At 38.8% G+C, this 72,089-nt stretch overlaps 3 protein-coding genes and 1 pseudogene across 3 annotated transcripts; all 4 read left to right on the forward strand.

The window, feature by feature from the left end:
* Positions 1–7,190: 7,190 nt before the first annotated feature.
* Positions 7,191–7,996, forward strand: LOC134388044 (putative olfactory receptor 8G3; annotated as a pseudogene).
* Positions 7,997–17,226: 9,230 nt separating this feature from the next.
* LOC134387230 (putative olfactory receptor 8G3) lies at positions 17,227–18,162 on the forward strand. The gene has a single exon (XM_063109645.1). It carries the CDS (start codon positions 17,227–17,229, stop codon positions 18,160–18,162), a length of 936 nt encoding a protein of 311 aa, XP_062965715.1.
* Positions 18,163–27,384: 9,222 nt separating this feature from the next.
* On the forward strand, positions 27,385–28,320 carry LOC134387237 (putative olfactory receptor 8G3). Its single transcript, XM_063109659.1, has one exon. The coding sequence runs from the start codon at positions 27,385–27,387 to the stop codon at positions 28,318–28,320; it is 936 nt and encodes a 311-aa protein (XP_062965729.1).
* A 13,055-nt stretch (positions 28,321–41,375) lies between these two features.
* LOC134387790 (putative olfactory receptor 8G3) lies at positions 41,376–42,311 on the forward strand. Its single transcript, XM_063110238.1, has one exon. It carries the CDS (start codon positions 41,376–41,378, stop codon positions 42,309–42,311), a length of 936 nt encoding a protein of 311 aa, XP_062966308.1.
* The last annotated feature ends 29,778 nt before the right edge of the window (positions 42,312–72,089 follow it).

The raw sequence follows: 72,089 nt of genomic DNA on the forward strand, positions 1-72,089 counted from the left end.
TCTCTCCCCATACCCCACCCCTCCCCCTCCCCCCTAATTACCCTAGATTTCTTCTCTCCTTCTGAAACAATAATGGTTACTCTGTTGATTTGTTGTCTAGATGATCTGTCCAATGCTGAGACGTGTGATCAGGTCCCCAATATTATCGTAGAGCAGATGCTTCTTCTGTCACTCTGAAATGGCCTTTGGGGAGAGAGACGTCCTCTTCCTTCTTTATCTCTGCTGGTGACTGTCCTTGTGTCAATGCAATCCAGGGGTTGGTGGACCATCTGCGTGGTGGTTGTGGTGTCCAGCTGCTTTCATGGCAGCCATGATTATTGTGGTGGCTGTGGTGGGTCACCCACATGGAGGTGATGTTTTTGGCATGCTCCTTGGCACTGGCAGTGTGCTGGTTGTGAGGCATGTCTGGTCCCCTTCTCCATGCCAGATGGGCTCCAAGGTGCTGGTGCGGTATGCCTGGTAGTGGGAGGGTGGTCCGGTCCCCTTCTCATACCCCAGTTACCGGGCAGATCCTGAGGCACTGGCACAGTGTGCCCAGTTGTAGAAGGGGGCTCTGGTCACCTTCTGCATGCCTTGGGTCCCCAGGTGGGCCCTGAGGTTCTGGCAGTATATCTGGTTGTGGGAAGGGGATCTGGTCCCCTTCTCCATGCCACAGGTCCTCAGGTGGGCCCTAAGGCACTGACGTAGTGTGCCTGGATGTGGGAGTGGGATCCGGTCCCTTCTCCTTACCCAGGTCCCTGGGCAGGCCCCAAGGTGCTGGTGCAGTGTACTTGGTTGTGGAAGGGGCTCGGGTCCCCTTTTCTATGGCTCGGGTCCTCAGGTGGGCCCTGAGGTGCTGGCGCTGTGCTTGGGCCAGAACTTATTTTTTGTCCTTTGCTTACTTCTAAAATGGGGGAACTTCCTGTGGGAACCAGTACTTGAGCTGTGTGGTTGAGTTAAATTGCTGCTTTGCTGCTGGTTCCCTTGGGAAGACTTTTTGGGCAGCTTAGGGTTTAACAGCTGACCATATAGATACTGCTGGCTCTTCAGAGACCCAGTGGATCTGTATTGTGTAGAATCTCTGATCTAGGCCTGAGTGTTTTCACCAAACTGCACCCCATGCAATTCTGCATTCCCGACCAGTCTCCTCTGCATGGTCCTGCACTGATTGGGAGGTACATCGGCTCTCCTTGCTGTGTTCTACCGGTGGGGCCATCTCCCCAACTGCCCATGCTCCAAACACTTCCCATGGGACAGGCCCTGCACTGGTCCCTTGCAATGACTCACCGGCCTCTGAATGGCTCCCTTTTTTCAGTTCTTCTGGCTCCTCGCTCCTGCCTGGGTCCACGGGAATGCTATTAGTGGACTTGCTGTGCTGGGGGGCACCAAGGCCCTCTTCTCCACTGCTGCCCCCAAGCAACTCCATGTGAAGGGCACAGCTGTGGCTTCTGCCAGCTCCTGCTGCATGTGCTCAGCAGCTCCAGCCTTAAGGCATCTGCGGTCCCAAATGCTCAGAGCAGTTTTTTTTTCTCTCATCGTGGCTTCTCCTGCTATCATGAACTCCGTAGGTCTCTCCTCCTCTTGCCCTGTGCTCCAGCGGCCCCAGCTTGGCTGATGTTGCATTTCTATAGTTGAAAGTTCGTTGCTTTTTGGAACAAAGTGACACTGGGGTCCATCAATTCTGCCATCTCGACCAGAACTCCCCTCAAAGTAAATTTAACTTTAAAAATTGCAATCGTCACAAACATAGTACAACGTTTAGTAAATATTAAAGAAAACATTAAATAAATTTTACCAGCAAACAGTTTAGTCTTTATATAGTATAACATAATTTCTCTAATACATGTTTTTTGTTTGTTTGTTTGTTTTTTTAAATTTTATTTTGTCGATATACATTGTGGTTGATTATTGTTGCCCCTTACCAAAACCTCCCTCCCTCCTCTCTCTCCTCCCTCACCCACAACAATGACCTTTCTGTTTGCTTGTCGTATCAACTTCAAGTAATTGTGGTTGTTATATCTTCTTCCCCCCCACCACGGCTTTGTGTGTGTGTGTGTGTGTGTGTGTGTGAATTTATATATTAATTTTTAGCTCCCACCAATAAGTGAGAACATGTGGCATTTCTCTTTCTGTGCCTGACTCATTTCACTTAATATAATTCTCTCAAGGTCCATCCATGTTGTTGCAAATGGCAGTATTTCATTTGTTTTTATAGCTGAGTAATATTCCATTGTGTACATGTACCATATTTTCCGTATCCACTCATCCAATGATGGACATTTGGGTTGGTTCCAACTCTTGGCTATTGTAAAGAATGCTGCAATGAACATTGGGGAACAGGTATACCTTAGACTTGATGATTTCCATTCCTCTGGGTATATTCCCAGCAGTGGGATAGCTGGGTCATATGGTAGATCTATCTGCAATTGTTTGAGGAACCTCCATACCATTTTCCATAGAGGCTGAACAATTTTGCAGTCCCACCAACAATGTATGAGAGTTCCTTTTTCTCTGCAACCTCGCCAGCATTTATTGTTCAGGGTCTTTTGGATTTTAGCCATTCTAACTGGAGTTAGATGGTATCTCAGTGTGGTTTTAATTTGCATTTCCCAGATGCTGAGTGATGTTGAGCATTTTTTCATGTCTGTTGGCCATTTGTATATCTTCCTTAGAGAAATGCCTACTTAGCTCTTCTGCCCATTTTTTAATTGGGTTGCTTGTTTTTTTCTTGTAAAGTTGTTTGAGTTCCTTATATATTCTGGATATTAATCCTTTGTCAGATGTATATTTGGCAAATATTTTCTCCCACTCTGTTGGTTGTCTTTTAACTCTGTTAATTGTTTGTTTTGCTGCGCAGAGGCTTTTTAGTTTGATATACTCCCATTTGTTTATTTTTCGTTGGTTGCCCAAGCTTTTGGGGTCATATTCATGAAGTCTGTATCCAGTCCTATTTCCTGAAGTGTTTCTCCTATGTTTTCTTTAAGAAGTTTTATTGTTTCAGGGTGTATATTTAAATCCTTAATCCATTTTGAGTTGATTTTAGTATATGGTGAGTTGTATGGGTCTAGTTTCATTCTCCTGCATATGGATATCCAGTTATCCCAGCACCATTTGCTGAAGAGGCAGTCCCTTCCCCAGTGAATAGGCTTGGTGCCTTTGTCAAAGATCAGATGGCAGTAAGTGTGTGGGTTGATTTCTGGATTCTCTATTTTATTCCATTGATCAGTGTGTCTGTTTTTATGCCAGTACCATACTGTTTTGGTTATTATAGCTTTGTAGTATAGCTTAAAGTCGGGTAGTGTTATGCCTCCAGCTTTATTTTTTTGCTCAGCATTCCTTTGGCTATGCGTGGTCTTTTATTATTCCATATAAATGTCTGGATAGTTCTTTCCATTTCTGAGAAAAATGTCTTTGGAATTTTGATGGGGATTGCATTGAATTTGTATATCACTTTGGGTAGTATGGACATTTTCACTATGTTGATTCTTCCAATCCAAGAGCATGGGATATCTTTCCATCTTTTTGTATCCTCTCTAATTTCTCTCAGCAGTGGTTTGTAGTTCTCATTATAGAGATTTTTCACCTCCTTGGTTAACTCAATTCCTAAGTATTTTATTTTTTTGGTGGCTATTGTAAATGGGCCAGCTTTCTTGATTTCTCGTTCTGCATGTTCACTATTGGAGAAAAGAAATGCTACTGATCTAATACATGTTTTTATTGTTTCTCATTTCTCTTTTATTTTTAAAAGAAAAATATCATCTCCCTTCATTAGGCTTGTTAGGAACTCCTCCTGGGTCTCTGGCAATATCTACCACATTTTAACTTGGGGGCTGCTTTCATTCAATAAATCAAACCTTTGTGACAATATTAAACACTCAAGAACCAACAGGGGAAAAGGAAAACTCTAATTGTTTTTTCCCTAAGAGCTGATACTTGTGGGATTAGACTCTAGTGGGAGGTCATTATCCTTGTTTGTTCCTAACCATACTCTTCTTTTCTATAACCAGCATATAAAATGATCACATCAACCGACTTTAGCAGAAGGCCAGATGTCCTTGGGCATCAGCTTTATCAGAGATCAGCGTGAGTGACACAAAATAATTGCCAAGGAAACTTTTGGGCTATTAACTCCTCAAATCATCAGAATCATTTTTTTCCTCTAGAGAAATGAAGAAAACCGTGCAACGTGGACCTCTCTGGGATGGAGAAGGGGTATGTCTGAATCCCACCCCTTCACTCGCAAAATCCTAGCATCTTCTTCTCCAGCTTCTCTCCCTGTGCAAACAGAGATGCACATGGCTATTTATTTATCTCTACCCATGCCGTTCTAAGAGTCACACTCCCTGATGAGCACAGGTCCCATATCATCTCCCTGTCCCCTGCAGTATAAAATTCTAGCACTTTTTGTTCACTCATTTTAAGTGAGGCAGTATGAGGGCTTTCTCTAGTTATTTTGAATCTGTATTAACTTATCTCTAAGATTCTTTTAATAGTTATGTTGACCACATATTTATTGAGACTTGGACACTGTGCCAAGCCCTCTATTGAATTTACAGCTAGGACAAAAAAAAAAAAAAAAAGCCAGTAAATATGCATAATACTTGATGCAGAAATCAGTTCGTGGCACATGTAAACAGAAGAAACATATCCATGGGCATGTAGAAAATGGTCATTTTAACTGGGGTTTTCACGATTATACTTATTAACTTAAAGGCCTTAACTATTACATAGGATTTTATAGGATCGAGGTGATGGAAGAAGAGAAAAACTAAAGGAACATTATGAATTAAAATGGAGAGTCCACTAAATGTCCTTTTGTAGAATAGAAAAATCATATGAAAATTGTTGGGACATAAAAGAAAAAAACTTTTTTTTTTTTTTGCCTTATGGTACCAATGTTTGAATGGTATAGATATTGGTTGGATCTTTATTTGAGATGGCAAATATTGATACTTTACAAGGAAGGAAAGAAAGACCACAGTGGTGTGCTAGACTTGCAGAGGAGAGAACATGACTTTGGATACAAAGCAGAGTGGGAGGGAAAGGGGGAGGGGCAGGGAGGTTGGGGATATGTGGGTGGGGAACATGGGGTACAAGAGCAATTTGTGCTAATGGACATGCTGCCAGCATGGATCTGGCCTTCACATCTTGAGCACGAGGGGTGACAATCAGCTTTGTTTCTCATTAATATTCATAATCAATTTCAAAAAAGAGGTTATGATTCAGTGAAAAAAATAGTTCTGAATATCTGTATTATTATATGTAATAATATAGGAGGGAGTGAAAAACAAGATATACAAAGAAAAACAAACAAAACTCCAACAATCATTATGAGAACAAAAATCTTGTGCAAATTAAAAATATTTCAGGGACAATTTCAATGTATTACAAAGGAAACAACAATAAAATCAATTAGGTTTTAACCAAGGTCATCATTTAATTTTCATGTGAGACAGATGTTAACATATCTGTTTTTCAGAAGCATTGAGAGTGGAAGCAATTTTCCAAAGATCACACAGAAAGTATGGACTTGAAATGATATTTGAACTCTGAGTGTCTAATTTAGTATCAACACCCATTAGAATTATAAAATCATAAGTTATTGGAATTCAAAGAGATATTCAAGTTGATGGAATCTAACTACCTATCCAATGCTGTGTCGTTGAGCAGTATCTGTGAAATGGTTATACAGGCTGTGCTCTAACATCTCCAGCTGTAAGTAAATCAAGGTACATCTGACTGTTGGGTATTCTTTTTTGTTGGATAACCAAACATTTCTCTCGATAATTTCAAACAGTTAGAAAAACATTGCTCTCATGGAGACATACACAATGATCCTAACTCCTCTAAAGTATAGCAAGAGGTTGACCATTTGGACACAAATGCCATGTGCCAAATATACTTTTGCTGTGCTAGCTACATGTCCCCAGTCATTTTAGCCACTCTTCAAGTGACAAGATTTCTAGATCCCTTTTCTGAAGTTGACTTGCTTTTCTTATGTTGCATGTAAAACACCATACCCCAAACTGAAAATCCAACTGTTAAGTAAGATTAACCCAACTGTTGCTTAAAAGGTAAGAGTATGAATTTCCATTTTCTAGAATCTACTGATTGTCTTTGCAAGTGTAAACTAAAGACATATTAGCCTTTTTGAAAACCCACTTCACAATGTTGACTAGTACTGAATTTAGACTAAGCTTTCTAATTATGTATTGCATGTGCTCTACTGATCCATATATCCAACACCTTTAAATTCTATAAAGAGCACATGAAAAATACATCACGATGAAAAGTGACAAGTGCACAAGACATCTACTGTTTCTTTTACAAACTCCATCTCATATTTTGGAAATATGGGTTGTTTTCTGACCTCCATCGATGTAATCACGAAGTCCACTTAACATGTACCAATCATAGCCCACTGTTCACCTGGCCACAGGTGTGAAACACATGACCTAATTCTAGGTCCTTACATTACTCTCCTGGGGTTGTACAAATTAGAACAAGAGCGTAAAGTCCCTCATGCTAACAAAAGCTGCTGAGGTCTAAGAATGCTGTCTGCCGGGCACGTATGTCCCCACCCTGTGATGCAGCAGGCCCGGGTGGAGAAAGTGGAAACACACAGAGTTGCCGTTCCAGGGAATACTGGTAATTGCCCTGTTCTCCGGCTATTTTGAATTGGAATTCTACTAAGAAAAGTAGACAAACACAACTACTTTTGTAGACTTATAAATCCTATGTTAATAAATCAGAGAAAGCAGTTGTTATTCTTCCTTATTCTGAGTCACATGAAATTTTTTATCATTCTGCCATTTAACATTATTGTATGCTACAGAATATGGAAGGGAAAGAAAAGTGTTCTTGGAAATAACAGAAGTGGCCTTTCTTCTACTGGGGGTAAAAAATTCCAAATTTGGTGTTTCCTTTTCAAAGGTTATGAAATATCTTAATTTTAAGTTCTTGATGTTTATAATTAATCCTCTGGTCAACCAGAAACATTGGTTGTCCCAGAGTATCTGGAGAGGCTCAAAAGGTGCCTGCATCATCTGCCTCATCTGGTGACGGATAAAATAATGATCCCCACAGAGCTTCTCTCTCTCTCTCTCTGAGTCTCTCTCCCTCTGAGTGTATGTGGCACACACACAAATACACACGTACACTCATTTTCTCCTTTTCTCTTTTTCTCTAACTTAGGATATGCTGACAGCATAATGGACCCTGGAAATCATTCCTCAGTGACTGAGTTCATCCTGGCTGGGCTCTCAGAACAGCCAGAGCTCCAGCTGCCCCTCTTCCTCCTCTTCCTAGGAATCTATGTGCTCACGGTGCTGGGGAACGTGGGCATGATCGCCCTGATTAGGTTCAGTGCTCCCCTGCACACCCCCATGTACTGTTTCCTCAGCAGTCTCTCCCTCATTGATCTCTGCCATTCCACTGTCATTACCCCCAAAATGCTATCTATAACCCCTTGCTTTATGATGTCACCATGTCTTATCATCTCTGCTTCTGGCTCACAGTGGGGGCTTATGTTCTGGGTATCATTGGATCTACAATTCATACAGGCTTGACTTTGAGGCTACTTTTTTGCAAGACTGATATGATTAACCATTATTTTTGTGATCTCTTTCCACTCTTGGAGCTATCCTGCTCCAACACCTACATCGATGAATTATTGGCTCTGGTCTTGAGTGCATTTTACATTCTGATTCCTGCACTAACTATCTTTGCCTCCTACATCTTCATTATTGCCACCGTCCTCCGCATCCATTCTGTTGAGGGCAGGTCCAAAGCCTTCAGCACTTGCAGCTCCCACATCTCCGCAGTTGCTGTCTTCTTTGGATCTGCGGCATTCATGTACCTGCAGCCATCATCTGTCAGCTCCATGGACCAAGGGAAAGTGTCCTCTGTGTTTTATACTACTCTTGTGCCCATGCTGAACCCACTCATCTACAGCCTGAGGAATAAGGATGTCAAAGTTGCCCTAAAGAAGTTCCTTGAAAAAAGAAGTTTCTTGTGAAAAGGGGTCTTTTCCTTTAGCAAAAGTGTATAGTTTGTAGAGAGGATACAGTGAGATAGCAGTCGAGAGACAGAAATTTATGTCCACAGTAATGAGATCACTGCTAGTGCTTGATTCTTTGGAAGAACGGTGCCAAGTGTAGGACTGGAATCATAGGATCAGTCATATGGAGGCAGCACCACTTCCGAGATGCCCCAGGTCACTCTACACAGAGCCACCATATTGCCTCTAAATCTTTTTTGTTGTTGTTGTTTTAATCTTCAAAGGCCTTCGTGTGGGTGAATATACTTTATATATGTATATATAAGGACACTCTTTAGGCAAGACTTGTTTATCTTAATTCAGTGGATACATAGATCGGCTCACTATCCTTGGATATACTCAATACTTTGTGTACCTAACTTTTTTTACTAAATGTATATGGAAACATTTCTGAAAGTGTAATCTCTAAAATGAATAATTTTAACCATTTGGAATACACAAAATGCAATCCCTACTTCTTACCAAGTGCATAGAACTACATTAGGAAATGTGAAGGCATATGATGGGTGATACGACAGTTTCTACCCACATAGAGATAACAAAATAGTGAAAGAAATTGACAGTAATAAAGGAGTGAATACTTTATGTGTATTTTGACGTGTATCAATGTAACATTTCTCGCTCCACAGTTTTGGGACTGTGCTACCACCTCCATTTTCCTGACAGTCCTACACTCATTTTCTCTTACCCCAAACAGATAATGCTTTTTCTCCATCCACACTACAGAAGCTCAGTATTAGAAGTAACATCTTTTGCTATTGCAATCATGTGAGCTACATATTCACATAGAAAAGTTAAAATTAGAAAATTGTCTCTGACTAATGACAAGTACCCGTCTTACCCCCAATGCACTATCTATTCTGGATAAATAAATTGATTTTATTTTTTGAGGAGGGAATAAGACATCCAACTAATAAATGTCTTCTCCCCCTCACCTGATTAAGCTCCTATGGGTGCTCTTGAGAACAGCAACCAGAAAACTCACGTTGGTCCTCCTGGGAGGTCATTGTTCCCATTAATTAGTAAGTGTCGGTAGCTCTTGTCTTGCTGGTGGCAGCAGCACCCAGATGCGTTTGCTCATTGCTCCCTACGAGAGCTCCTCAGAATGCTGGAGACAAGATATGTGCTTTTATGTTAGATTCAATTCTAGATGATGAGCTGTGGTTATGTTCTTTCCGATGTTTCAGAGCTTAAAAGCCTTCAAAAAAAAAATAAAAACAGTTACACTAAAGTGACAAGCGTGGACATCTTGATATAATATCATGCTCCTCACTGTTCATCTCTATGGCCATGTGCCCAGGGACAGAGCACAGGCCACTTCTTCTTTAACCCAGCATGAGTACTCACACCTGGTTCAATTGCATTTTAAAAATCATTAGTCTCCTCCAAGATACGTAAAACAGCACTGGCTTTGTCATCACTTTATCTTCAAATATGTGACATAAACACCCAGATAACCTTCATCTCACCCCATAAAACCAAAACTTGCAATGAGAGAGAGGACGTTTTTTCCTCTTTGAAAACTAGAGGGAAATTTGTTCTTGACTTTCTATGTGCTAATCAGTCTTTATCTTCTTAAGCCATTTTTATCCTACAAAAATACCCATGTATGTATTTATATATGTATATATTTGTGATACTTATATGTGCATATTCTTAAGTGTAATATATATGTGTAAGTGTGCATTGTACACTAATGTGTATTTGCATTGCTTGAATATGTTTTACAAGATTTATGTGTATGTAATTTTTTATTTCATTACAGTATTTTATTTTATTTTATTAGTTATTAAAGTAACAATATCTAGTCATTTTTATCATGTTGATTGGTGATAAATAAAAGTTATTACTTATGATTTTCTTCTGTTTCCAAGCATTTATTTACATAATAAAACTCTTAAAAAGTGTTCAAAGGATTAAAGGATGAAAATGTCTGAACCATCAATATTGATTCTGAGAACCAGTGAAATATAAACTATTACAATATTAGGATAGACATCAGATAATCTACAAAATGATGATGGAACACTACCACAAAAAGAAGAGATAAGACTTTGGGGGAGACGTTGAGGAAACAAAAAAGGTAGAAATATATAGGACTTACTAAGTACCATTATAGAAGAATACATGTACTCCAACATTTTAATAATTGAAAAGAGCGTGCTAGAGGAGAAGCATTCTAACACTAGCACTATGATAAACTAGAATAATGTTCTCATACAGAGTTTGTCTTTCATTTCTCTGATACAAGCGTATATTAATTTCCAAAAGAAAACAATTGCTCATGTGCAGTTAACATCAGTATGTCACAGGGGTAAGATTTAGACAGAATCATTTTTTACCTTCTGTATTGGTTACGATTAGGCTTGGCTGTGCATCAGACACACACACGCGCGCGCGTACACACATGCACACACACAAGCACACACACGCACACGCACACACGCGCACACACACGCACGCACGCACACGCGCACGCACATGCACACACACACACGCTCATCACGCTGCCTTAGACCAGAGGACGATTCAGGGAGACACTGTGGCTCATCCCAAACGTAAACTCCTTCTAAATTGTTGCTCTATTTTTTTGCTACATTTTGCTGGTTTCCACACGTAGCTTCCGTCTGTGGTCTCACATCATGCCTCAAGGTCCATCCTCACTTCCACCACCCACCATCAGACAGAAACACATGAAAGGAGAAGTGATTGTCCCCTAACTTGAAGAACACCCTAGAAGTGACAGATCTCTCCTCCACATATATCCCCTTGGTGCAGACTTAGTCACATAGACAAACCTAGCTGCAAGAGGGGTTGAGGAATGCCGTGGTTGTCTATATGGCCACGTGTGATACTACGACTTGGGACATTTATTATTGAGGAAGAAAGGGACAATGAATGGTAAGAATGACTAACAGCTTTTTCCACATTTTCTAATATTTGTGTTAAGTCATAGATGACTCTATGTTGTTCCCTCTCAGGTTTACCATTTGGATTTAGTATTGCGTGGAAGAAGAAGGGTGGCATTAAATTTGATTAAAATGAAATGTGCAATGCATAAATAAAATATATTAATGTGTTCATAACTATTAAGATCTGCTGGAAGTATGTGTTCCATGCTCAGTGAAGTAGAACCTGTACTATTTCCACAAAACTGGGTTCACTCAAAACGGAAATGGCTTCTTCACGCCAACCTGCCTTTCCAAATTTTACACCATCCAACAACAAACACAAGTGTGTAATTCCCATGCGTTACTCATCACTCCGGGTTATACTCAGACACACCTGGGGTTCATCACACATACTCTAATCATGCTGTCTTCTCTTATATTGTTTATTGTTCACGAATGCTTGTGAGTTTATGAAAATTGTCAAATTCTTGAGAATGAAACTTGTGTCTTGTGTCATATTATATTTCTTTTTCTAACGTTTGATCATTGCAACACATGATGAGTAACATTTTTAACAGACTTTATGAATTATTTTGTTACTTTTTAAAACTCTTTTCACAGCAATTTGCAAAAATAACTTTAAAAAAACAGATTAAAGCCCAACATCGAACAATAACACACAGCATTTCAAAGTGAATTTAACTTTTTTTTTAGAGGCAATTTATAAAAACATTTATTGGATTACAAAAATATGGAAAATATAGGAAAGTATAAGAAATAAGACAAAAAATTATTTGTACTTCCATCAATTTCAACTGGCCTCTTACTCTTATTTTTAAAATATAATTTATGAATGTATTCAGTTTGGTAGTCTGTCTGTCTTTTTTTAAATTTATTTTATTTATTGAATCAGAATCGATTATACATATTTTGAGGGTTGAACATTGAGATGTGTTGATCAAATCAATATTACTAGCATATATATTGTTACAAATCATACTTATTCTTTATGCCCTTGTCCAATCTCTCCCCATCCCCCTCCCCTCCCCCTCCCCCCTAATTACCCTAGATTTCTTCTCTCCTTCTGAAAGAATAATGGTTACTCTGTTGATTTGTTGTCTAGATGATCTGTCCAATGCTGAGACGTGTGATCGGGTCCCCAATATTATCACAGAGCAGATGCTTCTTCTGTCACTCTGACATGGGCTTTGTGAAGAGAGACGTCCTCTTCTTTTATAACTTTATCTCTGCTGGTGACTGTCCTTGTGTCAATGCAATCCAGGGGTTGGTGGACCATCTGCGTGGTGGTTGTGGTGTCCAGCTGCTTTCGCGGCAGCCATGATTATTGTGGTGGCTGTGGTGGGTCACCCACATGGAGGTGATGTTTTTGGCATGCTCCTTGGCACTGGCAGTGTGCTGGTTGTGAGGCATGTCTGATCCCCTTCTCCATGCCAGATGGGCTCCAAGGTGCTGGTGCAGTGTGCCCAGTTGTGGAAGGGGGCTCTGGCCCCCTTCTCCATGCCTTGGGTCCCCAGGTGGGCCCTGAGGTTCTGGCAGTGTGTCTGGTTGAGGGAAGGGGGTCTGGTCCCCTTCTCTATGCCACAGGTCCTAAGGTGGGCCCTGAGGCACTGACGTGGTGTGCCTGGATGTGGGAGTGGGGTCCGGTCCCTTCTCCATACCCAGGTCCCTGGGCAGGCCCCAAGGTGCTGGTGCAGTGTACTTGGTTGTGGAAGGGGGCTCTGCTCCGCTTTTCTCTGGCTCGGGTCCTCAGGTGGGCCCTGAGGTGCTGGCGCTGTGCTTGGGCCAGAACTAATTTTTTGTCCTTTGTTAACTTCTAAAATGGGGGAACTTCCTGTGGGAACCAGTACTTGAGCTGTGTATTTGAGTTAAATTGCTGCTTTGCTGCTGGTTCCCTTGGGAAGACTTTTTAGGCAGCTTAGGGTTTAACGGCTGACCATATAGATACTTCTGGCTCTTCAGAGACCCAGTGGATCTGGGTTGTGTAGAATCTCTGATCTGGGCCTGAGTGTTTTCACCAAACTGCACCCCATGCAATTCTGCATTCCCGACCAGTCTCCTCTGCATGGTCCTGCACTGATTGGGAAGTAGATCGGCTGTCCTTGCTGTGTTCTACCGGTGGGCCCATCTCCACCACTGCCCATGCTCCAAACACTTCCCATTGGACAGGCCCTGCACTGGTCCCTTGCAATGACTCACCGGCCTCTGAATGGCTCCCTTTTTTCAGTTCTTCTGGCTCCTCGTTCCTGTCTGGGTCCACGGGAACGCTTTTATTGGACTTGCTGTGCTGGGGGGCACCAAGGCCCTCTTCTCCGCTGCTGCCTCCAAGTAACTCCATGTGAAGCGCACAGCTGTGGCTTCTGCCAGCTCCTGCTGCATATGCTCAGCAGCTCCAGCCTTAAGGTATCTGCGGCCCGAAATGCTCAGCGCAGTTTTTTTTCTCTCTCATCGTGGATTCTCCTGCTGTCAAGAACTCCGTAGGTCTCTCCTCCTCTTGCCCTGAGCTCCAGCAGCCCCAGCTTGGCTGATGTTGCATTTTTATAGTTGAAAGTTTGTTGCTTTGTAGAACACAATAATGCTGGGGTCCATCAATTCTGCCATCTTGACCGAAACTCCCTTCAAAGTAAATTTAACTTTAAAAATTGCAATTGTCTCAAACATAGTACAAGATTTAATAAATATTGAAGAAAACATTAAATAAATTTTACCAGGAAACAGTTTAGTCTTTATATAGTATAACATAATTTCTCTAATACATGTTTTAATTGTTTCTCATTTCTCTTTTATTTTTAAAAGAAAAAAATCATCTCCCTTCATTAGGCTTGTTAGGAACTCCTCCTGGGTCTCTGGCAATATCTACCTTATTGTAACTTGGGAGCTGCTTTCATTCAATAAATCAAACATTTGTGACAAAATTAAACACTCGAGAACCAACAGAGGAAAAGGACTATTCTAATTGTTTTTTCCCTAAGACCTGATACTTGTGGGATTACACTCTAGTGGGAGGTCATTATCCTTGTTTGTACCTAAACATACTCTTCTTTTCTATAACCAGCATATAAAATGATCACATCAACCGACTTTAGCAGAAGGCCAGATAGCCTTGGGCATCAGCTTTATCAGAGATCAGCATGAGTGACTCAAAATAATTGCCAAGGAAACTTTTGGGCTATTAACTCCTCAAATCATCAGAATCATTTTTTTCCTCTAGAGAAATGAAGAAAACCGTGCAACGTGGACCTCTCTGGGATGGAGAACGGGTATGTCTGAATCCCAGCCCTTCACTTGCAAAATCCTAGCATCATCTTCTCCAGCTTCTCTCCCTGTGCAAATAGAGATGCACATGGCTATTTATTTATCTCTACCCATGCCGTTCTAAGAGTCACACTCCCTGATGAGCACAGGTTCCATATCATCTCCCTGTCCCCTGCAGTATAAAATTCTAGCAAACACTTTTGTTCACTCATTTTAAGTGAGAGTGTGAGGGCTTTCTCTAGTTATTCTGATTCTGTATTAACTTATCTCTAAGATTCTTTTAATAGTTATGTTGAGCACATATTTATTGAGACTTGGTATAAGCAGGACACTGTGCCAAGCCCTCTATTGAATTTACCGCTAGTACAAAAAAAAAAAAAAAGCCAGTAAATATGCAAATACTTGATGCAGAACTCAGTAAGTGGCACATGTAAACAGAATAAACATATCCATGGGCACGTAGAAAATGGTCATTTTAACTGGGGTTTTCACGATTATATTTCTTAACTTAAAGGCCTTAACTATTACATAGGATTTTATTGGATCGAAGTGATAGAAGAAGAGAAAAACTAAAGGAACGTTATGAATTAAAATGGAGAGTCTAGTAAATGTCCTTTTGTGGAATAGACAAATCATATGAAAATTGTTGGGACATAAAGGAAGAAAACTTTTTTTTTTCCCTTATGATACCGATGTTTGAATGGTAAAGATATTAGTTGGATCTTTATTTGAGATGACAGATTTTTTACTTTAGAAGGAACGAAAGAAAGACCACAGTGGTGGGCTGGACTTGCAGAGGAGAGAACATGACTTTGGATACAAAGCAGAGTGGGAGGGAAAGGGGGAGGGGCAGGGAGGTTGGGGATATGTGGGTGGGGAACATGGGGTACAAGAGCAATTTGTGGTAATGGGCATGCTGCCAGCATGGACCTGGCCTTCACATCTTGGGCATGAGGGGTGACAATCAGCTTTGTTTCTCATTAATATTCATAACCAATTTCAAAAAAGAGGTTATGATTCAGTAAAAAAAAATAGTTCTGAATATCTGTATTATTATGTGTAATAATATAGGAGGGAGTGAAAAACAAGATATACTAAGAAAAACAAACAAAACTCCAACCATCATAATGAGAACAAAAATGTTGGGCAAATTAAAAACATTTCAGAGAGAAATTCAGTGTATTACAAAGGAAACAACAATAAAATCGATTAGGTTTTTACCAAGGGCATCATTTAATTTAATTTTCATGTGAGACAGATGTTAACATGTCTCTTTTTCAGAGGCATGGAGAGTGGAAGCAATTTTCCAAAGATCACACAGAAAGTATGGGCTTGAAATGGTATTTGAACTCCGACTGTCTAATTTAGTATCAGTACCCATTAGAATTATAAAATCATAAGTTATTGGAATTGGAAGAGATATTCAAGTTGATTGAATCAAACTACCCATCCAATGCTGTGTCCTTGAGCAGTATCTGTGAAATGGTTATACAGGCTGTGCTCTAACATCTCCAGCTGTATTAAATCAAGGTACATCTGACTGTTGGAGATTCCTTTTTGTTGGATAACCAAATATTTCTCTCGATAATTTCAAACAGTTAGAGAAACATTGCTCTCATGGAGACATACACAATGATTCTAACTCCTCTAAAATACAGCAATAGGTTGAGCATTTGGACACAAATGCCATGTGCCACATATACTTTTACTGTGCTAGCTACATGTCCCCAGTCATTTTAGCCACTCTTCAAGTCACAAGATTTCTAGATCCCTTTTCTGAAGTTGACTTGCTTTTCTTATGTTGCATGTAAAACACCGTACCCCAAACTGAAAATCCAATTGTTAAGTAAGACTAACCCAAATGTTGCTTAAAAGTTAAGACTATGAATTTCCATTTTCTAGAATCTACTGATTTTCTTGGCCAGTGTAAACTAAAGACGTATTAGCCTTTCTGAAAACCCACTTCACAATGTTGACTAGTACTGAATTTAGACTAAACTTTCTAATTATGTATTGCATGTGCTCTACTGATCCATATATCCAACACCTTTAAATTCTATAAAGAGCACATGAAAAATACATCACGATGAAAAGTGACAAGTGTAGAAGACATCTAGTGTTTCTTTTATGAACTCCTTCTCGTATTTTGGAAATATGGGCTGTTTTCTGACCTCCACCAATTTAACCATGAAGTCCACTTAACATGGCCCAATCATAGCCCACTCTTCACCTGGCCACCCTTGTGAAACACATGACCTAATTCTAGGTCCTTACATTACTCTCCTGGAGTTGTACAAATTAGAACAAGAAAGTAAAGTCCCTCATTCTAAGAAAAGCTGCTGAGGTCTAAGAATGCTGTCCGCCAGCACGTATGTTCCCACCCTGTGACGCAGCAGGTCCGGGTGGAGAAAGTAGAAACACACAGAGTAGCAGTTTCAGAGAATACTGGTAATTGCCCAGTTCTCCAGCTATGTTGAATTGGAATTCTACTAAGAAAAGTAGACAAACAAAACTACTTTTATAGACTTATAGATCCAATGTTAATAAATCAGAGAAAGCAGTTGTTACTCTGCCTTATTCTGAGTCACATGAATTTTTTTAAATTCTGCCATTTGATATGCATGACATTGTATGCTACAGAATATGGGAGGGAAAGCAAAGTGTTCTTGGAAATAACAAATGTAGCCTTTATTCTAATGGGGCTAAAAAAAATCCAAAAATTGGTGTTTTCTTTTCAAAGGTTACAAAATATCTTCATTTTAAGTCCTTGATGCTTATAATTAATCCTCTGGTCAACCAGAAACATTGGTTGTCCCAGAGTATCTGGAGAGGCTCAAAAGGTGCCTGCATCATCTGCCTCCTCTGGTGAGGGATAAAATAATGATCCCCACAGAGCTTCTCTCTCTCTCTCTCTCTCTCTGAATCTCTCTCCCTCTGAGTGTATGTGGCACACACACAAATACACACGTACACTCATTTACTCGTTTTCTCTTTTTTTCTAACTTAGAACATGCTGACAGCATAATGGACCCTGGAAATCATTCCTCAGTGACTGAGTTCATCCTGGCTGGGCTCTCAGAACAGCCAGAGCTCCAGCTGCCCCTCTTCCTCCTCTTCCTAGGAATCTATGTGCTCACGGTGCTGGGGAACGTGGGCATGATCGCCCTGATTAGGTTCAGTGCTCCCCTGCACACCCCCATGTACTGTTTCCTCAGCAGTCTCTCCTTCATTGATCTCTGCCATTCCACTGTCATTACCCCCAAAATGCTGGTGAACTTTGTGACAGAGAAGAACACCATCTCCTATGCTGAGTGCATGACTCAGCTTTATTGCTTCATTGTTTTTGCTATTGCAGAGGGTCACACATTGGCTGCAATGGCATACGACCGCTACGTTGCTATCTGTAAACCCTTGCTTTATAATGTCACCATGTCTTATCATCTCTGTCTCTGGCTCACAGTGGGAGCTTATGTTTTGGGTATCATTGGATCTACAATTCATACAGGCTTGACTTTGAGGCTATTTTTTTGCAAGACCAATATGATTAACCATTATTTTTGTGATCTCTTTCCACTCTTGGAGCTATCCTGCTCCAGCACCTACATCAATGAATTATTGGTTCTGGTCTTGAGTGCATTTAATATTCTGACTCCTGCACTAACAATTTTTGCCTCCTACATCTTCATCATTGCCAGCGTCCTCCGCATCCATTCTGTTGAGGGCAGGTCCAAAGCCTTCAGCACTTGCAGCTCCCACATCTCCGCAGTTGCTGTCTTCTTTGGATCTGCAGCATTTGTGTACCTGCAGCCATCATCTGTCAGCTCCATGGACCAAGGGAAAGTGTCCTCTGTGTTTTATACTACTCTTGTGCCCATGCTGAACCCCCTCATCTACAGCCTGAGGAATAAGGATGTCAAAGTTGCCCTAAAGAAGTTCCTTGAAAAAAGAAGTTTCTTGTGAAAAGGGGTCTTTTACTTTAGCAAAAGTGTATAGTTTGTAGAGAGGATACCGTGAGAAACCAGTCGAAAGACAGAAATGTATGTCCACAGTAATGAGATCACTGCTAATGCTTGATTCTTTGGAAGAACGGTGCCAAGTATAGGACTGGAGTCATAGGATCAGTCACATGGAGGCAGCACCACTTCTCAGATGCCCCAGGTCACTCTACATAGAATAACCATATTGCCTCTAAATCTTTTTTTGTTTGGTTTAATCGTCAAAGGCCTTCGTGTGGGTGAATATCCTTTATCTATCTATATATAAGGACACTCTTTAGGCAAGACTTATCTTAATTCAGTGGATACATAGATCGGCTCACTATCCTTTAATATACTCAATACTTTGTGTACCTAACTTTTTTTACTAAATGTATATGGAAACATTTCTGAAAGTGTAATCTCTAAAATAAATAATTTTAACCATTTGGAATACACAAAATGCAATCCCTACTTCTTACCAAGTGCATAGAACTACATTAGGAAATGTGAAGGCATATGATGGGTGATACGACAGTTTCTACCCACATAGAGATAACAAAATAGTGAAAGAAATTATCAATAATAAAGGAGTGAATACCTTATGTGTATTTGGACGTACATTGATGCAACATTTCTCTGCACAGTTTTGGGACTGTGCTACCACCTCCATTTTCCTGACAGTCCTACACTCATTTTCTCTTACCCCAAACAGATAATGCCTTCATTCCATCCACACTACAGAAGCTCAGTATTAGAAGTAACATCTTTTGCTATTGCAATCATGTGAGTTACATATTCACATAGAAAAGTTAAAATTAGAAAATTGTCTCTAACTAATGACAAGTACACCTCTTACCCCCAAATGCACTATCTGTTCTGGAAAAATGAATTGATTTTATTTTTTGAGGGGGAAAGAAGACATCCAGCTAATAAATGTCTTCTCCCCCTCACCCAGTTAAGCTCCTGTGGGTGCTTTTGAGAACAGCAACCAGAAAACTCACGTTGGTCCTCCTGGGAGGTCATCGTTCCCATTAATTAGTAAGTGTCGGTAGCTCTTGTCTTGCTGGTGGCAGCAGCACCCAGATGCATTTGCTCATTGCTCCCTACGAGAGCTCCTCAGAATGCTGGAGACGAGATATGTGCTTTTATTTTATATTCAATTCTAGATGATGAGCTGTGGTTATTTTCTTACTGATGCCTCAGAGCTTAAAAGCCTTCAAATAAAAAAAACAATTACACTAAAGAGACAAGCGTGGACACCTTGATATAATATCATGCTCCTCACTGTTCATCTCTATGACCATGTGCCCAGGGACAGAGCACAGGGCCACTTCTTCTTTAACCCAGCATGAGTACTTACACCTGGTTCAACAGCAGTTTAAAAATCCTTGGTCTCCTCTAAGATACATAAAAGAGCACTGGCTTTGTCATCAGCTTATCTCCAAATATGTGACGTGAACACCCAGATAACCTTCATCTCACCCCATAAAACCAAAACTTGCAACTAGAGGGAGGACGTTCTTTCCTCTTTGAAAACTAGAGGGAAATTTGTTCTTGACTTTCTATGTACCAATCAGTCTTTATCTTCATATCCCATTTTTTATCCTACAAAAATGTCTGTGTATGTATTTATATACGTATATATTTGTGATACTTACATGTGCATATTCTTATGTGTAACATGCATGTATATGTGCGCCTTGTACACTAATGTGTATTTGCATTGCTTGAATGTTTTACAAGATTTATGTTTATGTAATTTTTATTACACTATTCTATTTTATTTTATTAGTTATTAAGGTAACAATATCTAGTAATTTTTTTCATATTGATTGGTGATAAATAAAAATGATTACTTATGACTTTCTTCTGTTTCCAAGCATTTATTTACATATTGAAACTGTTTAAAAGTGTTCAAGAGATTAAAGGATGAAAATGTCTGAACCATCAATATTGATTCTGAGAACCAGTGCAAGATAAGCTATTACAGTATTAGGATAGACATCAGATAATCTACAAAATGACGATGGAACACTACCACAAAGAGAAGAGAGAAAACTTTGGAGGAGACGTTGAGGGAAAAAAAAAGGTAGAAATATATAGGACTTACTAAGTACCTTTGTAGAAGAATACATGTAATCTAACATTTTAATAATTGAAAAGAGCGTGCTGGAGGAGAAGCATTCTAACACCAAGCACTATCATAAACTAGAGTAATGTTCTCATACAGAGTTTGTCTTTCATTTCTCTGATACAAGCGTATATTAATTTCCAAAAGAAAAGCAATTCCTCATGTGCAGTTAACGTCAGTATGTCACAGGGGTAAGATTTAGTTAGAAGAATCACTTTTTACCTTCTGTATTGGTTACGATTAGGCTTGGCTGTGCATCAGACACATGCATGCACACACACACACGCGCACACACATACACACATGCGCACACACACGCACACATGCACACACACAAGCACACACACAAACACACACGCACACACGCACACGCACACGCGCACACACACACGCTCATCACGCTGCCTTAGAACAGAAGACGATTCAGGGGACACAGTGGCTCATCACAAACGTGAGCTCCTTCTAAATTGTTGCTCTATTTTTTTGCTACATTTTGCTGGTTTCCACACGTAGCTTCCGTCTCTGGTCTCACATCATGGCTCAAGGTCCATCCTTCACTTCCACCACCCACCATCAGACAGAAACACATGAAAGGAGAAGTGATTGTCCCCTAACTTGAAGAACAGCCTAGAAGTGATAGACCTCGCCTCCACATATGTCCTTTGGTGCAGACTTAGTCACATAGACAAACCTAGCTGCAAGAGGGGTTGCGGAATGCCCTGGTTGTCTATATGGCCACGTGTGATACTAAGACTTAGGACATTTATTATTGAGGAAGAAAGGGACAATGAATACTAAGAATAATGAACAGTTTTTTCTGCACTTTCCAATATTTGTGTTAAGTCATAGATGACTCTGTGCTGTTCTCTCTCGAGTTTACCATTTGGATTTAGTATTGCGTGGAAGAAGGGTGGCATTAAATGTGATTACAATAAAATGTGCAATGCATAAATAAAATATATTAATGTGTTCATAACTATAAAGATCTGCTGGAAGTGTGTGTTCCATGCTCAGTGAAGTAGAACCTGTAGTATTTCCACAAAGCTGGGTTCGTTCCAAACAGAAATGGCTTCTTCACTCTAACCTGCCTTTCCAAATTTTACACCATCCAACAACAAACACAAGTGGGTAATTCCCATGCATTACTCATCACTCCGGGTTATACTCAGACACACCTCTGCTTCATCACACATACTCTAATCATGCTGTCTTCTCTTTTATAGTTTATTTTTCACGAATGCTTGTGAGTTTATCTATGAAAATAGTCAAATTCTTGAGAACGAAACTTGTGTCTTGTGTCGTATTATATTTCTTTTTCTAACGTTTGATCATTGCAACACATGATGAGTAACATTTTTCACAGTCTTTATGAATTATTTTGTTACTTTTTAAAACTCTTTTCACAGCAATTTGCAAAAATAACTTTAAAAAAGCAGATTAAAGCCAAACATCGAACAATAATATACAGCATTTCAAAGTGAATTTAACTTTGTTTTTAGAGGCAATTTATAAAAACATTTATTGGATTACAAAAATATGGAAAATATAGGAAAGTATAAGAAATAAAACAAAAAATTATTTGTACTTCCAACAATTTCAACTGGCCTTTTACTCTTATTTTTAAAATATAATTTATGAATGTATTGTTTGGTAGTCTGTCTGTCTTTTTTTAAAATTTATTTTATTTATTGAATCAGAATCGATTATACATATTTTGAGGGTTGAACATTGAGATGTGTTGATCAAATCAATATTACTAGTATTTATATTATTACAAATCATACTTATACTTTATGCCCTTGTCCAGTCTCTCCCCATACCCCACCCCTCCCCCTCCCCCCTAATTACCCTAGATTTCTTCTCTCCTTCTGAAACAATAGTGGTTACTCTGTTGATTTGTTGTCTAGATGATCTGTCCAATGCTGAGACGTGTGATCAGGTCCCCAATATTATCGTAGAGCAGATGCTTCTTCTGTCACTCTGACATGGGCTTTGTGAAGAGAGGCGTCCTCTTCTTTTCTTTATCTCTCCTGGTGACTGTCCTTGTGTCAATGCAATCCAGGGGTTGGTGGACCATCTGCGTGGTGGTTGTGGTGTCCAGCTGCTTTCGCGGCAGCCATGATTATTGTGGTGGCTGTGGTGGGTCACCCACATGGAGGTGATGTTTTTGGCATGCTCCTTGGCACTGGCAGTGTGCTGGTTGTGAGGCATGTCTGATCCCCTTCTCCATGCCAGATGGGCTCCAAGGTGCTGGTGCAGTGTGCCCAGTTGTGAAAGGGGGCTCTGGCCCCCTTCTCCATGCCTTGGGTCCCCAGGTGGGCCCTGAGGTTCTGGCAGTGTGTCTGGTTGAGGGAAGGGGGTCTGGTCCCCTTCTCTATGCCACGGGTCCTAAGGTGGGCCCTGAGGCACTGACGTGGTGTGCCTGGATGTGGGAGTGGGGTCCGGTCCCTTCTCCATACCCAGGTCCCTGGGCAGGCCCCAAGGTGCTGGTGCAGTGTACTTGGTTGTGGAAGGGGGCTCTGCTCCGCTTTTCTCTGGCTCGGGTCCTCAGGTGGGCCCTGAGGTGCTGGCGCTGTGCTTGGGCCAGAACTAATTTTTTGTTTTTTGTTAACTTCTAAATAGGGGAACTTCCTGTGGGAACCAGTACTTGAGCTGTGTATTTGAGTTAAATTGCTGCTTTGCTGCTGGTTCCCTTGGGAAGACTTTTTAGGCAGCTTAGGGTTTAACGGCTGACCATATAGATACTTCTGGCTCTTCAGAGACCCAGTGGATCTGGGTTGTATAGAATCTCTGATCTGGGCCTGAGTGTTTTCACCAAACTGCACCCCATGCAATTCTGCATTCCCGACCAGTCTCCTCTGCATGGTCCTGCACTGATTGGGAAGTAGATCGGCTGTCCTTGCTGTGTTCTACCGGTGGGCCCATCTCCGCCACTGCCCATGCTCCAAACACTTCCCATTGGACAGGCCCTGCACTGGTCCCTTGCAATGACTCACCGGCCTCTGAATGGCTCCCTTTTTTCAGTTCTTCTGGCTCCTCATTCCTGCCTGGGTCCACAGGAATGCTATTAGTGGACTTGCTGTGCTGGGGGGCACCAAGGCCCTCTTCTCCGCTGCTGCCTCCAAGCAACTCCATGTGAAGCGCACAGCTGTGGCTTCTGCCAGCTCCTGCTGCATATGCTCAGCAGCTCCAGCCTTAAGGCATCTGCGGCCCAAAATGCTCAGCGCAGTTTTTTTTTCTCTCTCATCGTGGATTCTCCTGCTGTCATGAACTCCGTAGGTCTCTCCTCCTCTTGCCCTGAGCTCCAGCAGCCCCAGCTTGGCTGATGTTGCATTTTTATAGTTGAAAGTTCATTGCTTTGTGGAACACAGTGATGCTGGGGTCCATCAATTCTGCCATCTTGACCGAAACTCCCCTCAAAGTAAATTTAACTTTAAAAATTGCAATTGTCTCAAACATAGTACAAGATTTAGTAAATATTGAAGAAAACATTAAATAAATTTTACCAGCAAACGGTTTAGTCTTTATATAGTATAACATAATTTCTCTAATACATGTTTTAATTGTTTCTCATTTCTCTTTTATTTTTAAAAGAAAAAAATCATCTCCCTTCATTAGGCTTGTTAGGAACTCCTCCTGGGTCTCTGGCAATATCTACCTTATTGTAACTTGGGAGCTGCTTTCATTCAATAAATCAAACATTTGTGACAAAATTAAACACTCGAGAACCAACAGAGGAAAAGGACTATTCTAATTGTTTTTTCCCCAAGAGCTGATACTTGTGGGATTAGACTCTAGTGGGAGGTCATTATCCTTGTTTGTTCCTAACCATACTCTTCTTCTCTATAACCAGCATATAAAATGATCACATCAACCGACTTTAGCAGAAGGCCAGATAGCCTTGGGCATCAGCTTTATCAGAGATCAGCATGAGTGACTCAAAATAATTGCCAAGGAGACTTTTGGGCTATTAAGTCCTCAAATCATCAGAATCATTTTTTTCCTCTAGAGAAATGAAGAAAACCGTGCAACGTGGACCTCTCTGGGATGGAGAAGGGGTATGTCTGAATCTCAGCCCTTGACGTGCAAAATCCTAGCATTTTCTTCTCCAGCTTCTCTCCCTGTGCAAATAGAGATGCACATGGCTATTTATTTATCTCTACCCATGCCGTTCTAAGAGTCACACTCCCTGATGAGCACAGGTTCCATATCATCTCCCTGTCCCCTGCAGTATAAAATTCTAGCAAACACTTTTGTTCACTCATTTTAAGTGAGAGTGTGAGGGCTTTCTCTAGTTATTCTGATTCTGTATTAACTTATCTCTAAGATTCTTTTAATAGTTATGTTGAGCACATATTTATTGAGACTTGGTATAAGCAGGACACTGTGCCAAGCCCTCTATTGAATTTACCGCTAGTACAAAAAAAAAAAAAAAGCCAGTAAATATGCAAATACTTGATGCAGAACTCAGTAAGTGGCACATGTAAACAGAATAAACATATCCATGGGCACGTAGAAAATGGTCATTTTAACTGGGGTTTTCACGATTATATTTCTTAACTTAAAGGCCTTAACTATTACATAGGATTTTATTGGATCGAAGTGATAGAAGAAGAGAAAAACTAAAGGAACGTTATGAATTAAAATGGAGAGTCTAGTAAATGTCCTTTTGTGGAATAGACAAATCATATGAAAATTGTTGGGACATAAAGGAAGAAAACTTTTTTTTTTCCCTTATGATACCGATGTTTGAATGGTAAAGATATTAGTTGGATCTTTATTTGAGATGACAGATTTTTTTACTTTAGAAGGAACGAAAGAAAGACCACAGTGGTGGGCTGGACTTGCAGAGGAGAGAACATGACTTTGGATACAAAGCAGAGTGGGAGGGAAAGGGGGAGGGGCAGGGAGGTTGGGGATATGTGGGTGGGGAACATGGGGTACAAGAGCAATTTGTGGTAATGGGCATGCTGCCAGCATGGACCTGGCCTTCACATCTTGGGCATGAGGGGTGACAATCAGCTTTGTTTCTCATTAATATTCATAACCAATTTCAAAAAAGAGGTTATGATTCAGTAAAAAAAAATAGTTCTGAATATCTGTATTATTATGTGTAATAATATAGGAGGGAGTGAAAAACAAGATATACTAAGAAAAACAAACAAAACTCCAACCATCATAATGAGAACAAAAATGTTGGGCAAATTAAAAACATTTCAGAGAGAAATTCAGTGTATTACAAAGGAAACAACAATAAAATCGATTAGGTTTTTACCAAGGGCATCATTTAATTTAATTTTCATGTGAGACAGATGTTAACATGTCTCTTTTTCAGAGGCATGGAGAGTGGAAGCAATTTTCCAAAGATCACACAGAAAGTATGGGCTTGAAATGGTATTTGAACTCCGACTGTCTAATTTAGTATCAGTACCCATTAGAATTATAAAATCATAAGTTATTGGAATTGGAAGAGATATTCAAGTTGATTGAATCAAACTACCCATCCAATGCTGTGTCCTTGAGCAGTATCTGTGAAATGGTTATACAGGCTGTGCTCTAACATCTCCAGCTGTATTAAATCAAGGTACATCTGACTGTTGGAGATTCCTTTTTGTTGGATAACCAAATATTTCTCTCGATAATTTCAAACAGTTAGAGAAACATTGCTCTCATGGAGACATACACAATGATTCTAACTCCTCTAAAATACAGCAATAGGTTGAGCATTTGGACACAAATGCCATGTGCCACATATACTTTTACTGTGCTAGCTACATGTCCCCAGTCATTTTAGCCACTCTTCAAGTCACAAGATTTCTAGATCCCTTTTCTGACGTTGACTTGCTTTTCTTATGTTGCATGTAAAACACCGTACCCCAAACTGAAAATCCAACTGTTAAGTAAGACTAACCCAACAGTTGCTTAAAAGGTAAGACTATGAATTTCCATTTTCTAGAATCTACTAATTTTCTTTGCAAGTGTAAACTAAAGACATATTAACCTTTTTGAAAACCCACTTCACAATGTTGACTAGTACTGAATTTAGACTAAACTTTCTAATTATGTATTGCATGTGCTCTACTGATCCATATATCCAACAACTTTAAATTCTATAAAGAACACATGAAAAATACATCACGATGAAAAGTGACAAGTGCACAAGACATCTCGTGTTTCTTTTACAAACTCCGTCTCATATTTTGAAAATATGGGTTGTTTTCTGACCTCCATCGATGTAATCATGAAGTCCACTTAACATGGACCAATCATAGCCCACTGCTCACCTGGCCACAGGTGTGAAACACATGACCTAAGTCTAGGTCCTTACATTACTCTCCTGGGGTTGTACAAATTAGAACAAGAGAGTAAAGTCCCTCGTGCTAACAAAAGCTGCTGAGGTCTAAGAATGCTGTCCGCCAGGCACGTATGTTCCCACCCTGTGACGTAGCCGGCCCGGGTGGAGAAAGTGAAAACACACAGGGTTGCTGTTCCAGGCAATACTGGTAATTGCCCTGTTCTCCGGCTATTTTGAATTGGAATTCTACTAAGAAAAGTAGACAAACACAACTACTTTTGTAGACTTATAAATCCTATGTTAATAAATCAGAGAAAGCAGTTGTTACTCTTCCTTATTCTTAGTCACATGATATTTTTTATCATTCTGCCATTTGACATTATTGTATGCTACCGAATATGGAAGGGAAAGAAAAGTGTTCTTGGAAATAACAGAAGTGGCCTTTCTTCTACTGGGGGTAAAAAAATCCAAATTTGGTGTTTCCTTTTCAAAGGTTATGAAATATCTTAATTTTAAGTCCTTGATGTTTATAATTAATCCTCTGGTCAACCAGAAACATTGGTTGTCCCAGAGTATCTGGGGAGACTCAAAAGGTGCCTGCATCATCTGCCTCCTCTGGTGACGGATAAAATAATGATCCCCACAGAGCTTCTCTCTCTCTCTCTCTCTCTCTGAATCTCTCTCCCTCTGAGTGTATGTGGCACACACACACAAATAAACACGTACACTCATTTACTCGTTTTCTCTTTTTTTCTAACTTAGAACATGCTGACAGCATAATGGACCCTGGAAATCATTCCTCAGTGACTGAGTTCATCCTGGCTGGGCTCTCAGAACAGCCAGAGCTCCAGCTGCCCCTCTTCCTCCTCTTCCTAGGAATCTATGTGCTCACGGTGGTGGGGAACGTGGGCATGATCGCCCTGATTAGGTTCAGTGCTCCCCTGCACACCCCCATGTACTATTTCCTCAGCAGTCTCTCCTTCATTGATCTCTGCCATTCCACTGTCATTACCCCCAAAATGCTGGTGAACTTTGTGACAGAGAAGAACACCATCTCCTATGCTGAGTGCATGACTCAACTTTATTGCTTCCTCGTTTTTGCTATTGCAGAGTGTCACACATTGGCTGCAATGGCATACGACCGCTACGTTGCTCTCTGTAACCCCTTGCTTTATAATGTCACCATGTCTTATCATCTCTGCTTCTGGCTCGCAGTGGGAGCTTATGTTTTGGGTATCATTGGATCTACAATTCACACAGGCTTTATTTTGAGGCTTTCTTTTTGCAAGACCAATATGATTAACCATTATTTCTGTGATCTCTTTCCACTCTTGGAGCTATCCTGCTCCAGCACCTACATCAATGAATTATTGGTTCTGGTCTTGAGTGCATTTAACATTCTGACTCCTGCACTAACAATTTTTGCCTCCTACATCTTCATCATTGCTAGCGTCCTCCACATCCATTCTGTTGAGGGCAGGTCCAAAACCTTCAGCACTTGCAGCTCCCACATCTCCGCAGTTGCTGTCTTCTTTGGATCTGCAGCATTTGTGTACCTACAGCCATCATCTGTCAGCTCCATGGACCAAGGGAAAGTGTCCTCTGTGTTTTATACTACTCTTGTGCCCATGCTGAACCCCCTCATCTACAGCCTGAGGAATAAAGATGTCAAAGTTGCCCTAAAGAAGTTCCTTGAAAAAAGAAGTTTCTTGTGAAAAGGGGTCTTTTCCTTTAGCAAAAGTGTATAGTTTGTAGAGAGGATACAGTGAGAAACCAGTCAAGAGACAGAAATGTATGTCCACAGTAATGAGATCACTGCTATTGCTTCATTATTTGGAAGAACGGTGCCAAATGTAGGACCGGAGTCATAGGATCAGTCACATGGAGGCAGCACCACTTCTGAGATGACCCAGGGTCAGTCTCCACAAAGCACCCATATTGCCTCTAAAGCTTTTTTATTTTAATCTTCAGTGGCCCTCATGTGGGTGATTATATTTTATACGTTTCTATACAGATTATGACACTCTTTAGGCAAGACTCATTTATCTTAATTCATGGGATACATAGTTTGGCTCAGTATCCTTTGATATTCTCAATACTTTGTGTAACTAATTTTTTTTACTAAATGTACAGGGAAACATTTCTGAAAGTGTAATCTCTAAAATAAATAATTTTAACCATTTGGAATATACAAAATGCAATCCCTACTTCTTACCAAGTGCATGGAACTACATTAGGAAATGTGAAGGCATATGATGGGTGATACAACAGTTTCTACCCACATAGAGATAACAAAATAGTGAATGAAATTGACAGTACTTAAGGAGTGAATATGTTATGTGTATTTTGACATATATCGATGCAACATGTCTCGCTCCACAGTTTTCGGACTGTGCTACCACCTCCATTTTCCTGACAGTCCTACACTTATTTTCTCTTACCCCAAACAGATAATGCTTTTTCTCCATCCACACTACAGAAGCTCGGAATTAGAAGTAACATCCTTTTGCTTTTGCAATCATGTGAGTTACATATTCACATAGAAAAGTTAAAATTAGAAAATTGTCTTCTAATGACAAGTACCCCTCTTACCCCCACATGCACTATCTGTTCTGGAAAAATAAATCGATTTTATTTTTTGAGGGGGAAAGATGACATGCAACTAATAAATGTCTTCTCCCCCTCACTCAATTAAGCTCCTATGGGTGCTCTTGAGAACAGCAACCAGAAAACTCACGTTGGTCCTCCTGGGAGGTCATCATTCCCATTAATTAGTAAGTCTTGATAGCTCTTGTCTTGAGCTGCGCCCAGATGCTTTTTCCCATTCCTCCCTATAAGAGCTCCTCAGAATGTTGGAGACGAGATATGTCCTTTTATTTTAGATTCAATTCTAGATGATGAGCTGTGGTCATGTTCTTTCTGATGTTTCAGAGCTTAAAAGCCTTCAAAAAAAAAGAAGCAGTTACACTAAAGTGACAAGCGTGGACATCTTGATATAATATCACGCTCCTCACTGTTCATCTCTGTTCCCATGTGCCCAGGGACAGAGCACAGGGCCACTTCTTCTTTAACCCAGCATGAGGATTTACACCTGGTTCAATAGCATTTTAAAAATCATCGGTCTCCTCTAGGATACATACAACTGTGCTTGCTTTGTCATCCCCTTATCTCCAAATATGTGACATGAACACCCCAGTTGCCTTCATCTCATCCCATTAAACCAGAACTTGCAATGAGAGGGAGGTCATTATTCCCTCTTTGAAAACTAGAGGGAACTTCATTCTTGACTTTCTACGTGCTAAGCAGTCTTTATCTGCACACCCAAATTTTTTCCCACAAAAATACCCGTGTATGTATTTATATACGTGTGTATTTGTCTGTGATACATAGATGTGTCTATACTTATCTGGAATACATATATATGAGTCCTGGCCGAGCCCGTGGCGCACTAGGGAGAGTGCGGCGCTGGGAGCGCGGCGACGCTCCCGCCGCGGGTTCGGATCCCATATATATGAGTCCATTGTATACTAATGTGTATTCGTATTGCTTGAATATGTTTTACAAGGTTTATGTATATGTAATATTTATTTTATTACCATATTTTATTTTATTAGTCACTGAAGTAACAATCTCTAGTAAATTTTTTTTCATGTTGATGGGCGGTAAATAAAAATGATTACTTATGATTTTCTTCTGTTTCCAAGCATTTATTTACGTATTAAAATTGTTTTAAAAGTGTTTAGAAAGTGAAAGGATAAAAATGTCTGAACCATCAATATTGATTCTGAGAACTAGTAGAAGATAAGCTATTACAATATTAAGATAGACATCACATAAACTACAAAATGATGATGGAACACTACCACAAAAAGAAGAGATAAAACTTTGGAGTAGGAGACCTTGAGAAAAAAAAGGTAGAAATATATAGGACTTACTAACTACCTTCATAGAAGAATACATATAATCTAACATTTTAATAATTGAAAAGAGCGTGCTAGAGGAGAAGCATTCTAACACTAGCACTATCACAAACTAGAATAATGTTCTCATACAGCGTTTGTCTTTCACTTGTCTGATACAAGCATATTTAATTTCCAAAAGAAAAGCAATTCCTCATGTGCAGTTAACATCAGTATGTCATAGTAGTAAGATTTAGACAGAAGAATGATTTTTTACCTTCTGTATTGGTTACGATTAGGCTTGGCTGTGCATCAGACACACGCACACACACACACACGTGCGCGCACACACACACACACGCACACACAACACGCACGTGCGCGCGCGCGCGCGCACACACACACACACACACACACACACACACACACACACGCTCATCGCGCTGCCTTAGACCAGAAGACGATTCAGGGGTGCACAGTGGCTCATCACAAACGTAAGCTCCTTCTAAATTGTTGCTCTACTTTTTTGCTACATTTTGCTGGTTACCACACGTAGCTTCCATCTGTGGTCTCACATCATGGCTCAAGGTCCATCCTTCACTTCCACCACCCACCATCAGACAGAAACACATGAAAGGAGAAGTGATTGTCCCCTAACTTGAAGAACAGCCTAGAAGTGATAGACCTCGCCTCCACATATGTCCTTTTGGTGCAGACTTAGTCACATAGACAAACCTAGCTGCGAGAGGGGTTGCGGAATCACATGGTTGTCTATATGGCCACGTGTGATACTAAGACTTAAGACATTTATGATTGAGGAAGAAATGGAGAATGAATAGTAAGAACAACTAACAATTTTTTCCACACTTTCCACACTTTCTTTCTGAATGGCAGAATTTCAATCTTTTTTATGGCAGAGTAGCATTCTGTGGTGTATATATACCTCAGTTTCCTTATCCAATCATCCATCGATGGACATTTAGGTTGGTTATATGTTGGCTATTGTGAACAGAGCTGCAATAAAAACAAGAGTGCAGGTATGCCTTCGACATGATGATTTCCATTCCTTTGGTTATATACCCAGAAGTGGGATTGCTGGATCATATGAAAGATATATCTGTAGTTGTTTGAGAAAATTCCGTACTGTTTTCCATAGTGGTTGTACTAATTTACACTCCGACCAACAGTGTAGGAATTTTCCCTTCTCTCCACAACCTCACCAGCATTTGTTATTCTCTGTCTTTTTGACTATAGCCAGTCTAAGTGGGTTGAGATGATATCTCAATGTGGTTTTAATTTGCATTTCCCTGATGACTAGAGATGTTGAGCATTTTTTCATGTAGCTGTTGGCCATTTGTATGTCTTCCTTTGAAAAATGTCTATTCAGTTCCTTTGCCCATTTTTTAATTGGGTTATTTGGTTTTTTTACTGTGTAATTGCTTGAGTTCCCTGTATATTATGGATATTAATCCCTTGTTGGATGCATAGTTAGCAAAAATTTTCTCCCACTCTGTAGGTTGCCATTTCACTCTGTTGATAGTTTCCTTTGTTGTGCAGAAGCTTTTTAGTTTGATATAGTCCCATTTGTTTATTTTTTTCTTTTGTTGCTTGTGCTTTCAGACTCATGTTCATAAAGTCTGTGCCCAGACCTTGTTCCTGAAGTGTTTCACCTATATTTTCCCTTAGTAATTTTACAATTTCAGGTCTTATACTTAAGTCTTTAAGCCATTTTGAGTTGATTTTAGTGTATGGTTAGAGGTGCATGTCTAGTTTCATCCTTCTGCATATGGATATCCAATTTTCCCAACACCACTTATTGAAGAGGCAGTCTTTTCCTCAATGTATGGTTTTGTTCCCCTTGTCAAATATCAGACACCATAAGCCCGAGGAGTGATTTCTGAATTCTGTATTCTGCTACATTTGTCCCAGTATCTATTTTTATGCCAGTGCCATGCTGTTTGGATTACTATAGCTTTGTAGTATAATTTGAAGTCGGGTTGTGTCATGCCTCTAGCTTTATTTTTTTTGCTCGGGATTGCTTTGGCTATTCAGGGTCTTTTGTTGTTCTGTATGAATGTTGAGATTGTTCTTTCCATTTCTGTGAAGAATGTCATTGGTATTTTGATGGAGATTGCATTGAATCTGTAGATCACTTTGGGTAGTATAGACATTTTCACAATGTTAATTCTTCCAATCCAAGAGCATGGAATGTCTTTCCATCTTTTTGTGTCTTTAATTTCTTTCAGTAGTGTTTTGTAGTTCTCATTGTAGAGACCTTTCACCACCTTGGTTAAATTGATTCCTAGGTATTTTACTGTCTTCATGATTGTTGTCAATGGGCTTACTTTCTTGATTTCCCTTTCTGTTAGCTCATTGTTGGAGAATATAAATACAACTGATTTGGGGTCATTTATTTTGTATTCTGCAATGTTTCTGAAATTATTAACCAGCTCTAGGAGTTTTTTGATCTTTAGGTTTTTCTATATATACTATTGTGTCACCTGCAAATAGGGACAGTTTGACGTCATCTTTTCCAATCTGGATACCCTTTATTTCTTTCTCTTGCCTGATTGCTCTGGCTAGTACGTCCAGTACTGTGTTAAATAGAAGTGGTGAGAGTGGGCATCCTTGTCTTTTTCCTGTTCTTAAGGGAAAGTCTTCAGGTTTTCCTCATTCAGAATGGTACTGGTGGTGGGTTTGTCACAGATGGCTTTTATTGTGTTGAGATACTTTCCTTCTATACCTAATTGTTGAAAGTCTTTATCATGAAGGAATGTTGAATTTTGTCAAATGCTTTTTCAGCATGTATTGAGACAATCATATGGGTTTTGTCCTTGTGTTTATTGATGTGATGTATCATATTTATTGACTTTCATATGTTGAACCATCCCTGCAGTCCTGGAATGAATCCCACTTGATCATGGTGTATAATTTTTTTGATGTGTTGTTGTATTCTGAATACTAATATTTTGTTGAGGATTTTTGCCTCTATGTTCGTCAAGGATATTGGCCTGTAATTTTCTTTTTTTGTTGTGTCTTTATCTGGTTTTGGTATCATGGTTATGTTAGCATCATAGAATGAGTTTGGGAGAATGGCTTCTGTTTAAATTTTTTGGGATAGTTTGAGGAGAATTGGTATTAATACCTCTTTATAGTTTTGGTAGAATTCAGCTATAAAGCCATCTATCCTGGGCTTTTCTTTGTTGGAATATTGCTGATTACCACTTCAATCTCATTGTTTGTTATTGGTCTCTTCAGGTTTTCTATCTCTTCTTGGTTCAGTCTGGGTAATTTGTATGTGTCCAGAAACTTATCCAGATATTCCAGGTTCTCATAATTGTTGTCATACAGTTGTTTATTATAGTCTCCAATGATTTTTCATATTTCTATGGTATTGGTTGTAATGACTCCCTTTTCATTTCTGATTTTTGTTATTTGGGTCTTTTGTTGTTGTGGTGGTGGTTGTTGTTTTTGTTGTTAACCTAGCTAATGGTTTCTGTAGTTTATTTATCTTCTCAAAAAAACAATTTTTTGTTTCATTGATCTTTTCTATTTTGGGGGGTGTCTATTTCATTTAGTTCTGCTCTGATCTTAATTATTTCTTTCTGTCTACTACCTTTAGGATTGTATTGTTGTTGTTTTTCAAGTTCTTTGAGGCATAATGTTAGGCCATTTATTTGGAATCTTTCCATTCTTTTGATGTAAGAGTTTATTGCAATAAATTTGCCTCTTAGTACTGCTTCTGAAGTATCCCACAGGTTTTGGTATGATGTATCTTTATATTCATTAGTTTCAAGAATTTTTTTGATTACCTTTTTAATTTCTTCTTGGACCCATAGGTCATTCAGGAGCCTATTGTTTTCTTTCCATGTATTTGTATAGTTTCCAGGGTTTTGCTTGTAATTGATTTCTAGTTTCAGTCTATTGTGGTCTGAAAAGATACTTGGAGTGCTTTCAACTTTTTAAAATTTGCTAAGACTAGATTTGTGACCTAATATGTGGTCTTTCCTGGAGAATGTTCCATGTGCTGTGAAAAGAAAAAATATTCTTTAGTTGTTGGGTGAAATGTTCTGTATATATCTGCCAGGTCCAGTTGGTGTAAGGTATAGTTTAAATCCTGTGTCTCTTTGTTTATTTGTTGCCTGGAAGATCTTTCCCATACTGAGAGAGGGGTGTTCAAGTCACCCACTAGTAATGGATTAGGGCCTATTTCTTTCTTTATGTTTAAGAGTGTTTGCTTTATATATCTGGGTGCTCCAGTATTGGATGTACACATATTTATGATTGTTATGCCTTCTAGCTGGATAGATCCTTTTATCATTATATAGTGGCCTTCTTTGTCTCTTTTTATGTTTTTGGTTAAAGTCTGTTTTATCTGATGTAACAATAGCTGCTCCTATTCGTTTTGGGTTTCCATTTGCATGATATGTCTTTTTCCATCCTTTCACTTTTAGTCTCTGTACCTCTATAGCTGAGATGGGTCTCCTGAAGAAGCATATACTTGGGTCTAGCTTCTTAATACAATCAGTCAGTCTGTGTCTTTTGTCAGCACCATGCTCAGCCAGTGAGCAAACCAGCCATCCCTATATAGGATCCGAACCCGTGGCCTTGGTGTTATCAGCACTGCACTCTACCGAGTGAGCCACGGGCCGGCCCAGTCTGTGTCTTTTGAATGGGGAGTTTAGTCCGTTCACATTTAGGGTAGTTATTGACAGGTATTGCTAAATTCTTGTCATTTAATTGCTTTTTGTTTAGATGTTTTAATTATCTTTTGATTATTAATTCTCATTTTATTTCTCTTCTTCAATGTTAGTTGGAAATTTGAGGTGGCATGATTTAGCTTCTTACTCTTTCTTGCTGGCAGCTTTGTTTTAATGGCAGGTTTTGCTCTTTCTTGTGTATTCATGACAGTGATCATCATTATTTAGATTCCAGATGCAGGACTTCCTTGAGATTTTTTTGCAGGGCTGGTCATGTAGTGGTGAACTCCCGCAATTTTTGTTTGTCTGGGAAATACACTCTTTCTCCCTCATTTCTGAAGGAGAGCCTTGCTAGGTAAAGAATTCTTGCCTGGCAATTTTTTCTTTTAGTGTTTTGAATATATCATTCCACTTTCTTCTGGCATGCAGGGTTCTAGTTGAGAAGTCTGCTGTTAGTCTGATAGGGATTCTCTTATAGTTGACTTGATGCTTTTCTCTTGCTGCTTTTAGAATACTCTTTGTCTCTCAGCTTTGCAAATTTGACTATAATGTGTCTTGGAGAGTACTTTTTGGACTGAATCTGTTTGGAGACCTTTGAGCTTCCTGGATCTGAAGGCCTGCGTCTCTCCCTATACCTGGGATGTTTCCTGTTATTATTTCCTTGAATAGGGTTTCAATACCTTTTCCTTTCTCCTCCCCTTCTGGAATACCCACAATTCAGATGTTTGATCACTTGAGGTTGTCTGCTGCTATCTCTCTTAAATTGTCTTCATTATTTTTATTTTTATTTTATTTATTTATTTATTTATTTATTTTATTTTTTGGTCTGCCTGGGTTATTTCAAAAAGACCATCTTCAAGATCTAAAAAAAAAAAAAAACAAATATGAAATACTTTCTTCTGCTTGCTCTAGTCTGCTGCTCCAGCTCTCTGTTGTGTTTTTTATTTCACTGAGTGAATCTTTCATTTCTAAGAGTTCTGCTACACTTTTTTAAGGTATTAATCTCTTTGTAAATTTCCTCCATATTCTGGATATTTTTTCTTGTTTCCTTGTGTTCTCTAATTAAGACTTCTTTTATTTCTTTGAGCATTCTTAAGATCATTCCTCAGAATTCCTTTTCAGACATTTCAAGCATTCCCTGTTCTATGGGATCTGGAATTTGAACATTACTGTATTCCTTTGGTGGTGTCATATCTTCTTGTTTGTTTGTAGTTCTAGTATTTTTTCATTGATGTTTGGTCATCTGGTAGAGGACTTGCTTCTTCTGTTACTCTGGGGTTGGCTATAAGGAAAAAGAATTCCTCCTCTATTTGCAGGTTCTACTGGTGACTTTTCTTATACAAATGTAGTCAAGTGAGTAGCAGGTTTCCTGCAGAGTGGCCCTGGCTGCTACTATGGTGGTGATCTGTCCTTGTGGTGACAGAAGTTGGCCAGTGTCTATATTATACCACCTTGCTCCTGTTGCAACTTTCCATAACAACAGACTGAGCCCCTGGTGCTGTGCAGGTCTCTGCTAGCCTTGGGCTCTGTGTGCTTCCTTTCCCCCTGGGGCCTTAGACTGGGCTCCAGTGCCAAAAGCATCTCAGCTCACCTTGGCTGCTGCTGGGCTGTGTGTGCTTCCCTCTCCCCCAGGGCTTTAGACTGAGCCCTGGTGCCATGAGGGTCTTGGCTACCTCAGTGGCTGCTGGGCTGTGGGCACTTCCCTCAGGGCCTTAGACTGAGTCTCAGCGCCACACAGTTCTTGGCTCACCTTGGTGGCTGCTAGGCTCCATGGCAAGGAGAAGGAGTAATTTATGCCTGTTGTGTAGGGAGAAAGCTGATTCCATGTATCTTACAGCTTTATGAGCACTCTGGGTTCCAAAGAGGGGTAGATTTGACAATGTCATCTGGGTAAACTCTCACTTTTACTGGCACAAAAGAATGATTACCTCAAGTTTAACATTTGGATTTATTATTGCATGGAAGAAGAAGGGTGGCATTAAGTGTGATTAAAATAAAATGTGTAATGCATAAATAAAATATATTAATATTTTCATAACTATTAAGATCCGCTGGAAAGCTGTATGCCATGCTCAGCAAAGTAGTTCCTATAATATTTCAACAAAGCTGGGTTCATTCCTGGGTCCTTGTCTTCCTTCACGTGATTTCCCAAATGGAAATGGCTTCCTGACTCCATCCTGCCTTTCCAAATTTTACATACTTTCCAATGACAAGCACGAGAGTTTAATTCCTATGCATTTCTCATCACTCCAGGTTATAATCAGACACACCTCTGGTTCATCACACATACTCTCATAATGATGTCTTCTCTTATATTGTTTACTGTTGATGAATGCTTATGGGTACTATTGAAATTGTCAAATTCTTCAGAATGAAACTTCTGTCTTGCATCGTATTATATTTTTTTCTCTATCATTTGATCATTGCTGATGAGCAACATTTCCCACAGTTTATGAATTATTTGGTTACTTTTTTTTCACTTTTCACAGCAATTTGCAAAAATAACTTTAAAAAAACAGATTAAAGCCCAACATCTAACAAAGACATAGAGCATTTCAAAGTAAATTTAACCTTAAAAATTGCGATTGTCTCAAAAATAATACATTTTAATAATATATTTACACTTATATATAATATTTATATAATTATTTAATTATTATAAATAAACTAAATAAATTTTACAAGCAAACAAATAGTTTAGTCTTTATATAGTATAACATAATTTCTCTAATACATGTGTTTATGGTTTCTCATTTCTCTTTTATTTTTAAAAGAAAAAAGTCATCACCTCCCGTCATTAGGCTTGCTAGGAACTCCTTCTGGGTCTCTGGCAATATCTACCACATTTTAACTTGGGGGCTGCTTTCATTCAATAAATCAAACCTTTGTGACAATATTAAACTCTTGAGAACCAACAGGGAAAAAGGAAAATTCTAATTGTTTTTTCCCCAAGAGCTAATACTTGTGGGATTAGACTCTAGTGGGAGGTCATTATCCTTGTTTGTTCCTAACCATACTCTTCTTTTCTATAACCAGCATATAAAATGATCACATCAACCGACTTTAGTAGAAGGCCAGATGGCCTTGGGCATCAGCTTTATCAGAGATCAGCATGAGTGACTCAAAATAATTGCCAAGGAAACTTTTGGGCTATTAACTCCTCAAATCATCAGAATCATTTTTTTTCCTCCAGAGAAATGAAGAAAACCGTGCAACGTGGACCTCTCTGGGACGGAGAAGGGGTATGTCTGAATCCCAGCCCTCGACTTGCAAAATCTTAGCACCTTCTACTCCAGCTTCTCTCCCTGTGCAAATAGAGATGCACATGGCTATTTATTTATCTCTACCCATCCCATTCTAAGATTCACACTCCCTGATGAGCACAGGTTCCATATCATCTCCCTGTCCCCTGCAGTATAAAATTCTAGCAACCACTTTTTTGTCCACTCATTTTAACTAAGGCAGTGTGAGGGCTTTCTCTAGTTATTCTGATTCTGTATTAACTAATCTATAACATTCTTCCAACAATTTTGTTGAACACATATTTATTGAGACTTGGTATATGCAAGGCACTGTGCCAAGCACTATATTGAATTTACAGTTAGTACAAAAGAAAAAGCTGGTAAGTATGCATAGTACTTGATACAGAAATAAGTAAGTTGCTCATGTAAACAGAAGAAACATATTCATGGACACATAGAAAATGGTCATATTAACTGAGTTTTCACAATTAAAGATCTTAACTTAAAGGCCCTAACTATTACATAGGATTTTATAGGATCGAGGTGAGAGAAGAAGAAAAAAACTAAAGGAATTTTATGAATTAAAATTAAGAATATATTAAATGTCCTTATGAAGAATAGCCAAATCATGTGAAAATTGTTCGGACATAAAAGAAAAAAAACTTTTCTTTTTTTTCACCTGATGATACCATGTTTGAATGACATAGATATTAGTTGGAGCTTTATTTGAGATAATTACAAATATTGATGCATTTAAGAGGTTATTATTCATTAAAAAAATTCTGAATATCTGTATTATTATGTGTAATAATACAGGAGGGAGGGGAAAAGAGCACATACTGAGAAAAACAAAAAATAACTCCAACCATCAATCATGATTATGAGAACAAAATGTTGGGCGAATGAAAAATATTTCAAAGTGAAATTCAATGTGTTACAAAGGAAACAACAATGAAATCGATTAGGTTCTTACCAAGAGCATTATTTAATTTAATTTTCATGTGAGACAGATGTTAACATATCTGTTTCTCAGAGGCATGGAGAGTGGAAGCAATTTTCCAAAGATCACACAGAAAGTACAGGCTTGAAAACAGAAAGGACATTGTTGGGGGGGAAGGGGGGAGGGAGGAGGGAGGGAGGTTTTGGTGATGGGGAGCAATAATCAGCCACAATGTATATCGACAAAATAAAATTTTTAAAAAAAAAGAAAGTACAGGCTTGAAATGATATTTGAACTCTGACTGTCTAATTTAGTATCAGTACCCATTAGAATTATAAAATCATAAGTTATTGGAATTGAGGAGATATTCAAGATGATTTAATCAAACTACCCATCCAATGTTGTGTCCTTAAACAGTATCTGTGAAATGATTACACAGACTGTGCTCTAACATCTCCAGCTGTAAGTAAATCAAGGTACGTCTGACTGTTGGATGTTCTTTTTTGTTCGATAACCAAACATTTCTCTCGATAATTTCAAGTAGTTAGTTAAACTTTGCTCTCTTGGAGACATACACAATGATTCTAACTCCTCTTAAATATAGCAATAGGTTGAGCATTTGGACACAAATGCCATGTGCCACACATACTTTTACTGTGCTAGCTACATATCCCCAGTCATCTTAGCCACTCTACAAGTGACAGGATTTCTAGAATTTGTCGAGTTTTTCTATATCGCACATAAAATATTGTACCCTAAAATGAAAATACTAATCCAACTGTTGCTTAAAAGTTAAAACTATGAATTTCCATTTTCTAGAATCTGCTAATTTTCTTCGCAAATGTAAACTAAAGACATATTAGCCTTTTTGAAAACCCACTTCACAATATTGGCTAGTACTGAATCTAGACTAAACTTTCTAAATATGTATTGCATGTGCTCTACTGATCCATATATCCAACACCTTTAAATTCTATAAAGAGCACATGAAAAATACATCACGATGAAAAGTGACAAGTGTAGAAGACATCTAGTGTTTCTTTTACAAACTCCTTCTCGTATTTTGGAAATATGGGCTGTTTTCTGATGTCCATCAATTTAATCACGAAGTCCACTTAACATGGACCAATCATAGCCCACTGTTCACCTGGCCACCGTTGTGAAACACATGACCTAAGTCTAGGTCCTTACATTACACCCCTGGGGTTGTACAAATTAGAACAAGAGAGTAAAGTCCCTAATTCTAAGAAAAGCTGCTGAGGTCTAAGAATGCTGTCTGCCGGGCACGTATGTCCCCACCCTGTGATGCAGCAGGCCCGGGTGGAGAAAGTGGAAACACACAGAGTAGCAGTTTCAGGCAATACTGGTAATTGCCCAGGTCTCCAGCTATTTTGAATTGGAATTCTACTAAGAAAAGTAGACAAACACAACTACTTTTATAGACTTATAAATCCTATGTTAATACATCAGAGAAAGCAGTTGTTACTCTGCCTTATTCTGAGTCACATGAAATTTTTTATCATTCTGCCATTTGATAAGCATGACATTGTATGCTACAGAATATGGGAGGGAACGAAAAGTGTTCTTAGAAGTAACAAATGTAGCCTTTATTCTAATGGGGGTAAAAAAAATCCAAAAATTGGTGTTTTCCTTTCAAAGGTTACAAAATATCTTAATTTTAAGTCTTTGATGTTTATAATTCCTCTTCTGGTCAGCCAGAAACATTGGTTGTCCCAGAGTATCTGGAGAGGCTCAAAAGGTGCCTGCATCATCTGCCTCCTCTGGTGAGGGATAAAATAATGATCCCCACAGAGCTTCCCTCTCTCTCTCTCTCTCTCTCTCTCTCTCTCTCTCTCTCTCTCTCTCTCTCTCTCTCTCTCTCTCTGAATCTCTCTCCCTCTGAGTGTATGTGGCTCACACACAAATACACATGTACACTCATTTACTCGTTTTCTCTTTTTTTCTAACTTAGAACATGCTGACAGCATAATGGACCCTGGAAACCATTCCTCAGTGACTGAGTTCATCCTGGCTGGGCTCTCAGAACAGCCAGAGCTCCAGCTGCCCCTCTTCCTCCTCTTCCTAGGAATCTATGTGCTCACGGTGGTGGGGAACGTGGGCATGATCGCCCTGATTAGGTTCAGTGCTCCCCTGCACACCCCCATGTACTATTTCCTCCGCAGTCTCTCCCTCATTGATCTCTGCCATTCCACTGTCATTACGCCCAAAATGCTGGTGAACTTTGTGACAGAGGAGAACACCATCTCCTATGCTGAGTGCATGACTCAGCTTTATTGCTTCCTCGTTTTTGCTATTGCAGAGTGTCACACATTGGCTGTAATGGCGTATGACCGCTACGTTGCTATCTGTAACCCCTTGCTTTATAATGTCACCATGTCTTATCATCTCTGCCTCTGGCTCACAGTGGGAGCTTATGTTTTGGGTATCATTGGATCTACAATTCACACAGGCTTTATTTTGAGGCTTTCTTTTTGCAAGACCAATATGATTAACCATTATTTCTGTGATCTCTTTCCACTCTTGGAGCTATCCTGCTCCAGCACCTACATCAATGAATTATTGGTTCTGGTCTTGAGTGCATTTAACATTCTGACTCCTGCACTAACCATTTTTGCCTCCTACATCTTCATCATTGCCAGCATCCTCCACATCCGCTCTATCGAGGGCAGGTCCAAAGCCTTCAGCACTTGCAGCTCCCACATCTCCGCAGTTGCTGTCTTCTTTGGATCTGCGGCATTCATGTACCTGCAGCCATCATCTGTCAGCTCCATGGACCAAGGGAAAGTGTCCTCTGTGTTTTATACTACTCTTGTGCCCATGCTGAACCCCCTCATCTACAGCCTGAGGAATAAAGATGTCAAATGGGCACTGAAGAAAATTCTGGACAGGAGTGCATGTTCATGAACAAAGTTATCATCTCAGTTACAAGTCTTTAGTGTGCCTAGATATGTAAGTTTTAGGGTTTACTCTTCAAATTTTAGAAATTCAGTGCTGCTTTTTTATGTAACATATCTCCAAAATTTTCCCTCCGGTTCCCTCTCTTCAAATCTGTATTTCAGTGACTATCTCTGGAGCAATACTAACACATTACATAGTGTATTCATTTTTTTTGTGGCCCTTTACCAATTTCTAGCTAACCCCTCCTCCCCCTCCCCCTTTCCCTCCTCTGGTGGCCTCAGTTCCATTCTCCTGCTTTGAACGTTCAAGGAGTTGTTGCGATTGTTCTTTCTTTCTTTCTCTTTCCTTTTCTTTCTTTTTCTTTCTCTTTCTCTCTCTCTCCCCCTCCCCCTTCCCTCTGTCTTTCTTTGTTACATTTTTAGCTTCCACTTACCAGTGAGGACATGTGGTGTTTCTCTTTCTGTATGTGGCTTATTCCACGTAACATAATTTTGTCTAATTTCATCCACGTTGCTGAAAATGGCAGAATTTCCTTCTTTTTTATGGCAGAGTAGTATTCCATTGCATACTATGCCACATTTTCCTTAGCCACTCATCCATTGATAGACATTCAGGTTGGTTCCAACTCTTGGCTATTGTAAACAGAGGCTGTGATAAGCATGGGAGTGCAGGTGTCCCTTCAACATGATGATGTCCATTCCTTTGGGTATATACTCAGCAGTAGGATTGGGGGATTGTATGGCAGTTCTGTCTGCAGTTGTTTGAGGAACCTCCATACTGTTTTCCATAATGTCTTCACTACCATACAGTTCCACTAACAGTGTAGGAGGGTTCCCCTTTCTCTGCATCTTCACCACAATGTGTTATTCTCTGTCTTTTTTATTTTGCCAGTCTAACCAGGGTAAGATGATATCTCAATGTGGTTTTGATCTGCATTTCCCTGATGCTTAGTGATATCGTCTGTTAGCAACGGTGTTGGTAATACCAAGATCAATATTTCAGATCCCTGTACCAGTCAGCCACCAAAAACAAACAAACAAAAATTCCCTATAGGAAAAGACTCTTGAGGCTTTAAAAAAACCCAGTTTTTTTAAAAAATAATTATACAAAAAACATGAACTAGAACAATGATGATGATGATGATGGCGATGATGATAGTAAAATATTTTATTGGGATTTTATGGAATATGTGGATTTCTTTATTTAATAATTACAGTATTCTCTCAGAGCAAGCCTGACTATTATTCCCCTTTCAAAGATGAAAAAATTGTCCCTCTACCAGCCAGCCACCAAAAAAATAAAATAAAATAATTTTTAAAAATAAAGATGGAAAAATTAAAGCTATTTAATTTGCATAAATGCTCAGAGTCCCAAATAAAATAAGTGATTGAGCCTAGTAAGTTTGGCTCCAGGACCTGAAGTATTAAAGTGATACATGGTCCAGGTAACTGTGGGTAGGTCTAAGGACTTCTAAAATCCCCTTCTACCCATCAAGAGTCCCCCAGTTCCCTACATGGCTGTTTTGTCATCTTCTAAATAGCTTCCATGCTTTTTTCACTGTTCTTTCATTTGATATAATAAAAATAATCAAAATCTTTCAAGCCATAATAATCAAAGAAAAATAGAGCCAAGGCAGACTTATTCTAGTCTCATTATAGAGACTGATCATAGAGAATCAAATTATTATACTTGATAGTAACTATTTATATAAAACTAGCCCAAACAACATTGTATTATCTTTACACCAATAATGCTGTAGCTGTTTATGAGGCAACTGCTCGTGATAGTCAAAAATCCAGCTAAGTTGTATCACTTTCATGAGGTTCGTGCTCTTTTGCCCCATCATTTACAGTTGCCATTTCATGTCAATTTTCTTTTAAAATTTCTTCCCTCACCTCATGTGATTGCTTTGCTGGTTCTAGACATTTAACATCTTGTCATTGTGAGTTTACATGATCTTCTCAATACTCTTGCCTTCTATCTCTCCCAGTTCAAATCATCCTATCCATTATTGCCAGATCAATACTCTATTGTTTTGTATTATTCAACCTGATATAACAAGTTTTCTGTTTTCACTATGTTTTTCAAATATAGAAAAAAACATTTTTATTGTCTTTTTACACCTCTATATTCCATTATTCTTTTATTCATTGCAGTTAGACATTCATTCTCAAATTCCTTCCATACTGATTATTTGAAGCAGTCTTCATCAGTCTTATAAAAATGGCCATAGCTGCAACTCTTGTCTTAGGCATGATGCTCTGTTCAACATATTGTCATATGCAAATACACTAACATGGGACAAACAAAAGAGCTCTGTTAGGTAGACCCTTGAATCACCAGGGCTTGAGCTCATATAGAAAGTATAGATTAATTGAAAGGCAGTAGGGAGTTTCAGGATGGCGGCGGCTGCGGCGGCTGGCGCGGAGTGGCTGGGGTGGAGAAGGTGGCCACTGGGCCTCAGGCAGCCGGGAAACTTGTGGACCTTCCTCTGGCCATCTCTTGGGGGAGGACTGCTGCTGCTGGCCGGTCGTGGGGGCTCAACGCCACTTTGCCCCCGGCAGGAGAGGCTGCCTCATTTGCAGGCAACAGCTTTGAAGTGTGGAGCAGGAAAAGAACTGATTCTTAGCTGCAAAGGTGAGTCTTGAAGCAGGGAACACGGCGCCAGGGCTGCTGTGGATGCAGCCAGGATCCCGGAGGCTGGGGCCGCGCTGAAGGCGGCCAGCTGCCCTATCCAGGATTCGAGGTTTCAGGCCGGCGTTGGGGAAGACTCCTGGGAGCGCCCGAGCGGCGCCGCGCGACTGGGCAGCCCGAGGCGGCAGCGCCGAGAACACGGAAGGCAACAAACCAGAGACAGAGCGAGCGCCCGACCTGGCACAGCACTGTGAGTGATCCCTGGCACAGCTCTGTTCGGGGGGTGGATGCACACGCGGCTCCCGCCTGCACCACCAGGCCACTCACTACCCCGGTGCTGCCTCCATTTTCCCAGGTGCGGGCAGCTCCGCCCTGCTCGGCCATCACTGAGCCCATTTGCTTGGCCTGGCGCGGGGCTTTCCGGACACTGCGGGCCGACCTCCTCTCCCACTCCCTCCACGGTTCTCTGGCAGGGCTGGGGGTGTGGGGCGTCCCGACCAGTTTTGGGAGGGCTAGGAAGTACGGGCGGGCCGACTGTCACTCCACCACACCCTGGACTCCGGCCCCGGTAAACTTCCTGTTACTGGGAGGCAGATACCATCTCTGCGACCACCAGTTTGGAAAAAAGCCTAACGAATTTCTGGTTGGGAATAGTGTGGTAGGAGAGTTCCCAGGTCCGATTGAACCTGCCGGAGAGCAGGCTGCAGGCGGGCACTAGACTCGGTTTATACGGGGGGATACAAAGGTGAACAAGACCCGAGAAAGATCTACACAGTGCTACAAAGGCACCCAGAGAGACCGGTCGTCTGTGCCTAGCAGAAACCTGGTAGACTTCCTGGGCGAGGCGGTGCTGAGCAGGGTCTTGAAGGCCCAGCTGATAGGCGAGGGGTGCAGAAGACACGCCCCAACCCAGCACAGTGTGCACAGAGGGGGGAGACTTGCGGCCAGGGAGGCGGAGACTCGACAGAAACCACACACCCGGTGGGGTCGCCACTGCACGATCTAACAGCCTGGGCCAGAGCACACGGAACGGGGAGAAGTCCTGTACAGAAAGTGAAAGCTCAACAGAGATCACACACCCTGTGGTACGTGATCCACCAGCCCAGCAAAGTACAAGCTGACCAGAAAGGTGGATCCCCGGAGAAGCCCAAGACCCGAGGCAACCACACACACAAGACACTAGAGGCCAACTGAGCAGTCACGGTGGGAGCCATACCAAATTGGCAACCACAGCAACATCCTAGTTAGTCATTAGTCTTAAACCGGTGGACTGTGAAACCCCCTGCCACAATGAATAAACACCAAAAAAAAGACACCAGAAATACAAAAAATCAAGAAAGTACACCACCAAAAGTTAATAAATCTCATACTCTAGATCCTATAGAACAAGAAGCCCTTGAAATAACTGACAAGGAATTTCGAGTGATAATTCTAAGGAAACTGAATGAGATACAAGAAAACTCAGCTAGACATCATGATGAAATGAGGAAAAGTATACAGGATCTGAAAGAGGAAATATACAAGGAAATCAATGTCCTGAAAAAAAATGTAGCAGAACTTGCTGAACTGAAGAAGTTATTCAGCGAAATAAAAAACACAACGGAGAGTTTAACCAGCAGGCTTGTCGAAGTTGAAGAGAGAACCTCTGAACTTGAAGATGGGCTGTTTGAAATAACACAAGCAGACAAAAAGAAAGAAAAAAGAATCAAGGACATGGAAGAAAATCTGAGAGAGATATCAGACAACCTCAAGCGCTCAAATATCCGAGTCATGGGTATTCCAGAAGGGGAGGAAAATGGAGATTCCATTGAAAACATATTCAACAAAATAGTGGCAGAAAACTTCCCAGGTATAGGAAAAATCACAGATCTTCAGATCCAGGAAGCTCAACGATCTCCAAACGTATTCAACCCAAAAAGGCCTTCTCCAAGACATGTCATAGTCAAATTGGCAAAACTCAGAGACAAAGACAGAATCTTAAAAGCTGCAAGAGAGAAGCGTCAAATCACCTATAAGGGAGCCCCAATCAGGTTAACATCAGACTTTTCATCACAAACCCTAAAAGCTAGAAAGGAATGGGATGATATTTTCAAAATACTAAAAGACAAAGATTGCCAGCCAAGAATACTCTACCCTGCAAGGCTATCCTTCCGAAATGAGGGGCAAATAGTATATTTCTCAGACAAACAAAAACTGCGGGAGTTCACTACCACAAGACCACCCTTACAAGAAATCCTCAAGGGAGTACTGGGTTTGGTTCCTGAAAAATAACTACCACTGCCATAAAAACCTAAGAAAAATCTAAACCCGCTAGTACAATAAAAATGGCATTCATGAAGAGAAAACAAGCTAACAAAAACACTATCTACAACCTAAGGAACCAACAAACAAAGAAACCAAACAGTAAATCAGAAAGCAAGGAACAAAAGACACCTAAGACAACCAAACAACCAATAAAATGCTAGGAATAAATCAACACCTTTCAATAACAACTCTTAATGTTAAAGGCTTAAATTCCCCAATTAAAAGACACAGACTGGCTGACTGGATCAAAAAGCAGGACCCAACTATATGCTGCCTACAAGAGACCCACCTCACCCATAAAGATTCACACAGACTAAGAGTGAAAGGATGGAAAAAGATTTACCATGCAAACAGAAAAGAAAAACGAGCTGGAGTGGCTATTCTTATATCTGACAAAATAGACTTTAAACTAAAAACCATAAAAAGAGACAATGAGGGACACTACTTAATGATAAAAGGACTGATCCATCAAGAAGACATAACAATCATAAATATGTACGCACCCAATGTTGGAGCAGCCAGATTTATAAAACAAACTCTATTAGACCTAAAGAAGGAAATAGACACTAATACCATAATAGCAGGGGACCTGAACACTCCACTGTCAATATTAGACAGATCATCTAGGCAAAGAATCAGTAGAGAAACACAAGATCTAAACAAGACTCTAGACCAATTGGAATTGGCAGATATCTACAGAACATTCCACCCAACAACCTCAGAATATTCATTCTTCTCATCAGCACATGGATCATTCTCCAAGATAGATCACATATTAGGTCACAAATCAAGTCTCAATAAATTCAAAAAAATTGGAATTGTCCCATGTATCTTCTCAGACCACAATGGATTAAAACTAGAAATTAATAACAAACAAAACTCTGGAAACTATACAAACACATGGAAATTAAACAGCATTCTACTTAATGACATATGGGTCCAAGAAGAAATCAAGCAGGAAATCAAAAAGTTTATTGAAACTAATGAAAACAATGATACATCATACCAAAACCTGTGGGATACTGCAAAAGCAGTATTGAGGGGAAAATTTATTGCATTAAATGCTCACTTCAGAAGAATGGAAAGATGGCAAGTGAACAACCTAACACTTCACCTTAAAGAACTAGAAAAACAAGAACAATCCAATCCTAAAGTTAGCAGACAGAAAGAAATCATTAAGATCAGAGCAGAACTGAATGAAATTGAAAACCAAAAAACAATTCAAAAGATCAACGAATCAAAAAGTTGGTTTTTTGAAAAGATAAATAAAATTGACAAACCATTAGCATGGCTAACAAAAAAAAGAAGAGAGAAGACTCAAATAACAAAAATTAGAAATGAAAAGGGCGATATTACAACTGATTCATCTGAAATACAAGGAATCATTCGAGACTACTGTAAACAACTATACGCCAACAAATTTGAAAATCTGGAGGAAATGGATAAATTTCTGGACACACACAAGCTCCCAAAACTGAACCGTGAAGACGTAGAAAATTTGAACAGACCAATAACAATAAAGGAGATTGAAGCTGTTATCAGAAGGCTCCCAACAAAGAAAAGCCCAGGACCAGATGGATTCACAGCAGAATTTTACCAAACATTCAAAGAGGAATTGACACCGATTCTTTACAAACTATTCCAAAAGATTGAAACGGACGCAAATCTCCCAAACTCATTCTATGAAGCAAACATCATCCTGATACCAAAACCAGGTAAAGATATAACCAAAAAAGAAAACTACAGGCCAATATCCTTGATGAATATAGATGCAAAAATCCTCACTAAAATACTAGCAAACAGAATACAGCAACACATACGAAAAATTATTCATCACGATCAAGTGGGATTCATCCCAGGGATGCAAGGTTGGTTCAACATACGCAAATCAATAAATGTGATACACCATATTAATAAAGTCAAACACAAGGACCATATGATCATCTCTATAGATGCTGAAAAAGCATTTGATAAAGTTCAGCACTCATTCATGACAAAGACCCTCTATAAGTTAGGTATAGAGGGAAAGTATGTCAACATAATTAAAGCCATATATGCCAAACCCACTGCCAATATCATCCTGAATGGAGAAAAGCTGAAAGCTTTTCCTTTAAGAACAGGCACTAGACAAGGATGCCCACTCTCACCACTCCTATTCAACATAGTGTTGGAAGTACTAGCCAGAGCAATCAGAGAAGAGAAGGAAATAAAGGGCATCCAGATTGGAAAAGATGAAGTCAAACTGTCCCTGTTTGCAGATGACATGATCCTATATATCGAACAGCCTAAAACCTCTACAAAAAAACTGTTGGAATTGATAAATGATTTCAGCACAGTAGCAGGATACAAAATCAACACACAAAAATCAGTAGCATTTCTTTTCTCCAATAGTGAACATGCAGAAGGAGAAATCAAGAAAGCCTGCCCATTTACAATAGCCACCAAAAAAATAAAATACTTAGGAATTGAGTTAACCAAGGAGGTGAAAAATCTCTATAATGAGAACTACAAACCACTGCTGAGAGAAATTAGAGAGGATACAAGAAGATGGAAAGATATTCCATGCTCTTGGATTGGAAGAATCAACATAGTGAAAATGTCCATACTACCCAAAGTGATATACAAATTCAATGCAATCCCCATCAAAATTCCAAAGACATTTTTCTCAGAAATGGAAAAAACTATTCAGACATTTATATGGAACAATAAAAGACCACGAATAGCCAAAGCAATGCTCAGCAAAAAAAATAAAGCTGGAGGCATAACACTACCTGACTTTAAGCTATACTACAAAGCTATAATAACCAAAACAGTATGGTACTGGCATAAAAACAGACACACTGACCAATGGAATAGAATAGAGAATCCAGAAATCAACCCTCACACTTACTGCCATCTGATCTTTGACAAAGGCACCAAGCCTATTCACTGGGGAAGGGACTGCCTCTTCAGCAAGTGGTGCTGGGATAACTGGATATCGATATGCAGGAGAATGAAACTAGATCCATACCTCTCACCGTATACTAAAATCAACTCTAAATGGATTAAGGATTTAAATATACACCCTGAGACAATAAAACTTCTTAAAGAAAACATAGGGGAAACACTTCAGGAAATAGGACTGGGCACAGACTTCATGAATACGACCCCAAAAGCACGGGCAAGCAAAGGAAAAATAAACAAATGGGATTATATCAAACTAAAAAGCTTCTGCACAGCAAAAGAAACAATTAAAAGAGTTAAAAGACAACCAACAGAGTGGGAGAAAATATTTGCAAAATATACATCTGACAAAGGATTAATATCCAGAATATATAAGGAACTCAAACAACTTTACAAGAAGAAAACAAGCAACCCAATTAAAAAATGGGCAAAAGAGCTAAGTAGGCATTTCTCTAAGGAAGATATCCAAATGGCCAACAGACATATGAAAAAATGCTCAACATCACTCAGCATCCGGGAAGTGCAAATCAAAACCACATTGAGATACCATCTAACCCCAGTTAGGATGGCTAAAATCCAAAAGACTATGAACGATAAATGCTGGCGAGGCTGCGGAGAAAAAGGAACTCTCATACATTGTTGGTGGGACTGCAAAATGGTGCAGCCTCTATGGAAAATGGTATGGAGGTTCCTTAAACAATTGCAAATAGATCTACCATACGACCCAGCCATCCCACTGTTGGGAATATACCCAGAGGAATGGAAATCATCAAGTCGAAGGTATACCTGTTCCCCAATGTTCATCGCAGCACTCTTTACAATAGCCAAGAGTTGGAACCAGCCCAAATGCCCATCATCAGATGAGTGGATACGGAAAATGTGGTACATCTACACAATGGAATACTACTCAGCTATAAAAACGAATGAAATACTGCCATTTGCAACAACATGGATGGACCTTGAGAGAATTATATTAAGTGAAACAAGTCAGGCACAGAAAGAGAAATACCACATGTTCTCACTTATTGGTGGGAGCTAAAAATTAATATATAAATTCACACACACACATACACACATACACACACAAACCGGGGGGGGGGGGGAAGAAGAGATAACAACCACAATTATTTGAAGTTGATACAACAAACAAACAGAAAGGACATGGTTGGGGGGGATGGGGGAGGGAGAAGGGAGGGAGGTTTTGGTGATGGGGAGCATTAATCAGCTACAATGTATATCGACAAAATAAAATTAAAAAAAAAAAAAAAAAAAAGGCAGTAGTATCCTGAAGGAAATAGGTAAAAAAATATTTTTCCTTTTTTTTTTTTTTTTTTTTGTCTCTTTGCAAACCCACAAAGATATGTCATCATATTCAGGGTAATACGATTTAGCTACAAGGATAGAAGAGTATGCAGAAACAGTTCATGAACAATCTCTAGGTCACTATTAGACATTACTTCTTAATTTTAGTGAGAGGATCTGCTAACCGTTTTTTAGGCAAGGAAATGACACAAATAGTTTTGCATGCTAGTAACATCACATGTAAGTTGTTGTGGAGGAAGGAGGGAAAGACAATGTAACTGAATTCAAAGAGAAAAGTGAACAACCATTTTACTGTTCTAAGCAAAATATTGCACGCCACTGAGTGAAACTGGAAAGGAAAGAGATTTCAAGAGAGTCTGAAAAGTTGAATTGTTAAGACACGGCTGATTAGGAGTTTGCTAAAGGTTCAGGACATCATGAAGTTGAATACAAGTTGCTATCTTGGATTATGAAATAAAAGGAACAATGATGGTAGAATTCTGGAAGTTAAAGTTCACTAAATCTAAGTAAAAATTCACAGCAAAGCAAACAGGTCACATAAGTCTTGGTTTAATTCAAACTCTATTTTTGTCTCTATCTAGCATCAGAACACACACCATCACAAAATTGAAGGAATGGCTTCTACGGGTCTCTGAGTAAGTTTTCATTATTGTATAACAATTTACAAAAAGGTCTGTTTATGGCCTTCCTATTTCCGACCTCACCCCAGCTCCAACTATCTTTCTCAGTCATTTTACGTAGCACGCTGAAGGAATAGTCCGTCATCGACTACTCACCTGTGAAGTAGCTTTCCAGATACATAGTGATCTGCTGTAGACATTCCAGAGTTAGGCGGGTGCTACAGATCCAAAGCTCAAAGGCATTTCTCTGATGCATGGGCATGGGGGGACTTGTTTGAATCTGAAAGTATTTTAGTGGAAAGGATTCCGTACAAGAAATCATGTAACACCATGATTCTCAGAGTGGTCAGCATGGGCAAATGTAAGAGTTGGCTCAAAGTACATAATCTCAAGCTGTGTCCCAGACTTACTAAATCAGGATCTGCATTTCAAGAGGAACCCCAGGTTATTCGTGTGTACACTTAAGTTTGATGGGCTTCTAATATTTTAAACCATAAGGTTTTTATTTAATCAATATAGGCATACCACCTGGGTATTGAATTTTAAAAATCCCTTGATTTTCAATGAGCGGTCATAGAAGCACTAATGTAACCCAATACTAATCTCCTTTTAAATAGAATTGAACCTAATATATTTATCCACACTTTGTAAGAGCTACATTGATAGGAGTGTCCAAAGTTAAGCTGTTTTATACTGCTATCTAAGACTGCATCCAATGATTCCTGTTTTGGAAAAAAATAGTATCTAAATATGAAAGAAATTAGAAGAAACATGGAAGATGGGAACCTAAAAATAAAATATTTTCTTTAAATATTCAAATTAGCAAGCATAATTGATATTATTAAGGAACACAAAAAGGCAAATAGTACATCAGTATTCTGAATTCTAACCTCATAATTCCTAAAATTTAATTATGTGCAGATTTTACTTTTGAATCAATAAATATATTATCTATTTATACGTAAAATAAATTAAACATATTTTTGTACAAGGAAATGAGTGCTTTAATTAATTATTTAAATTTTTCTAGCCCTATTAGCAGTAACATAACCTGTCAGGGTGTGCCTGGTGCTTTAAAACCTGCTAGTCACAGTGTGCACTGTGAACCCATAGCATTAGCTGGGAGCTTGTACAAAATACAGAATCTCAAACCTCCCTCAGACCTGATGGATCAGATTCTACATTCTAACAATATCCCCGGGTGATTTCTGTGCACTGATCTTTACCACTAACTGGTAAGTTCAGGATTGGCAGAGAATCTCACTTGAAGAAAAAAGTTAGACCACTAGGGAAATGTCAACTGTAATTGCTTCTTTTGTCAAGACCTTGCATCTCCGAGAAATGGAAATCCTTTCAGAGTGTGTATCTCCATGTTGTTTTGTACCCGGTACGGCCATCAGAACTGCTCAGGGGACTGTGAAAGGTAAAGATGAATGCTACCCTGATGCTAAGAAAACATGAACTGAAAGGTTCCACTTGTGGATGCTGATGTGTTGCAGACCAGCTTCAAAAGTGGTTCTGAGAGCAGACTGAGGGATGTGCCCTGCCCTCTCAGCACTAAAGACAGCAGAATATTGGGTACCTATGATTCCCAATGCCAGCATTAGTGACATTCTCCTCCAAGTCAAAAAGAAAGTTGTACATAAAATTTGGCATTGAGGTTTTCCAACAGAGGAAAGGTGGTGAGTGTGTTCATCTCTCACTTGTGATTTGAAACTATCAGGTCCAGAAGTAATTGCTGCAAGAATTCAAACATTCTACTTAATAAATTCATTCATTCATTTACTCTTAAAATATTTTTAAGTACCTGTGATGTGCCAGACACTGTACTAGTTGCTTGGTATACAGAGAAGAATAAGTTTGAATTCGTCCATCTTCTAGGTTATAGTGCAGCTTACAGTCTAAAATTGTACTGTGTTAGAAATTACAGATAGCTTCTGAGCTTGTATTCAGAAGGTTTAATCTGTTCTAAGGAACTGGGAATGTTTCCCTGATGTTGTGAATTTTATATGAAACTTGGAAGAAATAAAATTTCCTTGAGCTATCAAGAGATGGGGTTAGTAAGAAATTCATGTGAAAGGAAGTGGAAATAAAAAGTTCAGATAGCTAAGGGAATGTGACATATTTCAGAAATGAAAAGGAATCAAATGTGAACTAGGTCTGGAGAGTGGCAAGATATAGTATGGATACTCATACTTTTTATCTCAAAAGCAATGAAGAAAATCCTTTTTCCAGGGGTTCCTGAAATTGGATCATCACCTATTTTGTAACTGAGTGTATTAATGTTTAGGAATAAGTGCCTTATTCTATTTCTAAGAACTCAAATCACTAGAATATTTTCCTTATATGTAGGAATAGATGTATCCTTAAGTATTCCCAACTCCATACAGAAAATAATTGTTTCTTCCCTTTGGATTCCCTTCAGATATATGATGGGCCCTGCCACTAAAAACACTTCTGATGTAATGCAAGTATAATACAGTGCTTTCTAACCTCATGACACAAACAGAAATGGTAAAATTTGCATGGAAAAAGGCCTTAGCATTGTTATGGCCCATTCATGGCATTCCAGTTCTGTGCGACTCAAGCTGGGAAGCTATGTACAGCTCTTATGGGGGTTATTACCCACCAGATTCTAGTCACTACATTTCTCTAATGCAATCTGGAGCAAATTAGTTTATTAACCAGCCATTTACTCTTGGGGCTTAATGAGTTAGAAAAGAACTGAGACCTTATTTGTTTCACATGGATTATACATATATATGCAGTGTACAAACAACTGTATTTTTTTTAAAAAGCTAAATTAAGAACTTAAATCTTTGCACTGCTAAATTTCAACTTATTTGTTTTAACTATTTTCAGGGTCCAGACCTATTTGCCCAGTTATTGTAGTCCCTTCAACCAGAGTTATAATAACATGTAGGATTTTTGTTGACTTCATACCATGGGGAGTGAGCAAAATCCAAGTTCAAGCTTAACTGAGAGAAGGAAAATTTTTTTGTGATAAAGGTAGTTACTCTTCACTAACACTTAGTATTCTTAGTATTGCTGGAGTTGTTTTTTTTAAAAACCCATTTCAATATAGGTATGTAGATGGGTCTCCCTATGGTTTTAATTTTTATTTTCTTGATGACTAATGACATTGATTCGTATGCTCATTAAGTATTTACATATTTTTATAAGGTATACATTCAGATATTTTGCTTATTTTTTTAATTTGGTTGTCTTCAGATTATTAATTATAAATATTGATTACACATTTTGAATAAAGCCCTGTCTCATATATGTATTGCCTTGGGCTTGCCTTTTCATTTTCTTAATGGTGTCTTTTGAAAGACAGTTTTTAATTTTGATGGTGCACAAATTAATTATTTTTGTGGTTGGGTTTATTTTGTTTGTTTGCATTGATTCTGTGTGTGTGTGTGTGTGTGTGTGTGTGTATACATCCTTTCTAAGAAAACTTAAACTACTTCAAGATCTCAAATATTTTCTTCAGTTTGTTCTTCCAGATGTTTTATAGGTTAGCTTTGGTGTTTATGTCAATGATTTATCTCAGATTTATTGAGAAGTAGAAGATATATATTTTCAGATTTTCTATATTTTATATTTTTATTTATAATTCAATTGTAATCCATTTGGGAATTTAGTTTGGTGTATGCAGTGATTAAATTGTCTCTTCACAGTTTAAGATAATAGGGGACAACATTTATAATTCCATATTTCTTAAATGTATGCTTTTTCTTTGCATTCCCTCCTCATTCACAAATGATAAAGGAAAAGGCAAGAAGATTTAGAAATTAAGATATCTGCTTCTGTAATTTGAATGAGTAATTAAGACCTGAACCTATAAAACTACTAAGAGAAAATACACAGGAAACACTTAGGAAAATAGGACTGGGCAAAGACTTATGAATAAGAATCCAAAAGCACAAGCAACAAAAGAAAAAATAAATAAATGTAATTATATCAAACTAAAAAGCTTCTGCACAGCAAAGGAAACTATCAACAGAGTAAAACAATAACCTACAGAATGGGAGAAAATATTTGCAAACCATACATCCAACAAGGGATTAATATCCAGAATATACAAGGAACTCAAGCAACTACACAGTAAAAAACCAAACAATCCAATTTAAAAATGGGCAAAGGAGCTGAATAGACATTTTTCAAACGAAGACATACAAATGGCCAACAGGTACATGAAAAAATGCTCAACATCACTAGTCATGAGGGAAATGCAAATTAAAACCACATGGAGATATCATCTCACCCCACTTAGACTGGCTATAATCAAAAAGACAGAGAATAACAAATGCAGGTGAGGAGGCAGACAGAGGGGAACACTCCTATACTGTTGGTGGGACTTCAAGTTAGTGTGACCATTCTGAAAACAGTATGGAGGTTTCTCAAACAGCTACAGATAGATCTACTATACGATCCAGCAGTCCCACTTCTGGGTATATACCCAAAGGAATGGAAATCATCATGTTGAAGGGATACCTGCACCCCCATTTTATTGTAGCTCTATTTACAATAGCCAAGAGTTGGTACCAACCTTAATGTCCATCAACAGATAACTAGATAAGGAAACTGTGGTGTATATATACACAATGGAATATTACTTGGCCATAAAAAAGAATGAAATCCTGCCATTGGCAGCAACATAAGATGAGCTTGGAGAAAATTATTTTAAGTAAAACAAGCCAGGCACAGAGGGAAAAAATACCGCATGTGCTCACTCATAAGTGGGAGTTAAGAGAGAAAGAAGGAAGGAAAGAAAGACCACAGTGGCACGCTGGACTTGCACAGGGAGAGAGCACACCTAGGACTGGGGGGTGTCGGGGATTAATTGGGTGGGGGACATGGGGAATAATCGCAATTTTTGGTAATGAGCATGCTGCTAGTATTGATCTGATCTTCACATCTTGGGCAAAGGTGGTGAAGGTCAGCTTTGTACCCCGTGAATATGCACAGTCAATAACATCAACCAAAAGAAGGAAAATATCAAAAAATGATCAAGAGATTTAACATAACCCAAATCATAATTCCAGAATATTTGTAGACATTCACAAACTGATTTCAAAATTCATATGGAAATGCAAAGAACCTAAAATAGCCACAAACAAACTTACTTTTTGGAAAAGAAGAAAAATGCTGGAGGGCTAACATAATAGTGTTTTTTACTATATAGATAGAGATCTATACATTAATGGGCACATGTTTTTTGATAAAGGTACAAAGGAATTCAGTGGAAAAAGGGAATCTTTTCAACAAATGGAGCTGGAATAATTGGATATCCAGATTCAAAACCAACAAACAAAAAGACAAAAAACTTAATTTAAAATAAATCATAAACTTAAGTAGAAGACCCAAAACATAAATTTCTGGATGAAAGCCTTTGTTACCTTCAGTTAGGCAAAAAAAAAAAAAAAAAAAAAAAAAAAAAGTTGTATACATGACTTTAAAAGCATGATTCATGAAAAAGCAAATTAATAATGTGCATTTCATCAAAATTAAAAATGTTTGTTCTTTAAAAAACATTGTTAAGAGAATTCAAAGACAAATCACAGAAAATAGTTCCAAGCCATGTATTCAATAAAAATCTTGTACAGAGAATATATAAAAACCCTCAAGTTCAATAGTATTAAAACAAATAACCTATAAAATGGACAAAACACTTGAATTCATGACAGGCATTATATAGATGACAAATAAACACATGAAAAGATATCACACCCAGTTAAAATGGCTAGTATTAAAAACTTGAATTAAGGATGTGGATTGACTGGAAATATCATAATGTGCTGGTGGGAATATAAAATGATACAGCCACCAGAAAAACAATTTTCCAGTTCCTTAAAAAGTTAAACATATATCTGTTATATTATTCAGCTATTCCACACCTAGGTATTTATCCAAGGGAAATGAAGGCATATGTTTATAAGAGACTGTACATAAATAAGTAGATTTATTTATAATAGCCCAATACTGCAAATAACACAAATGTCCATCAATAGAAAACACTTCGTGGTTTATCCATTGGATGGAATGCTACTCAGTAATAAAAGCAATGAACAGTGAACACATGCACAGCAGCATGAATGAATCTCAAAATAATTGAAATAGGCAGAAGAAGCAAGACTCTCCTATCCCCCCAAAAAATACATCATATGATTCCATCTATATAAAATTCTAACTAAAACACAAATTAATATATATTGACATAAAGCAGATCACTGCTTGCCTGGGGAGAGGAGTACAGGATTACAAAGGGGCAGAAAAAAAGGTCGTGGATGATGAATATGTTTGTTAGTTTGATTGTAGTAATGACTTTACATATGTAATATATGTATACATATATACACACATGTAAGTGAGACATGGCGGTACATATATACATACGTGTATTTACATATACAAATTTATATATACATACAGATCGATAAATAGATAGACAACACTTACCAAGCTGTGTATTTTAAATATGGACAGGTAATTGCATGTCAACTATATCTCAATAAAACTCATTAAATCGCAAATAAAAATCTGATATACCTTTTAAAAAATAGATTGAAAGCTATTCATTAGCTACATTTTATCACAACATATGATCTATAATTCAATCACTAATACAATTCACTCAAATCTTTGGGTTTTTTAAATGCACAGTTCTATGTTTTAAAAAAAAGCATAGAACTTGGATTACCAGATGTAGAAGACTTTCCAATTATTAATTATTTCCAATTATTATTATTAAATAATTTCCAAATATTTCCAATTATTTATCTCCTAGTTTCTTCTAATATGCTCTCAATTCATGCTTTCAATTAATATCTGATTATAATCTTTAAAATGTCAAGAAAGAAAAACTCCTTTATGTTTTTGTTGTTCTAGCTATTTCAAAAGAAACAAGCCCGGCTGTGCACAGGACCCCTGCCACACCTTCCTGCAGTGCAGCAGCCATCAGCAGGGGCCATGCATGCTACCTCATCAGCCAGACCAGCCTCACACAGGAACCCTGCCCAGGCTGCCTCACCAGCCGGCCCTGCTACATGCAGCCCCCACCATAGTTGCATGCAGTGTGGCTGCTGCTACCATAGCCATAATACCATCTGGATTGACTGGGCTCAGAACCCTCACCCATGCCACCACATCAGCCAGACTGGCATCAGGCATGACACCCTGCCAATGCCAGCCTAACTGGGTAGGAGCCAGCCTAACTGGGTATGGGACCCAAGCTGCTATCACCTGCACCACTGTTTTCTGCCACTGCCACTGCTGTCAGCCACACACACACTATCACAGCTGCTGTACCAGTCAGACTGTCCAAGGACAGGACCCACCATTGCTACCATGCACTGACACAAGAAGGGTCACAAACAGAGACAACAGAAAGAGGTAAGCCAGTGCAGACCCACACCCCAGTGCCACAATTCACAAGAGGAATTTCACCCCGTGTGCAGTGAGCATGACTGCCTTCACCCAGGGAGAGTAATACATTAAGAACCTGGAGAATACAGAAACCCGGGATAGCCACATAGTGTTCAGAAGAAAATTCCCAGCCACCACCAACCCAGCCAACAACCAAGGGAAGCAAAAACCCAGGAGAAGCCTTGGCCTATAGGAGCAAGGAAAGAGAAACCTTGCCCAGGGTCATTCACTCAAGCTGAGGAAAGCCAGTATACCCCATTGCACCCATCAGGGTCACAGGATGCTAGCTGGGGAGTCCACCTAGAGTCACTTACCCCAGCCAAAGAGGGACAAGGAACCCAGACACTTCACCCAAGATCTCAAGAGCTAACCCACATCCTCAATGTCCCAATTAACCTCAGAAAGAAATCACTAAGCACCTCAGTGACTACACACAGCAGCATTCACACACAACTCTGACACTGAATACGGCAGAAATACCCACACAGAGACTACATTACTGAGTCTACCCAGAACCAATACTAATACACTCTACTCAGCAATCAATATAAAACACATCTACAGGAGGAAATCTCTCTCCTCAAAGCCCACTTTAGAGTAATAGAAAAAGCAACTACTGAACTGGATGATTAGAAATCAACATAGACTAGAAATGTGAAAAAACAAAGAAACATGACACCACCAAAGGAACACAGTAATTCTCATGTATCAGACCACATAGAGCAGGAAACCCTTGAAATGTCTGAAAAGAAATTTTGAGTAGCAATCTTAAACAAACTCAGTGAGATACAGAAAGACTCAGAGGACACAATGAAACAAGAAAAACTATCCAGGATTTCAAGGATGAAATTGATGGGTTCCAGTCAAGATGGTGGAGTAGTCAGTTCCTGGTGTTGCTCTCTCCCACAGAACGACCAACTTGCAGCTTTTGAGGAGCAGCAACAGAGGACCCGAAATCTGTGCTGGAGCGGACAGGAGCTGCCCGCTGTGGGACCCCAGTTCAGGTTGCTCCCCATTCCATAGAGAGACTTTAGAGTTTCTGGGGCCACATGCCCCAAGCCTGCCAGCCAGAGAAAATAAACAGGGCAGGGGCGGGACCTCTGGCCCAGGCCATCCCATCTCCATGAGTGACTTGAGAGGCTCCAGGCTCCCATGCCCCAAGCCAGATGTGCCGGTGAAGGCAGGCTGGGCAGGACTTCTGGTCCAGGCTAGTTTCTGCTGTCCAGAAGCAGCAGTCCCTTCAGGATCCAAGCCAGACATCAGGGTGAAATGAGTGGACTGTGATACCCCTGGCCACAATGACAAAACACCAAAGGAAACAAACCAGAAATGTGAAAAATCAAGAAAGTACATTGTCACCAAAGGAAATTAACAACTTTCAAGTGCTAGGTCCTATAGAACAGGAAGTCTTTGAAATGACAGACAAGGAATTTAGAGTAACTATTCTAAGGAAACTAAATGAGATATGAGAAAACTCAGTGAAACAACACAATGAAATGAGAAAAACTATACAGGATCTGAAAGAAGAAATGTACAGAGAAATCATTGCCTTGAAAAAGAATGCAGCTGAGCTTGTGGAACTGAAAGATTAATTCAATGAAATAAAAAACACAACAGAGAGTTTAACCAGCAGACTTGAAGAAGCAGAAGAGAGAATTTCTGACCCTGAAGACAAACTGTTTGAATTAACACAGGCAGACCAGAAAAAAGAAAAAAGAATCAAAAAAATTGAAGAAAATCTAAGAGCGACAACTGACAACCTTAAGCATTCAAATATCTGAATCATGGGTACTCCAGAAGGGGAGGAAAAAGGAAATGGCATTGAAAACATATTCAATGAGATAGTAGCAGAAAACTTCCCAGGTATAGGGAAAGTCACAGATCCCCAGATTCAAGAAGCCCAAAGATCACTAAACATATTCAACCCAAAAAGGTCCTCTCCAAGACATGTGATAATCAAACTGACGAAATTTAAAGACAAAGAGAGAATCTTAAAAGCTTCAAGAGAGAAGCAGCAAGTCACCTGTAAGGGAGCCCCAATCAGAATAACATCAGATTTTTCATCAGAAACTCTAAAAGCCAGAAAAGAATGAGATGATATATTCAAAACACTAAGGGACAAAAATTGCCAGCAAAGAATACTTTACCCAGCAACGCTATCCTTTTGAAATGAAGGACAAATAGTATATTTCTCAGACAAACAAAAACTGTGGGAGTTCACTACCACATGACCAGTCCTACAAGAAATTCTCAAGGAAGTACTGGGTTCGATACAACAAAAACAACCATCAGTGCCATGAATACACAAGAAAGAACGATACCTACCATCAAAACAAAAATTCTAACAAAAAAGAAAAAAAATAGTTTATCTATCACCCCAAGAAACCAACAAATACATAAGACAAACAGAAAATTTGAAAGAAAGAAACAAAAGATACTTAAGACATCTAAACAAAAATCAGTATAAAGCTAGGAGTAAATCAACACCTTTCAATAATAACTCTGAATGTAAAGGGACTAAATTCCCCATTCAAAAGACACAGACTGACTGACTGGATTAAAAAGATGGACCCAACAATATGCTGTCTCCAAGACACTCACTTGACCTCTAAATACAAACATAGACTGAGAGTGAAAGGATGGTAAAGGTATATCATGCAAGTAGAAATGAAAAACGAGCTGGAGTAGCTATTCTTATATCAGAAAAAAATAGACTTTAAAGCAAAAACTATTAAAAGAGACAAAGATGGCCAGTATATAATGATAAAAGGATCTATCCATCAAGAAGACATAACAATCATAAACATATCTGCACCTACTGTTGGAGCAGCCAGATTTACAAAGCAAACACTATTAGATCTAAAGAAGGAAATAGACACTAACACCGTTATAGCAGGGGACCTGAACACCCCACTCTCATCATTGAACAGATCATCTAGGCAAAAAATCAACAGAGAAACACAAGACCTAAACAATTTTTTAGACCAATTGGATTTGGCAGATATCTATAGAACATTCCATCCAACAACCTCAGAATATTCATTCTTCTTATCAGCACATGGAACATTCTCCAGGATACACCACATGTTAGGTCACAAAACAAGTCTTGAAAAATTCAAAAAAATTGGAATTATTCCATGTATTTTTTCTGATCACAATGGATTAAAATTAGAAATCAGTAATAAGTGAAACTCTGAAAACTATACAAACTCTTGGAAATTAAACAGTGGGTCCTAGAAGAAATTAAACAGGAAATCAAAAAATTTCTTGAAACTAATGAAAATAACGACACATCATACCAAAACCTGTGGGATACTGCAAAAGCAGTATTAAGGGGGAAATTTATTGCATTAAATGCTTACTTCAGAAAAATGGAAAGATGGCAAATAAATAACCTAACACTTCACCTTAAAGATCTAGAAAAATAAGAACAATCCAAACCTAAAGTTGGTAGAAAGAAATAATTAAGATCAGAGCATGAAATAGAAACACAAAAAACAATACAAAAAATCAATGAAACAAAAAGTTGGTTTTTTGAAAAGGTTAATAAAGTTGACAAACCTTTAGCAAGACTAAGAAAAGAAGAGAGAAGACCCAAATTACAAAAATTAGAAATGAAAAAGGTGATATTACAACTGATACCTCTGAAATACAGGAATCATTAGAGACTACTATAAACATCTATATGCCAACAAATTTGAAACTCTGTAGGAAATGGATAAATTTCTGGACACACACAAGCTACCAAAACTGAGCCAAGAAGATGTAGAAAATCTGAACAGACCAATAACAATAAAAGAGATTGAAGCTGTTATCAGAAAGTTCCCAACAAAGAAAAGTCCAGGACCAGATGGGTTCACAGCAGAGTTCTACCAAATCTACAAAGAGGAATTCATACCAATTCTCTCCAAACTGTTCCAAAAGATTGAAACGGAGGCCATTCACCCAAAATACACACACACCAATGGAATAGAATAGAAGAACTCAGAAATCAACCCATGCACCTATAGCCATGTGATCTTTGACAAAGAGAGCAAAGCTACATACTGAGGAAGAGACTGCCTTTCAACAAGTGGTGCTGGGAAAACTGGATACTCATATGTAGGAGAATGAAACTAGACCCACATCTTTCACCATATACCAAAATCAACTCAAAATGGATTAAAGAATTAAATATGCATCCTGAAACAATAAAACTCCTTAAAGAAAACATAGGAGAAACACTCCAGGAAGAAGGAATGGGTACAGAATTCATGAATAGGACCCAAAAAGCACAGACAACTAAAGGTAAAATAAACAAATGGGATTATATCAAACTAAAAAGCTTCTGCACAGCAAAAGAAACAATTGACAGAGTAAAAAACAACAAACAGAGTGGGAGAAAATATTTGCAAAATATACATCTGACAAAGGATTAATATCCAGAATATACAAGGAACTCAAACAACTTCACAACAACAAAAAATAACCCAATTTAAAAATGGACAAAGGAGCTGAACAGGCATTTCTCAAAAGAAGATATACGAATGGCCAACAGACACATGTAAAAGTGCTCAATATCACTCAACACCCAGGAGATGCAAACCAAAACCACACTAAGATACCATCTCACTCCAGTTAGGATGGCTAAAATACAAAAGACTGTGAATGATAAGTGCTGGAGAGGTTTGTGGAGAAAAAGGAACTCTCATCCACTGTTGGTGGGGCTGCAAAATGGTGTAGCCTTTATGGGAAATGATATGAAGTTTCCTCAATTACAGATAGATCTACCATATGACCCAGTGACTCCACTACTGGGAATATACCCAGAGGAATGGAAATCATCATGCTGAAGGGATACCTGTACTCCAGTGTTTATTGCAGCTCTATATACAATAGCCAAGAGCTGGAACCAGCCCAACTGTCCATCATCAGATGATTGGATAAGGAAACTGTGGTACATCTACACAATGGAATACTACTCAGCTATAAAAACAAATGAAATACTACCATTCGCAACAACATGGATGGACTTAGAGAAAATTATATTAAGTGAAACGAGTCAGGCACAGAAAGAGAAATACCACGTGTTCTCATTTATTTGTGGGAGCTAAAAATTAATAAATAAATAAAAACACAAACAAATAAAGAGTGGGGGAAGAAGACAGAATAACCACAAAAAATTCCTTGAACTATTTAAGTCAAGTGCACAGATACAACGTGGCAGGGGATGAGAGGGGGTGGAGAGTAACAGGTAAAGGGGCATGAAAATCAAATACAATATATTTTGAGAAGTAAAATTAAATTAAATTAAATTTTAAAAAAAGAAATGTATAAAGAGATAAATTCCATAAAAAAGAACATAGCAGAACTCCTGGAACTGAAAGACTCATTCAGTGAAATAAAAACTACAATTGAGAGTGTAAGCAGCAGGCTAGAGCAAGCAGAAGAAAGAATTTCTGATCTCAAAAACAGTCTTTTTGAAATAACCCAAGCAGACAAAAAAAAAAAAAGAAAAAAACCTTTTAAATAAAGAGAATATAAGAGCTGGCAGATCATCTTGAGCACATAAGCACACAAACATTTGAATCATGGGTGTTCCAGAGGGAAAAGAGAAAGAAAAAGGTATTGAAAACATCTTCAATGAAATAATAGCACAAAATTTTCCAGGTATTGGTAGAGATATGGACTTCCAAATCCAAGAGGCTCAAAGTTCCCCAAACAGATTCAACCCAAAAAGGTCTTCTCCAAGACACATCGTAGTCAAACTGTCAAAAGTCAAAGACAAAGAGAGAATCCTAAAAATAGCTAAAGAAAAGCATCATCTCACCTACAAGGGAATCCCCATTAGACTAACAGCAGACTTCTCAACAGAAATTCCACAGGCAGGAAGAGATCAGGATGATATATTCAAAGTACTAAAAGAAAAAAACTACCAACCAAGAATACTTTACCCAGCAAGGCTATACCTCAGAAATGAGGGGGAAATAGTGCATTTCCCAGAACAAAAGCTGCATGAGTTCACCATCACATGATGAAGTCTACAAGAAATCCTTAAGGGAGTCCTGCACCTGGAACCCAAGAAATGATAATCACCACCATGAATACACTAGAAAGAAGAAATACCTCTGGTAGAACAGATATGCAAATGAGAAAGGGAGAGAAACTATACCATACCACCTCAGAAACCAATGAAAACTGAAGACAAATAATGAAAGGGAAAGAAAGGAACAAAAGATATTTAAATCAACTGTACAAAAAGCAATTAAATGACAGAAATAAGACAGTACCTCTCAATAAAAACCAAAATGTAAATGGATCACATTCCCCACTCAAAAGACACACACTGACCAATTAGATTAAAAAGCTAGACCCAACTATATGCTGTCTTTCCACGTATAGGGAAGGATGCAGACCTTCAGATCCAGAAGCCCAAAGATCCCCAAACAGATTCAATCCAAAAAGATCCTCTCTAAGACATGTGATATTAAACTGGCAAAACTCAAAGACAGAGAATTCTAAAAGCAGCAAGAGAAAAGTATCAAGTCAAGTAGAAGGGAGCCCCCATCAACTAACAGCAGACTTCTCAACTGAAACCTTACAGGCCAGAAGAAAATGGGATGATATATTCAAAAGACTAAAAGAAAAAAATTGCCAGCTAAGAGTCCTATGCCCAGCATGGTTATCCTTCAGAAATGAGGGAGAAACAGTGTACTTCCCTGACAAATGGGAGTTCACTACCACACAACCTGCCCTGCAAGAAATACTCTAAAGAGTCCTGCATCTGGAATCTGAAAAATGATAATCAATATCATGGATTCAAAAGAAAGAGCAAAACCTGCCATTAAAACCAAAATGCAAATGTGAAAGAGAAAGAAGCTAAATCATGTTACCTCAAAAATACAACACTGAATATGAAAAATAAAAGGAGAAGAAAGGGACAAATTATGCTTAAAACATCTACACAAAAACCAATATAAAGACAGGAATGAAGCAATACTTATTAATAACAACCCTAAATGTAAATGGATTAAACCCCCCATTCAAAAGACACAGATTGACTTATTGGATTAAAAAGCTAGACCTAACTATATGCTGTCTTCAAGAGACCCACCTCACCTATAAAGATAAACACAGACTAAAAGTGAAGGTATGGCAAAAGATATACCATGAGAACAGAAACCAAAAATGAGCAGTGGTAGCTATTCTTATATCAGATAAATTAGACTTCAAACCAAAAACCATAAAAAGAAACAAAGGCCATTATATAATAATAAAGGGATCTATCCAATTAGAGGACATAACAATCATAAATATGTATGCACCCAACAGTGGAGCACCTAGATATGTAAAGTAAACACTCTTAAAACTAAAAAAAGATAGACCCAAATACTATAATAGTTGGTGGCCTGAACACCCCTCTCTAGCATTAGACAGATCTTTCAGGCAACAAATCAACAAAGAAACACAGGATATAAACACCTTAGACCAATTGGACCTGGCAGACATCTACCGAACATTTCATCCAACAACTAGAGAATACACATTATTCTCATCAGCACATGGAACATTCTCCAGGATAGACCACATACCAGGTCACAAATCAAGTCTTAGAAAATTTTAAAAAATTGAAATCACCCTATGTATCTTTTCAAACCACAGTGGATTAAAACTGGAAGTCAATAACAAACAAAATTCTGGAACCTACTCAAGTGAATGGAAACTGAACAACAAATTTTTCAATGGCCTATGGGTCCAAGAAGAAATTAAAAGGAAATCAAAAACATTCTTGAAACTAATGAAGGTAAAGATACATCATACCAAAACCTATAGGATACTGCAAAAGCAGTACTAAGAGGGAAATTTATTGCAATAAATGCTTGCATCCAAAGAATGGAAATATTTCAAATAAATGACCTAACACTATGCATCAAAGAACCAGAAAAACAAAAAATTCATTCAAAATGTAATAGTGCCAAGATTGAGAAACTCCTATTTATACGAATATGGATGAGGACCAGAGGAAGGAGAACTAATACCTATCAGACTGTTTTTTAAGTGGCAGGCACATTTCTAATACTTTATGTGAATTAACTCATTTAATCTCACAACAACCCTATGAAAGAGCTCTTTTATTAGCCTTATTTTATAGGTATGCATAGGTATACATAGATCCAAGTGTGTGCGTGTGTGTGTGTGTGTGTGTGTGTGTGTGTGTGTGTGTGTGTGTGTGTGTGTACACAAGGGTCAGAGAAGATAATGTTCCTCTCTGAAATAAAGGTCATCAGCATTTGGGGGGTAAAGACAAAAACAATCCAAATGCAAATCCAGTCAAGGACAAAACCCATATGAAGATATGATTTTCTCAACAGATGTAGAAAAAGCATTTGACGAAATTCATTATCCCTTCATGATAAAGACTCTTAGCAAATTAGGTATAGAAGGAAAGTATCTCAACACAAAAGCCATATGACAAACCCACTGCCAATATTATCCTGAATGGAGAAAAGCTGAAAACTTTTTCCTTAAGGACTGGAGTAAGACAGATGCATGCTATCACCACTCCTATTTAACATAGCATTGGAAGTACTAGCCAGAGCAATCAGGCAAGAGAAAGAAAGAAAGTGCATCCAGATTAGAAAAGATGAAGTCAAACTGTCCCTGTTTGCAGATTACAAGATCCTATAGATAGAAAAACCCAAAGACTCTACCAAAAAACTCTTAGAGCTGATAAACAATTTGAGTAAAGTTGTAGGATATAATATCAACACACAAAAATCAGTAGCCTTTTTATACCCCAATAACAAACTATCAGAAAAAGAAATCAAGAAAGGAAGTCGATTTAAAATAGTCACCAAAAAAAATGAAATACTTAGGAATCAATTTAACCAAGGATATGAAAGAGCTCTACAATGAGAACTACAAATCACTGCTGAAAGAGATTAAAGAGGACAAAAAAAGGTGGAAAGACATTCCATTCTCTTGGTTGGTTGGAAGAATTAATATTGTGTAAATGTCCATACTACCCAAAGCAAACTACAGGTTCAATGCAACCCCCATCAAAATACCAATAATATTCTTCACAAAAATATAAAAAACAATCCTAACATTCATATGGAGCAACAAAAGACCACAAATAGCCAAAGCAATCTTGAGCAAAAATATAAAGTCAGAGGCATAAGACTTTCTGACTTCAAACTATACTACAAAGTTATAGTAACAAAAACAGCATGATACTGACATAAAAACAGACACTAAGACCAATGGAACAAAAGAGAAAACCTAGAAATCAGTCCACATACTTACAGCCAACAGATCTTTGACAAAGAAAACAAGAACATAGCTTGGAGAAAAGACTGCCTCTTCAATAAATGGTGTAGGGAAGACTGGAAATCCATATGTAGAAAAATGAAATTAAACCTACACCTCTCACCATAAACCAAAATCAAATGAAAATGGATTAAAGACTTGAATATAAGACCTGAAACTATAAAATTCCTAAAAGAAAACATAGGGGAAACACTTCAGGATACAGGACTGGGCAAAGACTTTATGAATATGACCCAAAAAAGAAAAAATAAACAAATGAGATTATGTCAAACTAAAAAGCTTCTGCACAGCAAAAGAAACAATTAACAAAGTGAAAAGACAACCTACAGAATGGAAGAAAATACTTGCAAACTATGCATCTGACAAGGGATTAATATCCAGAATATAGAAAGAACTCAAACAACTCAACAGTAAAAAAACAAGTAACCCAATAAAAAAAAGCAGGCAAAGGAGCTGAACAGACATTTCTCATATGAATATGTACAAATGGCCAACAGACACATGAAAAAAGGCTCAACATTCAACACCACTCAGCATCAGGGAAAGATAAAACTACACTGAGATATCATCTCACCCCAGTTAGATTATCAAAAAGACAGGAAATAGTAAATGCTGACAAGGAAGTGCAGAAAGGGAAACCCTCCTATCCTGTTGGTGGGACTGTAAATTAGTGCAGGCTATTAGGGAAAACAGTATGGAGTTTCCTCAAACAACTATGGATAGAACTGCCATGCAATCCAGCAATCTCACTGCTGGATGCATACCCAAAGGAAGAGAAATCATCATGTCTAAGGGACACCTGCACTCCCACGTTTATTTCAGCTCTATTTACAGCAGCCAGTAGTTGGAAACAATCTAAATGTCCATCGACAGATGGCTGGATGTGGAAAATGTGGTATAGACACTCAATGGAATACTACTCTGCCATAAAAAAGAATGAAATTCTGCCATTCACAGCAACATGGATGACTTAGAAAAAATTGTGTTAAGTGAAATAAGCCAGGCTCAGGAAGAGAAGTACCACATGTCCTCACTCATAAGTGGGAGCAAAAGGAAGGAAGGAAGGAAGGGAGAGAGGGAGAGAGAAGCAACAATCACAATAATTCATTGAAGGGATGATGAATTTTGTCAAACTGAGGCCACCAGAAGTGGGGAAGGGACAGGGAGGAAGTTTATTGAGAAATTGGTAAAGGGCCACCAAAAATTATCTTGGTTTCAGCATCATATATTGCACACAGGTGTTGATATTCAACCCTCTGCTCCACAGATATGTACAACCAATTACATTTCAATAAATTTTTTAAAAACTTAAACCTACCATACCTAGAGAGATTTAGAAATAAGTTCTGTAAAACAGTCCATGGAAAGATAATTCCAATCATAGATAAGATCTTCCTTAAAAATAGCAAAAATGAACATTATCCAACTCACTATGGACCATCTTAACAAAAGCAGACAAGGATAACTCAAGAAAGGATAACTATATACTAATCATACTGATGACCACAACTGCAAAAATTGTAAACAAAATATTAGCAATTTTAAAATATAACAAGGTATAAAATGACACAGACAGATATATCTGAAAATACAAAGTTGGCTTACAATTATAAACTTTATATAATTGTAATGCAATTCTATTAATAATCTCAACAGTCTTTATTTGTGGAAATTGGTAAGCTGATTCTAATATTTATATAAAAGGCCAAATTTCAAGATAAGCCAAGGCACCTCTAAAGAACAAATTGGTTCAATATATCTTATGAAATAGTAGGCTATGTTGCCTATAAAACTGTAGCAATTAATTCAGTGTGGTATAACATATGACAAACATATACATGGAATAGAATAGACAGCTGAGAAAAGAAGCACTTATGGCCACTTGGTTTATGTCAGCATTAAAGATCAGTGAGGAAGCATGTTCTCACTTATTGGTGGGAGCTAAAAATAAATAAATAAACTCACACACACACAAAAAAAAAAAACACGGGGTGGGGGGAAGAAGACACAACAGCTACAATTCCTTGAAGTTGATACAACAAGCAAACAGAAAGGACATTGTTGGGTGGGAGGGGAGAGAGGGAGGAGGGAGGGGGGTTTCGGTGATGGGCCACAATAATCAACCACATTGTATATCGACAAAATAAAATTAAGGAAACCAAAAAAAAGATCAGTGAGGAAGGATGGGCTTTTCAGCATACAGTGCTGGGATAACTTACTGTCATGACGGAAAAAATCTAAATTGGATCTCTATCCCACACCATATTACAAAATCCATGCAAAATAATTATACCAGTGGAAGAGGCAAAATTTCCAGGGGCAGGAGAAAGCTGCCTAAGTAGACACGATTTCTGTAAGGAATGCGGTTTCAAGGTAAAGTACATTCTCTTAAGTTACCTGGAGGTGAGGACAGGGCTCGCAATACATTCAGGTAGGGGACTCAGCAAAGAAAATAGAACTATGTTGCAAATCAGACCCAGAAAGATATAAAACTCAAAAGGAAATAGCTAACCATAGTGGTGGCCTGTGGTCTTTGAGTGAGCAAATATCTGAGCATATTTGGACTCAGATAGCAATACTGTTCTCTATGCAGCTGGGCTTCAGGTATTCATAGGGAAGGTCTAGCTGTTCATTCTGGGCCACAATTTCTCTTTCTAGGTTGTCCAGATCTGTTTGAAATCATCCTAAAATAGCCTTGAGCCTAGGGCCTGAGAAATATTCTTTGTGATGCCCCAGGGGCACCTGTGGCAGAAAGAAAGGATGAATTGGCTCCTAGTTCCAAGACATGGGGACCAGAGTTCAGCCCTGCACTCTGATGGCCCTTCAGTTGTCAGTATCTCCCCCACCAGAGTTCCAGAGATTCACTCTCACCATGTCTTGCTGCCACCGGCTCAGTTGCCACACAAAAAACATCTGAAGATAGCTCTGCTGGACGTCAGGTAGTGACCCCATCACTATGGCCATTGTCACATCTTCCTTGGTGGTAGGTGGGAGCATCTGCATTGAGTACAGGTCATTAGGGACACAGAAAAAAAAAATCCATCTGCAGGAGAAGAACCTGGAGTCACCTAGGAACTCTGAATTTCAGGACTCACCTGCATTTCTCTCCTTCAAGCATCTGCTAGTCCAAACACCTGCCCTAAGGGGACCCAGACTTTCAATTGTCCATACTTGGCCTTGGTTGTTGGCCATGTGTTGGGCAGTGCATATGAAGATGAAT

This window comes from Cynocephalus volans, chromosome 10, assembly GCF_027409185.1.
Source record: "Cynocephalus volans isolate mCynVol1 chromosome 10, mCynVol1.pri, whole genome shotgun sequence".
NCBI classification, from domain to species: domain Eukaryota; kingdom Metazoa; phylum Chordata; class Mammalia; order Dermoptera; family Cynocephalidae; genus Cynocephalus; species Cynocephalus volans.

Bases quoted from the DNA above. Each gene is read 5' to 3' on its own strand.
- LOC134387237 (XM_063109659.1), top strand. From the start codon at position 27,385: ATGGACCCTGGAAATCATTCCTCAGTGACTGAGTTCATCCTGGCTGGG.
- LOC134387230 (XM_063109645.1), top strand. From the start codon at position 17,227: ATGGACCCTGGAAATCATTCCTCAGTGACTGAGTTCATCCTGGCTGGG.
- LOC134387790 (XM_063110238.1), top strand. From the start codon at position 41,376: ATGGACCCTGGAAACCATTCCTCAGTGACTGAGTTCATCCTGGCTGGG.